The sequence below is a fragment of the Sceloporus occidentalis genome, unplaced genomic scaffold, assembly GCF_023333645.1.
Source record: "Sceloporus occidentalis isolate IW3139 unplaced genomic scaffold, rSceOcc1.0.p SCAF_17, whole genome shotgun sequence".
Taxonomy (NCBI): domain Eukaryota; kingdom Metazoa; phylum Chordata; class Lepidosauria; order Squamata; family Phrynosomatidae; genus Sceloporus; species Sceloporus occidentalis.
Window position 1 is genome coordinate 3,004,917 of NW_028316997.1, and position 72,089 is coordinate 3,077,005.

The 72,089-nt window shown below is 37.6% G+C and overlaps 1 protein-coding gene across 1 annotated transcript; it reads left to right on the top strand.

Moving 5' to 3' along the window:
• The first annotated feature begins 21,384 nt into the window (after positions 1–21,384).
• LOC149302746 (chemokine-like protein TAFA-2) lies at positions 21,385–41,975 on the top strand. Its single transcript, XM_089481961.1, has 4 exons — positions 21,385–21,493; positions 32,391–32,543; positions 33,767–33,891; positions 41,964–41,975. The coding sequence occupies exons 1-4, from the start codon at positions 21,388–21,390 to the stop codon at positions 41,973–41,975; spliced, it is 396 nt and encodes a 131-aa protein (XP_089338087.1). The 5' UTR covers positions 21,385–21,387.
• The last annotated feature ends 30,114 nt before the right edge of the window (positions 41,976–72,089 follow it).

Consider the following 72,089-nt stretch of genomic DNA (forward strand, 5'->3'; position numbering starts at 1 on the left):
GGGGAAATGTGTTTTCCTCAGTCATTTACATATTTTACATTACTGTGTTTTCACCTCACTGATTTTTTAATGTAACATTCATATAAATACGCTAGGCAGGTTTGCAAAGTTTGAAAAATAGGAGATAATTATTGTCAATGTAGATCATATACATGCAGTTCTTAGAAAAATATTTGGCACGCCGTGCTGAATGGCATACTTTACAACGGCAGAGTCAAATTGACTCAAGGGAAGCAGAATCCATTTAATAGTTCATATAATAAAGTAAAAACCCATAATAGCTAATTTTCTATGGAAAGCGTTAGTTTTATCTCAAGGTGCTTGTAAATATGATTTATCGATATAAACGTACCTTGGAAAATGGTACCGTTTACCACACAGCAGAATAGGATAATTGATAGAGGTTACTTGTCACTCAGTTGACCATCTATCTGCAATATCTATTTATCTATATATGTATCTGTCCGAGACTACATTTTTATTCCTACGAATAGCAAATACAAATATATAAATAAAAAATAAAAAAAAAGGGGAGAACCCCCCGAAACGAACCCAACAAGGCTCTTTTACTCCCATGTTTTCTCTCATTCTCTCTCTCCCCTACTTTGCGTGAATGTAACCAGCTGTGAACTTCTGCAAAAATGTATAAGCATCCTCTCCCCCAATTTGATGATATGGGAGAGGGTGTCACTGGAAGTTCCGGCATTTTGTCCGAACATAACCTCCAATCGGGCCTGTATGTCACCGGAAGTTTTGACATATCTGCTGAAGATCACTGGGAGGTCATGTCTGAGGAGATGTGGATGAAGAATTGAGACAGAAGACAGAAGAGAGAAGGAAAGTAAATAAAGAGGATGCTAGAGAGGAAGTGGAGCTACAAGACACAGAAGCGGAAAATGTAAAGAGACATTCAGAGAGTGTGACAGAGTGAATGAGAGAGATTGAGAGTGAATGTGGGCCTCAGGAAACAATTATTATTTAGAATTTAATAGCTCTCTGATTTTTGTCTGAAACCAATGGGCCAAAAATACCCAATAAATTCATCTAAACATGTACTGTGCAAAAGTTTGGTGTGAAAAAATGATGTAAATGCTTTCACAAAGAGACAAATATCATTTTAACATAACTCAAAGTAAATGAACAAAAAACAAAATAAACAAATCAAATCAATATTTGGTTTGAGGGCAAAGGGAGGTAGCACCAAAGAGTTTTCTTCTGTTCACTCTCTTTGTATTTTGTTAAATGATAAAAAATTTTGTCTATTTTTTAAAACATTCTTACTTTACAGCATTTTTCACATCAGCCTATATTTTTTCACAATAATATATATATATACTATATAAACACATAAATAGAAACAAGCCAGAAAATATAGAAACTGACCATCTGATACACAAAACAATTGCCTTGTGGAAACAGTGATCCATACTCAAGCAATCAGGAATATGTGAGCCATTATAGTTGTAGTCCTTACTTGTCCTTCAAATAACGACAATAAGAATATCACCACCTTTTAAGGATATATTAATAAAGTCATATCATATTTGTGATATTGAATTTATTCAACGTTATTAGCAAAGCTTGTACTTTATTCTAAATCCTGGTTAAGATTAGCTAAACATTTGGGAAAATATTTCTCCATATTTTAACTTTTTTGAGACATTCATTTTCCAACCTAGCACATAAAGTCCGAGGCAAGATATGTTTTTGGATGATATATCATTTTATTGCATAATATCACTGCTGACAAATATACTTAGGGATTGTTATCTATACTGAATGCAATTCAACCAACAATGATTTATAACAGTTTTATACTGTTATACTATTTTGAAGCAGACAAATGACAATTTATGTGTTTGGCACTAAAATGCTATACCAAGACTATTTAGTGTTGTCCCAAATCCAGGATGGCAAACCCTATTAGTTACCCACTGTGTGATCATTATTGATATGAGGAGGCGTTATACAGAATTCACAATTATGACTTAAAGTTCAGTGTTTTTTGCTCGATTATAAGACGACCCTGATTATAAGACGACCCCCCAAAATCAAAATATTAATTTAGGAAAAAAACAAAAAGCCTGAATATAAGACTACCCTATAGGAAAAAAGTTTTACTATTAAATATTAATTCATGTAAACTATTTTTTCTTATTTAATAAAAGCTATGATTGAGAAAAATATATATATTTTATTTCCTTTTATTTGCCAGCCTGCCTCCCCAGTTATGCACATCTGCCCCCAGGCTTGCCACTCTGCCCCCAGAAATGCCTTATACCCCCCTATTTGCCACCCTGCCCCATGATATGCCTTATACCCCTATATGCCACTCTGGCATATAGGGGGTTAAAAGGCATATCATGGGGCTGAGTGGCATATAGGGGGTTAAATGCATTTCTGGCGATATATATATATATATATGCTAACAGCAATCACACTCCTATCAAGCCAAGGCAGCCAGTACATGCTGGAACCTGGGGATGATAGTAGTGTGATTACAGCCTCCCTATGCCATGCTACCACCACCACCCCCCTTACACATCCATGCTATCACACACACACTCATTCACAAACATTTAAATACTCATTCATTCCATTAATCACACATACTTACTCAAAAACCCTCCCCCACCCCCTTACCTGAACTGCAGATCTCCCACTCGCAGACTTCTGCAGGGGCCCGGCTGTGCGAGCAACTTCTCTGGCCCCGCCCCCAGAGGAAGGAGGTAGATCTATGTGAGGACTGTGCTAGCTTCCTGTTCTCCTGCTGCTAGTAGCATAGACGCTGCTCACGACCAAAGCCCGGTAAGCAGCACGGCCCCAGCAGAATGAGGTCTGATTAGAAGACGACCTTGATTATAAGACGAGAGGTATTTTTCAGAGCATTTGCTCTGGAAAAAACCTTGTCTTATAATCGAGCAAATACGGTGTGTGTGTATATATATATATATATATATATATATATATATATATATATATATATATATATATATATATATATATTGGAAATAGAATGATTATGAAAGGATTGAAAGCAATTGCAACTCATGACTTTAAATGTCCCCAGATGGCCATTTCAATGATGAGTCAGTGAACCTCGCTTCGTGCAGAAGTGGACCTCGGGGTCTGACAGTCGGCTTCATTCTAATGATAGACTCTAACACTAAAACCCTTGAAAATCCTTGAAAATGGAATGGCACTGACGGGAAATTTAGTATCTATACGCCTTTAACTAACTTCAAAAAGGTGCAAACATCCCAATAAAGGATTCAGCATACACTTCAATAGCTAATTATCTGCAAATGCATACATCAACAGCTTAACGAATAGATGTCTCTCTCAAGAATTAGTTCACAAGCCAGTGTCATCAGAAAAATATAACCATACAAAGAAAGAAAGAGACAGAATCCCCAGTTTCTCAGACATTATTTTTACGTTGTTAATGGATTCATTGGGCACCCTGAAGACAGTATATTTTCTCTACTGATAGACGGTTCAAACCTATAAACATCTTAACCATGGATTCTAATTGATCCACAGTGATGCCGTTTTGACAGTGTTATATCAATATTTGTAGACTTCAGTAGTCATGTAACTAAGTCAAAAAAGATTTAAAAAGTATTATAAACAGAATTAACAATATTTTTTCCTAGGCATTCAAGAAGTGACTACCTCTTCCGTGTGATCAATAGATGAACTAAACATCTTATTGCATTAATACAGTCGATCATCTATGTGGGTTTTAAATGTAAACTATAGCTTCTGCATTAAGTATTTCATTAGCAATTACTAGTTTGAGTAAAATGCTTCTTACATTTACGAAAAAGGGGGAAACAGCAATCAACATTATTGGAAATGTGAGCTATTGCAGTTATTGAATTGTAAAAAGAAACTTTTTAGATTGTATTTCTTAATTTTTTGAATTGGATTATTTTTAATGTGTTTTACTGCTACACATTACTTTACAGACAGTATTAGACAGGAACTAACAGACAAAACAAAAATTGAGAAAAGAGACGTAATTACCTTCATTGTATGGGACACAAAACTGCAGCTTTGTAAAGTTTAAATGACCTTCCATAAATTACAATTCAAAATGAACTTTGGTGATATGGATATGAAACACTACAGGGAAAAAATAATAAAATGTAATGTGTGATATTCTTATAACAGGACTCATAAATATTTAACTTTAATTGTGTATTTTATAAGGGAGTTGTGAATAATAAAAAGGGTCATATTAAACAATTAATCTTTTATATAAACTCAAACTCATAGTCCAGAGTGTACAGTACTTCATTTGCAGTCCTTTTTAAGAATGAAATGCGTTCTGCATCATCGCATCTCTCAACAAAAGACATATTGAGGATATATACAGTAGGTGAAATATCTAAAATATAATATGGATTTCATGTTTTATAATAAGTATTACTATTACTAGTATTAGTAAGTGTATATTTTATTTGATATTTTATTGAAGTTATTATTATTTTTAAAGATAGAACATTTGGAAAGTTCAGCCTTCTGCAATATACAAAGGGAAATATTAAATGGACAAATCAATTATCACTTCTATTGGATCAAAATATTCTTCTGTCCCATGGACGTTCTTTAACATTATTCTTCTTCTTTTCTAAATGAAACTAAATAAACTAACCATAATAAACCAGTAGCTAGAAATTCTTTTTTATAATTTTTTCAATTCACGTAATGAATGCAATGACTGTTGTTATTAGTTTTTGGTTAATTCAAACCATGATTGTTTTAATCCACTAAATTGTTAACTTTATCTAGTGATGATTTTGACTACAAGACAAATATGATAATTGACACATAAAATCATTGTGCACCACTATTTTTAATAATTACAGATTATGTTTCTCATTTCCATTCAGGAGAAAATGTAATCAGCCTTAGCAAAATGATAATCTGAGCTAATAGTATGTACTTGGCACACTTTGTGGCCAGATTTAAATTGGCTGAACATTTTCTGTGTTTTGCAGTGAAAATACATTTGCATTTATTGAAGAACATTTACATTTTTGGACAAAAACAGCATGTAAAAATTTACCTATAGTGATATCACCTACTGTCATGTGAAAAAGAAAGTAAGCCCTCCTTGAATTCTATGGTTTTACATATCAGGACATACTGACCATCATCTGTTCCTTAGCAGGTCTAAAATTAGGTAAATACAACTCAGATGAAGAACAAAAATAAGATATGATTGTAGCAGAAATAACTTGAATTAATTGTTTTCTGTGTGACTTTATAAGTCTCTCACATCATTACGGTTCAGTGCTTCAGTTCATTAAAGTTTGCGTGCATTTGTTTATGCACAGCTCTCTTAAGGTCTCCCCACAGCATTTCAATCAGGTTAAGGTTTGGACTTTGACTGGGCCATTTTAACAACTTGATTTGACTCTAGAATACTTTGGTATACAGAGGAGTTCATGGTTGAATTAGTGACTGCAACGTTCCTAGGTCCTGTGGCTGCAAAAAAAAGCCCAAATCATCACCCCTCCATCCCCGTGCTTGACAGTTAGCATGAGGTGTTTGTGCTGATATGCTGTGTTTAGTTTTGACAAACATGGTGATGTGCATTATGGCAATATATCTCCACTTTGGTCTCGTCTGCCCAAATTACATTGTTCAAATGCAACTTTGCAAACCTAAGCCATGCTACCATGTTTTTTCTCAATAATTAATTTCTTAATTCCTATAGAAGCTGTAAGGGTGTACTTAGTTTTTCACACATAGCTTCTTCTTTTTGGCTTTATTTTTGTTGAATAAATCATGACACGGTGTAATATATCATGTGCTGTTGTTCCTCTGCGGTTGTATTTACCTAACGTTTAGAATTTTTAGACCTGCTATGGAACAGATGATTGTTATTATGTCCTGGTATGTAAAACCATAGAATTCAGAGGGTGTATTTTCTTTTTCACACGATTTTATATATATTTAAAAGCGGACCAAGAAAGAAGACAGAAGAAGGGAAGACCAAGAAGAGGCAGGACAAAGCGGCTGGCGAATAAGGTGGAAAGACATTGACAGAGAACATGAAAGAGTGTGAGAGAGTAAGTAACAATGAATTTAGTTAACGAATTGAAAAAGCCCTCTGAATTTCGTCCGTACTGAAAGAAGGCAGGAAACAAAATTATTTGTCTGAAAACAAATGGATTTAAAAATGAAATGAAAAATGTGTCCAAATCATTTTTGGTCCATTTGCAAAACTTTAGTCATTAGCATACATGAGAACTATTTTTGTTTGACCCAGATTGTCTGAATGTAGCACTCATTTCCTGGGTGTTTGAGTCAACTTCCTCCTGTATGTGCACCTGCATATAAATAGTAATAATATGTGTAACACTTTTTACTTTGGGCCTGACATTCTTCATGGCGTGTACATCCTGGCTGGAGCCCATAGGAGATCCTGGCTTCTTCATAGTTGAGTTAGGGGAGTTAGGAGTTAATATGGCTGTTTGGCAGCGCCTCCACCTAGTAATTACTCTGGGGAATTGTGTAGTGTACTAGGACACATATATTACTCAAACACAAGAAACCAGCCACAATGTAAAATTGTCAAAAAAATGTACTCTCATGTTCCAAAAAAACCAAAGTTGTGGAACAAAACAAATCAAGAAATAAAATTGTATCAAAGATATACTTCACAAAACCTTTGTTTCACAGATGGTGTAAGTTCTCAAGAATCCTAGGTACCTGAAAGAAAAAAAACAAGGAACTTTATGGTGTAGTATGCACAATAACAAATAAATGTTATTCTACAATTGGTTGTTTGTAAACTGTGCAGAATATATTTTATTATAAATGCTATAATGCATTACTACAAGTGTTCCAATATTAAATGTAGTGCTCTGAGATTAAGTAAATGTACATTTGTGACGCAAAAGGTATTTAAATGAAATGATGATTAAAGAGTACATTAGTTTGTAAATAAAATTATAATTATGGAAACAAATGTGTTATTGGATAAAATCTATTTGATATTAAAAATATATTTACCAATGTCACCAAGACCATCAGCTAACTGAAAATGTTACAATGTAACCCTTGAGCAAAACCCTTTTATATCATTTTTAAATAATTATAGTTATATTTTAATATTTTTTTTTTATCTCATTAAACATCATCTAATTTCCTTGAAAATAAGCAATCTGAAATTTAAAAAAAGAGTGTCATAAAAACAATTTGTTAAAACAATGAATATAGGAGTGCTTTTGCGGGGACAACAGTGATACAGGCATTTTAGAAGGGGCAGAGTGGCATATAAGGGGGGGTATGAGGCACATGGGGAGCAGATGTGCATAACTGAGGGCAGGTTGGCAAATAAAAGGAAATAAAAAAATAATTTGTCTCATCAATCATAGTTTTTATTAAATATGAAAAAAATTGTTTACATGTGAATTAATAGTTACTAGTAAAACTTTTTTCCTATAGGGTAGTCTTATATTTAGGCTTTTTATTTTTTTCCTAAATTAATACTCAAATTGTGGGGGGGTCGTCTCATAATCAAGTAAATACGGTAATTTGTTTTCTGCTCATTCATTTAGATCTTTACAAACACAGTGTTTGTTACTATATTAACTCAGAAGCATTGACACTTTATATTCAGTGCTTTAGCGATACCAAGCAGAGCTTGTGATCTGAGTGCACAATGGCTACTCAATAATGCTCTATTCAAAATCCAAAATCCAAATAGCAAAAGAAGTGAATGAGCAATGTAGCTCCGCATTCACACTGCATTTATTTTTGCCAATACACATTTCAATAGGAGCTCACATACCAGAATAACAAATGGAAATAACAATCTTCCAGTATAATGGGGGCGCATAGTACCACTTTCTAAACGATTCAGTGCGCTAATAACAGATGATTTAAACAACTATGCTGACACTCACTACAGGTAGAACTTACAGTATGAGGCTATATTGTTAGAATAGTAGTCTAGAGGCATTATCTATGTTACATAAAATTCATACAGGTGGAGGGACAAGCAGAAAGCCATGGCACTTACATATTCCAGTTCTTTGGCATGACTAGTTTCTATTATTTAGTCATTTATTTCCAAAGCTACTGTAATCTCTGCTGTGTTGGAAACTTGAAACACCTGCTGTGGATAAACATGAGGAACACAAAGGTAATTTCAGTTTAGGCAAGTAGGGAAGCTAAACTACTTCCTTTGAGTGTGGAGTGCTTTTGTTAACTTCTGTAACTGCAAGAAAAGTTCACTGGTATATAAAGTATACGTAAATCAGCTGTTTTAATTAATAGTAATCACTTTTGTTTCACTTATGAACTGAAACCGGTTACTTTGATGGTATAGCATATGTGTGTATATGTATTTATTTACTAAGTCATTTAATAGATTTGGAAAAATGTGAGGGTATAAAAAGTTCACTTATGTATACATAATCAGTCATTTTCTTTTATACATTACATCCATTGTAGATATGTGACTGTGTACACCCAGTGCTTATGCAGGTATTATAGCTGGTATTACTCCCTAAGTGACAATGTGATTTAGCTGCTGGGAAGGTGAAGCAGTCTTTTTCATTGAGAAGCTGCTCATTCTGCCTAAAAAGACAATAATTTGCTTTCCTGAGCCTCGAAAAATGTATGTGTGTACATTGGAGTTACCCTTATAAAAGAAAAATCTAGGCATAGTGCGAACACGCTACTCACTGTAACAAAACATTTGAGAATAAAAATATCATTTACATTATATGAAAATTAGTTTAAATATACAGTTGTTTTCTGCTAAACCGTTGGAGAAAAAATATAATTTTTCTCTAAAACTCTAGAAAGTTTCAACATAGGCTGTACACACTGTGAAAGAATGCACGGTAAAGTCATTAATAAAAGGTACACTATATGGACAAAAGTATTAGGACACCTGACAATTACACCAACAGGGACTTTGATGACATTGTGTTCTAAATACATAGACATTTTATATAAAGTTTGTCATGTATGAATGAAGTGGGGACTGTGTTACTGTCTATTCTATTCTATAACTTCTTCACCACCATCAATGCCAACCACTAGCCCACTCTCTTAGCTCAGTGGGCACTAACAGATCCATTACCTTACAAAGGCCAAGGGAGGGACGAGCACCTAACCTCTACTCCTTATCACCAGGATTCCTCCTCCTTAAAAAAAACAACCGATACTGGCAAAGGACCCACACCCCTGCCTGCTGTGACAGAAGAAAAAAGGTTAGACATACACATACCAACACATAATTAAAAACCAAGGGCAGGGGGCAGGAGGTTGCTAATGGCTAGGTAAGGAAATGGCTATGACTTTGGAAAGGGCCCTATCCTTAAATAACCTAGCCCCTAAAGGCCCTCCCCTACAGCTACCAACCACTCCCAAAAGTAGCACACTCATGCATGGCCCTGTCCGCCTAGCTGCGCATGTCTACCAGGGGGCTCCCCTTTGAATCTATAACGGCATGCACTCTTCTGGAAAGGCTTTCCACAACATTTTGGAGTGAATCTATAGGAATTTTTGCATTTATCTTGGATGAGAAGGCTTGGCTCGCAATCTCCGTGCAAGTTCATCTCAAAGGTGTTTGATAGGGTTAAGGTAAGGGCTCTGTGTGGCCTATTAAAGTTCTTCCACACCAAACTCATCCAAACATGTATTTTTGGAGGTCAGCAACTGCTGCTCAGTTTCATACCTATCATAAGATTTCAAATGCCCAAAGAGGAGTTCTTTATCTTTAGCGTGTGTTTCTAGGGGGCAGGGCTTTACCAAGTTGCTTTAATGTCAATTTGGAACCTGTCCATATTACTTTATATAGCTGAGAATGGCAAAGAATAAAAACATTTATAAACAAAATATGTCTGTATACATTATTATGATATATTTATCCCCAAAACACTGTGATACAATCAAACACATGAAACGTTCATTGCTTCCAAAAAAAGAGGGACTTCATGTGACGAAAGCGGGACAGAGTTAAATCCCAAAGAAAGACTGTCCCTCTTAAAAAAGAACACTTGTGGGTTCACTTTGGTTTGATTAAGGTACTGCCTTCTAGCACTATTCAACTTAGCATGTGATTGTGAATGTAGATGAATCCAGAGACTGTCAAACAGAGAATTTATTGGACTTGTTAACTGTTTGAATTTGAAAGAGCTGTGACAAAAAAAAAACATCTAATACAATGGATTCTATTACGCTCTTTAATTATACCAGGGCTTGACAAATTTGTTGTGAATCTAGGCGCCAGCTAAAAAAGTTAGGAGCCAGGATTTTTTTTAAACTAACAGTTGGTTAGGAGTGATCATCATCAGCCCACTTTCTAAACGCACAGCAATTGACCTGGAAGCACCCTGGACTTTCAGGTCAGTGCTGTTTTTTTGATATATATATTTTTTTAACACTTTCAATGCTGATGTTCCATTGGAGCACAGCATTGACTGATATTTAGTCCCCACACGCTTGTGGGGACAAATGTTAACCCCTGCAATGCCACGAATGTGTTATACACAATTGTGGAATTGAAGGGGTTAACTCTGCACTTTCGCTCTCAGGGAGCGATCAGGCAGCAGGGGGGTGTTGGGGCTGGTGTCCACACTCATGTGGAGACCAAAGAACCCTCTCCCCTGTCCCTGAAGCTGCCTCTGGCAGCTGGGAAGCAATTGCTGGTCTATAGACCAGCCTTTGCAGGGGGAGTCTCTGATGACTGCTGTAGGCTTCCATGCCTACAGGAATCATCAAAGGGCTTGTGAGGGCTCGTTTTTGCTGTTGCTGGCCTGCCTGGGCTTCCAGGCAGACCACCAGCAGCAGAGCCTCTTACAAAACGGGGTTAACGCTGCCCTGTCGCTCTCATGGAGCGATCAGGCAGCAGGGGGGTGTTGTGTCAGGTCCCCACACTTGTGTGGGGACCCAGTCAACACTGAACCCCCTTTCCTGAAGCTGCCTGTGGCAGCTGAAAACGCTATTGCAGGTTTTCCTGCAATCGCAGTTTCAGCCTACAGGATCACTCCGTGGGCGGGCTCTGAGTGGCTGTGCTGTCTGCCGAGACTTTTTGTGGATGTAAGAGGCTGACAAACTCTTAGGCGCCAGGACAAAATTCTGAGTCGCCATGGCGACCTGGTGCCTGGGATTTGTCGAGCCCTGAATTATATACAAGTTTAAATGAATGATATAAATCTGTCAACATAACAATGTTATGTATAGCATGTTCATTTATTCAATTTTCCTTTCTTATTTTATGCCTCACTAATTCAGTCCGTGTCTCCTACAATCTCCTATAGCCTTGTCTATCTTTATTATTGTCCTTGCATACTCCACTTGACTGCCGTGGTCTACAGTCTTTCATTAATTCACTATATGCCATTACATAGCATCCCTTATTTTCAGACAATCTGTCAGTGACCCCCATACCTGGAAACATTCAGGGTTTAACCTAGAGTCCCAAGGTGAATACTTGCTTTCCTGGGTCTCTGGATCAACTTCTTCTTTCTCTGGACAGTGGATGCCAAACATCAACAATAATTCTTGTTTTATTTGTTTTTAGAGGCATAATAAGGGCCTCATCAGCCCTTTTTTGCTGGGGGGGCTTGATATTAACAAAGAAATTAGAATTAAGGCTGAAATATCACTAATAAGAGCTCTTTTTCAAATGGGATGTAGAGGGTATCACTTGAGCCAACAATGAAATATTTTTTATATAGTTCTTACTTTCAGATTGATTCTGGTCCTCGTTCTTACTTTCAATGTAAGAACTTTCATTTCTTGCAATCAACATGGGAAGTTTTGACTCCCATGTTTAATGGTAGTCCTCAGTGCACACTAACATAGTACTATGCTTTCTGTGATCTTTGTGACACATACTATTATTGAAAGACTTACATATCACTCAAGCACAGTCCAGTTAGTAGTAAATATAATCAAGACTTGATAGGATTGATAGAATTATTTCAATTGTTTTCAATTGCAAACACTTTTGTGAGAGGAAAACCTGAGATTATACATTTTTTAAATCTATGTCAATATATGAATGTATATGACATAAAACGCAAGAGTGCTCCAAGGTCTTACCAGCAATGCCATTATAACATCAGTTGTAGCTTTAATATGTTTTCCGATCAAGAAAGTATTGAATCATTTTTAATTAAAGCCCTTTTTTGAAAAGTTACATTAGGAGTTCTAAAAGAAAAGTTGCTCTTCAAAAATATAGATTGGACATGTTTCTGGAAATACAGTCAGCTAATTAACTTGATAAGGATTTTACATAACCAAATAAACACTAAACATGTACTTAATTGAGTGAAAATATGTCAGAAAGATAACTTTGAAAATTGCCACATGGAACTATAAGTAATTTATCTGATCAATAGTTATGAAGGTGATCATTGGTTCATTGGTGAATGGGTTTAATTTAGCAGAGATCAATATATGCTACAAAAAAAGGGACACCCTTACAAAGTGGAATTTTTCCTTTATCTGATAACTCAAAACTAAAATCTCTTGTGGTGTGTTAGCACTGTTCAGTCCTTTCAACCAGATGGTCTGGAGTCCAGCTCCAATTAGGAACGGTGACAATAAGTGTGCTAGACCTATCTCTCTGACTCTCTTCATCTATTGTTTCTTTTATTGAGCCTTTCAACTTGCACTCACTTTGAAAATCTAAATTTTCAAACATGCCATGATTCTGTATCCCAAAACCTATTATATAAGGAAGAACATAATCGGATTCCTCGTAAGGCATATTAGACATATGCTTAAAACACCTATTGTTTGGTGTCATGAGATTAGCGAAAAGAGAAAGGGGCCTAATAGCATGCCCATTTTCTCCTGCCTAAAAACTATTAATTTCTTAAGTTTAAAACCATTTTTGTTCATGCTCTTCATATTTGCTGTAAGTTCAATGGGTACAACATCTTTTTAATGTTTTTCAAGGGTGTGTGGTGGAACCAGAAAACTTTCCGCCCAAGGCAACTGGAATGTAAGTCTGAGAAATAGTGCTCATCAATCCAAACTGAGAAGATACTTTACGGGGCTCCATTAAAATGTTAAGATTGAGCTCTAGCACTTAAATTCCTCATGTTTGCATTAGATGTTCCAATGAAAAGAACACTTTCATATATGTTTGTTGAGTGTCCATAGTGAAAAGAATGTGACAACAAAAATGCCTTTCATATATTCTTAAAAGAAAGATAAACCTTCATGATACAAAATGACTAATTCACCTCTCACTATAATAATGTTATAATATAGAACAGGGGTGTCCAAGTTTTTTCTGCAGTGGGCCACTTCATCAGAATTGTATACATGCGCGGGCCGCACTCATTTTTCACTGTGACAAAAAATATGGCCTTTAATAAAATATGCAGATTAAAATAAAGTAAAATGACACAAAACCTTTACTCTTCCTCTCACTGATTTCTGGGCCTTGAAAGTTTTGCGACTACAAATTCAGGATTCCCTAGATTTATTCTAGGGATGAACTAAAATGAAAATTCTGGACCAAAACATTCAGGGTTCACTTAGCCAAAACCGAAAATGACCCCCACCTTTAAAAATACTAATAAAAACTCACATGTTTAATAAAAGTAGGTAACACGCAATTGGACAAAATTAGCAATATGACTTGGCATGATAGGAGTGTGATTGCTGTTAGCCTAGGCAACCAGTAAATGCTGGTACCTAGGCATGATGGGACTGTGCTCGCTGTGATTGCTGTTAGCAATCACACTCCTATCATGCCAAGTCAGCCAGTACATGCTGGTACAGGGTGGCTGTAAGTGATGTGCAGACCCCATACTGCTGGCAGCATCACTACACAAGGGGGGCAGCTAGCTAGCTTTCAGCATGTACTGGCTGACTTGGCATGATAGGAGTGTGATTGCTAACAGTAGTCACAGTCCCATCATGCCTAGGTTCCAGCACTTACACATCCATCCAGTGAATGCTGGAACCTAGGCATGATGGGACTCTGATTGCTGTTAGCAATCACACTCCTATCATGCCAAGTCAGTCAATACACTCTGGTACAGGATGGCTGTAAGTGATGTGCAGACCCCATACTGCTGGCAGCATCAATACACAAGGGGGGCAGCTAGCCAGGTTTCAGCATGTACTGGCTGACTTGGCATGATAGGAGTGTGATTGCTAACAGCAATCACAGTCCCATCATGCCTAGGTTCCAGCACTTACACATCCATCCAGTAAATGCTGGAACCTAGGCATTATGGGACTGTGATTGCTGTTAGCAATCACACTCCTATCATGCCAAGTCAGCCAGTACATGCTGGTACAGGGTGGCTGTAAGTGCAGACCCCATACTGCTGGCATTATCACTACACAAGGGGGGCAGCTGGCCAGGTTTCAGCATGTACTGGCTGACTTGGCATGATAGGAGTGTGATTGCTAACAGCAATCACAGTCCCATCATGCCTAGGTTCCAGCACTTACACATCCATGCTAACACACACACACACACACATTTATTCATATAATCATTAATTCACAGATTCATTCCCTCAATCACACACACTCATTCAAACACCCTCCCCACCCCCTTACCTGTACTGCAGCTCCCTCGATGCCGCTCACAGACTTCAGCAGGGGGCGCGGCCTCCCTCTGCCTTCTCTGCTAAAGCACAGAGGAAGTAGGAAGTCACGTGAACTCCGCTTCCTCTGTGCTGTCCAGAAGACCCTCCCACAAGTAAGTAGCAGGGCTTGAGGTGCGGCTCGTGTAAGATCGGTTGCCCTGGCTGCCGATCTTACGCGGGCCGCACCTCGAGGTCTCGCGGGCCGCTTTTGGCCCGCGGGCCGCATGTTGGACGCCCCTGATATAGAAGGTTATATTTGCTCCAGCTGGATATTGGTGCAATTAAATAGTCAACAAAACTAGCTAGCTAGAAAGATTATGTTTGGTATCCCAACAGACTTATGAAACACTTTGTTGCCATATTTTTGTGAATGTATGCAGGAATGCTTGCCATAGACCACAGGCCATAGATGCTGGCCAAACTTACTTAATTTAAGAGCCACATACGATAGATTTCAGATGGTTTGAGAGCATACACATTTTGTTCCAAAGATTATATTTAAATATTACAAGTACATGTATGTAATATTATTTATTAATATGTAGTTTATAAAGGCTATAAACTACATATATAAATAAATAATATAAACTACTAATATATATTAGTTTCAACAGTCACAAAGCTATTTACCGACAGTAGAGGTCTTGTGAGTTTACATAGTTGAAAATCTGATTGATATGCTGTTGAAGCTGTATGGGATTAGCTCTGTCAGGTGGTGATTTGTAAGGATTGCATGATGCTTCAACATCACAAACTTCATTACAGAGTACACACACTCACTCTCTCCTACTCTCATGCTCTCTCACCCTCTTACTCTCTCATTCTCTCATACTCGCTCACTCTTTCTCATGCTCCATCACACTCTAACTCATTCAGGGCACGCACCACATGGGCAGCACGAAGGATACAACTCTACAATTTTGTTAGAAAAAAAGAATAATGGTTGTTTTTTGCAGAAAACGTATTGAGAAAATTGGGAAAGCCAAATGGGGTTATTTCTGAAAAGTATTAGTGTTTTAGATTAAGTGTATATAATGCTTTCCTTCCATCCTTATTTTTAGCAATAATAATACTAATATTATGATGTCACTTAATGCAAAGTGGATATGCACATGTCCACAAGCAATGCTTACTCAAGGTTTAAGAGCTGATTTATACATAGGGGATTAAAACATGTTGCACCATGCAATGCACTTATGTAAAAAGCTCCCTTGAGGCCCACTGGTATCCTCTTCTCCTTGTGTTTGCATGTGTTTAATTTGTCACATTTTTGTATGTCATACCCTCCATTGAATCAGCATGCAAAAAATGATTATATTTATATCTTTTTCTTCTTCGTTCTTACTTAAATCGTTTTCAAGTTATGGACTTGTAATTAAACAATTATTATCTTTGTTCCATAAACACTCTTGAAATGAAGAGTTGCACTAAAATGGCTCATTGTCTGTGTTTTTTTCTAGTGCATGGTGGTTGGTTTATCATTACAAAATGTATATAAAGACACAGGATCCTAAAATGGATTTCTCTCCCAAGTGTACCTCTTTCACGAAGGAAAGTTAATATAATCATGCAAAGGGACAGTCTAGTACCCAAAATCATTTCATTAATTTTTGGAGCGCATTTTGCATGGACTCCAATGCATTCTACAGCACACAAATCGGTGCATGCATTAATTTTGGAGTTATTGGATTTAGGAATTAAGGAAATTAGACTCATTGTCCACTAGGTGCTTTTACTGAAAGTAGAAAGCATAAGCGGGAAGCATACTTAGGTACACATTGCTCTGTAGCAATCCAAATAAAGTCGAGAGTAACTGGGCTCCAACTGAAATCTACTGAGTAGTAGCAGACTATATGCATGTTAACTAGAATCTGTCATCTTATGTTGATACTGCAATATATTTTTGTACTAACTGTAGTTGGTTAAAAAAATTGTTTGAAACCATTATAAACAGATTAACCTTTTTAATCCAACATGGTTATTTTTTAGAATTAACTAGGGGCACCCACTGTAATTATACATTACTTTACATGTGCGTCAAAAATGAGCTTTACATTAGCATTGTATCTTAAGTCTCATCAAAACTCTGAGCAATACTAATTAAAGAAGCAAAAAATCAGATTTGATTTTAGCTTTATAATGCTTACTTTTGAGCTTTTTTTGTTGATCAAGATTTGCTAAATCTGAGTTGTGCATCAGTCAGAACAGGATCAAAACACATTTCCTCTCCTACTGAAGACAAGCACTTTGTTGAAATATATCCCTCACAAGAGTACTCTTGGGAAATCACTGTTTCACCGCAGTGTTGCATTTGGTGTGGTCTGGTTTTTCTGCACACCTAGGATGTGCACTTGAGCTGGCTAAAGCAGAGATTCTTTATTTTTTTTTCTAAAGAAACATGAGATATTGAACTCTAATAGTGCATTTTCTTGTACCAACAATAGCTCAGGGAATGGAAAATAGAAGATGAAGCTAAAATCCGAATGCTGTTATGTATTCTGTTGCTTCTCTTTTAATTAATTATAAAGTAAAAAAGTAAAAATAAAAAGTTGCTATTTTCCCTCCCCCTCCTCTTCTACATTATATAACTTTATTCACATCATGTCATCCACAATGTTATTTCCACAAGCAGATAACACATGGTGAACATCTACGGTAGCAATGGTGTCTGAAAAACCAAATTGGTGTAAGGGATGATTTTCACAGATAAATCTGCTTTAACTTGGCAGACACAGTACTTTCAGATATTAGCAGGCAAATGCTGTAGCCAACAGTGTGCTAAGATTGGAACAGCTGATCTACAGTGTCACTGGTAATAACAACCACTAAGGGACAAGTTAGGAGTGAAGATAGTTGCTTCTGATCTTTTCCACCTTCATTCAGACTTTGTGTCACCATATGAAATGCAAACCCTTAAGGTACTTTCATATTCTTCTTATGTTATAGCCAACTTAGTTACTGAGGCTTTTCCTATTATTTCAAAGTTCCTTGTGTATGACATCAGCTTTCCTTCACTGACTGGCTTTGCTTACTCCTCTTATTTGGGGTTCTTGTATTTATCCTGTCTGTTTGGACCCCTGCTTGCCATTCACTCTGAGTATTCCAAGACCCCTACGCTCTGTTGCTACAGTTACTACTCAAGAACCTCTGGCTTCTAGGTGTCCAGTGGGTGGTAGGAAGCCATATACCAAATGCAACCCAGATATTGAACAAAAAGACAAATTGGAGATGTAACATCATACTTGTATGCTTTATTAATTTAGACTGCCTCACCTCTATGAGGTATAAAGATATATAGTTAAATATAAATAAGGATTAAAATGTTCTCATAAAATAAATGTATTTTAACCAATTATCATTTAATGCAATGGAATGCTTATTTTTATTTTTAACTGGAAGCCAAATTTATTTTTGTCACATTACTGAAAAAGTTATGAGCTGTGGCCTCTTCTGTGTCATGGGACCACCTGAAATGTTAATCCACTCTGTTGGACAGAGCAGCAGACATTGTCTTCCACTTTATTCTGGCACTAGGGACTCTTTGACTGACTGTATCTGTAACTAAACCTTTACCTTTAATTAGCCTGCTTTATTTTAGCACCATACAACAACATTAATACCAACGTTTTTTTATTATAAAAAATGCACTGTAGCCCTTTTAAATTGTGCTCTACAGCAAGACATTATTTTTTTAACCAGAACTATACACTGCCATGCCATATGTTTCACAAATGGCTCTATTTTTAAAATATAAAGAAATTATTCACACCTATATATGTATACAAATATATTTTCACCAGCATAACCCTGTGTCAGAATTAAATTGCCCATAGGCTCAACCCTGTGCAAGGGATAGATCAAGGCTTGATCTCACCTACATTCACACTAAACAAAACTCTGCCAAGAAGGTACAGCCTCCACTTGATGTAGTAAAATTATATCATATGACATCATATCCAGGCACTCAGCAGTAAGGATGGTGGCTGCTGAGGGGGAGACTCAGTATGTTTCCTTGGGTCAGGCCTAGGACAGCACCAAAAGTAAATATGTCACTGCATAACATCAGTCTCTGGTACCTCAAGCTTTATGTTTATTATACAATTTACAAACATTAAGGGAAATGTTATTTTACTAGCTGTTACAAACAGGACTGGCACACTAGGCAAGCAATGCTTGGTGGTGCCCCGTAATAATGTTGTGTCCTTTGTGGCACCTAGTTTACCTATATGATGGCATTTGCCCTGGTTACAAAACCTTAAATCCTATACTCTTCCTCGTCTTATGTCCAGAGTTGTCTTATGTTTATTCCATGGGTATTACTCCACATGTCCACCATCCCTTCAGTGAATAAATACATTCTTACAATAAATCTAAGCCTCAAAACTTGTAGTTTTAAACTATGGCATTGTGTTCCAATATTTGTTTCACCGTTTAAATATTCTCCCTTGCTTAGCTGAACCATTTTATAAGATATATATGTTTTGTAGCGCAACCTGTAGATCTTCCTCAGTGATCTGCTGGACAGCTGCTGCTTCACTGGCTGTGGCTCGTTTTGGTGTATATGCATCATATATGTATTATATTTTTATAACTAAGCCTTCTAATCTGTGTCCCTGTGAAATGCCATGTAAAATATATTGTAAAGCAGATACTATTTAACTATGAATCTTCACTTTGAACATCTAGAGATAATCTGAGCTTGACCTTAATAAGGCTATATTGTGTGCTAAATGGTATTTTGTATTTTATTGATACATTTTGAAGTATATTAAGGAAAATAACTATAATTACCTTTAAGTATAAAATAAATAAAATTGCCATATTCACTAATATGTTTTTATATCCATTGGTGCCCAATATAATAATTGTTAGAAATTGTTTAACAGGCTTAAGCAACATCATTTTGGCATGCATTGTTAATTTTTCTAGGCTTATCCAAAACATATTATGGATTATTATTCCAATGAATCAAGGCCTTAATTACTTCTGTCACAAATGCGGACAAAGAAAAAGCTGATTGGAAAAAATATTTCCCATGTACATTAAGTTGCCTAAAAATGTATTTTGGAGATAATTATTGAAAAGTATTGCAGATAATAACTAAAATAATTGAAGTCATTGCTCATGCAGTGCATGGATGGGTGAGTAATTTTCCCCCTAAAGTAAAACTTTGATAAATCTTTTCAGTATAATGACTAAATAAAAGAAAAATGACAAAGGGAGGGGGTTAGTGATTTTACTTAAGTGTACTTCTATCTCTGTGTGTAATAAATATGACAGTGTGAGCCTTTTTCTTTATGTGTATGTCTGTTTTTGCGAATTACTGCACTTTTTTAACTTAATTATTGATTTACTCTGAAGAACAGAATCTTATGTGAGATTCTTTATAGGTCAAATAAAAGGTACCACCTTTAACTACATAAAGAAAATAGCTATAACCATTTTCCTGGTAGGATATGTTGCAGTCCGTCCGGTTATATTTGCAGCACAGCAAGTAGTAGGGGTTTGTTTAATGAAAAACAAATACTAAACATGAATGCACAAGAGCAGAGCATTGTGAATGGACCATACAATGGGTGCTGTAGAATGAGTGCTTTATCTGCAGACCCGTAGTGGCTGGAATCCAAAGAAAGCTGCAGAATGAACATAATGATAATAAGAACACATTAAGTGAGCACTTTCATGGCATTAAAGATAGATATATAAGATGGCACAGACAAGATTTTTTAGAGAGCAGGGCTATAATTGATCTAATATCAAAGCTTGACTCCTTGGCCAAAGAGAGCACAAGCATTCCTCTACAACAAGGTAGGCTTATTGTGTTACTTTCTACAGAGTTAACACAACCCTTACGAAAAAATTACGTTTTTTTGGACATGAAAAAACTGCAATACTGCACTTTTACTGCAGTATTACTGCACATTTACTGCAGTTTTACTGCATTTGTACTTCACTGTACTGCAGTTTTACTGCAGTTATTTTTGTACGGAAGTACAAATGCAATAAAGCTACAGTACATTGAAGTACAACTGCAGGTTTGCAATATAAAAAAAAAAAGTGCGGTAAATGTGCAGTAATACTGCAGTACAGTGAAGTACAAATGCAGTAAAACTGCAGTAAATGTGCAGTAATACTGCAGTAAAAGTGCAGTATTGCAGTTTTTTCATGTCCAAAAAACTGCAGTATTATTTCAGAAAAACTGCAGTAATTTTTCGTAAGGGAAAGGCTATATCAGAATAGGTCTGACAGGTAAATTGTTGATTTTATATCAAACAATGGTTTGGCTTAAAATAATCCGTTGGTGCTGCTTTGCAGGACATAATAAATGAGCACTCATGTGTTCACTAATTTTTGCACAGGAACAGTATTGACTTGGGTTGAAAACAATGAAACTTCTGTCATTCTGGGCAAAGTGTAAACATAAATTAGATCACAACCAATCTTCAATGCATGATTGGTTCCTGATATTAAGTGACTTTTTAATATAATGCCTTAAAGCATGCTCTTCTATAGTGTATGTATAGTTTGTGTGTGTTTGATCATATGTATCTCAAATATGGCTATTTTCTGTAATAATGCAGACTAAATGGGCACAGATGCATAAGTCCTGATTATACCATAAAGAAAAAGAGAAGGGACACAGAAGAACATAGCATATGTGAGTATGGACATCAAACAATTTTTTATATATAAAAATGCAATTATTTATATAAATGTATTGTTATTATTGGCTTAAAGGGAGAACAGCCATATGGTGAAATAATGTAAACATTTCATGTGTCTTTCCAGAATGAATAAAAGATATTTGCAGAAGGCAACAAAAGGAACATTTCTTATAATAATATTTATTGTTACTCTCTGGGGGAAGTTGGCAGTTGGAGCAATTCATCATAAAGGTAAGAGAAACAGTTTAGCATTCAGCTAACTTTTACAGTATTCCAGTTATTAAAATATATTTGTGACACCATGGACCTCATGCACCAAGAGCAGTAGCAATATATCTACATTTCATTAAATGTTATGGTGTTTCAAACACTCACTATGTGCTGACATATCTAAACTAACTCTCTTTCAAATTGAAATATTTCAATCGGAAAAAGGTTCCTCCTGCTTCAATCCTGTAGGTTGTGTCTTGACTGCCGTGACCCAGTAGCGCTCACTGCAGGAGTTCTTGGACCTAAAACACCTGGCAAAGTGTTAAGCCCCAAGATAGGCGGACAGGGACTTTGATGATCCCAACAGTGAGGAGGCTCAGGTATAGGCAAGTATAAATAGGCACTGAGTATGGTAGTATAGCATAGGTACCACAGGATACAATATTAAATATGCAGAACAGGAAATAGTCAATGGCACGTATGGTACATAAATGGGTAGTCAGATGGAGCCAAGTATGGAACACAGAGCAGGTCAGCAAAGTACAAAATCACAAGGCAGAGGAGTAGTCAGATAAGCCAGGAATCAAAAACTAAACTTCAGAAACTGATACAGATACAATGTAGCAGTTCCAAATATTTAAATCTGGCCCCTAGCCTGCCCCATCCCTAGACTTACAGACGCACCCCCTGCTGCACGTCATAGGCCTCTCAGGTTTTCGTCAAGACTGCATAGAAGATGGCAGTCTGGTAAGTTTACACTGCATAGATACCTAGCTCTGGCTTACCATCAGGCTGCCGGTAGCGTCACCAGCGTGACAGGCTGGGGCATTTATCCACCTACAAACTCTGAACAAACAAACATAGGTATTTCATCTAGAGCTCCCACTGGCTGTTAGGGAAGTGGCCCAAAACATTTAAATCAGAGAAGCTCAGTGAGCATTTGCCCCTTAACAGCCTTCCCCTGAAATTATACAGCTAATATGTAAATAAAAAGTGTCCAGTGATTATTATGAAAATATACCCTGTGCATCTCATGTGATAAGTTGTGCCTATTTAAAAGTTAAGGAACTATTTCCTGTTCATTATATGGGTTTCCTTTATGTGCAATATTGACTGCAGGAGTTTTCATGACTGTTAAAACATTTACAGTATTAAATGTAACATTGCTATTTAATCAGTGCTTTTTTAGTCACTACCAGAACTTTATGCTTTAATTTCTGTACAAGAGGAGCAGTAAAATATGAAATCTTTCTCAAGTAACCAAGTTGAAGACCTAGCGGCTGTAGATTCCATGGTTCATTAGTTTCCTTGTGTTTACTAAGTCACATCGCTAAGGAACTATTGTCTATTTACTTGATGAATCGTGACTGAAGCCAGATTTTTATGAATTTTGAGAATGGCACTCAACTAACCAACACTCACAATGGACAATGTGTCGTTCAGCATGCATACAAACTCATGAGGGCTTATCATTGAAGCATTTTCTTAAAACTGACCGTAATGATCAGTACTGAGCATTTCTTTTTTCTCTTAAGTCATGAAAGAGTATACTTTCACCTTTGCCTACATTTTGTTATCTGTATTTTTAATTCTTAGTCTTTTTGCCTGCAGCCTTGGTTCTTATTCTTGGTTGTAATTTGATTCCTAACATGGAGTTCCACTATTTTGATATTCCAGTGCCTAAATGCTCTTATATGTTTGTTACTGAGTTCGGTCAGAGCTGATACACAGAAGCACAAACCAGGTGTTTGAACTGACTGCTGGGATTGTAGCTTAAGTTGTCCATGGTTCCACCTGGGGGAACAAGTCTACTCAAGTGGCCCGTTGCGCCACCGAATCAGCCCACCATCCATGCCCACCTTTTCCTGATTTTCTAACGCATATTGATGTTATGTGATAGGACTGGGAGGACATCAGTACACTTAAAAAAAATCATCATACACGGGACGCCTGAAGCCACAATTTACTGCCACTAATCCTTTTTAATAAAATGAGCAGATTGAAATAGAGTAAATAAGACAAAACAGGAGGGCATTTTATCTCTAGATAACTAAAAATTAAATTTGTTAAATTTATTCCAACAGAAAGTAAAGTGGTAGGAAACAGACAACCAAACACACCCCAGGCTAGGTTCTGTAACCCTGACACACCAAACACACACACCAGGACAGGCTCTGCAACACCGACACACCAAAAATACACACCACGACAGGCTCTGCCACACCGATACCCAGACACACACCAGGACAGGCTCTGCCACACCAACACCCAAACACACACCAGGACAAGCTCTGCAACACCGACACCCAAACACACACCAGGACAGTCTCTGCAACACTGACAGCCAAACACACACACCAGGACAGGCTCTGCCACACTGACACCCGCATCAGTACGAGTTAATCTACACAAAGCATAAAATATGCTTTCCACACTGTTTTTTTGTGTGTGTTTCCCCCCTTGTGTATTGATGCCCCAGCCAGGCCCACCTTTGGTTTTAATGTATTCCCCCGACACCCTTGTGTTGAGGAGGGTGGTGCTGGAGCAGTACATGGGAATGCCGCCCCCTCTGCTGATCCTGCCGATTCTTCCGAAAAAAATTGCACAAGCACAAGTTTAATGACAATTGAGACTTCACAGAAATAATGTACAAAAAAGCAGTTCTGAAGAAAAGAGCAAGCAGCAGGATAATTTCATTAGTTGCTAAATTGAGTCTATGTTTGTTACCATTTTGCACCAGAATTTCTCTCTGTACATTACCAAACATTTGACAATCATCAAATGCCTTATTTACTTACTTTTTAATTTGAGAAAAGGAGTAGCAAAGAGGTAGCCTTCCAGTTGTGGGATTTCAACTTTTGGAAAGTTCTGCCAGAGAAGTGAAACCTTTTAAGAAGTAAACTAAGCATCATTGGATTTATATTTTCAAATCACTCATTGACACAGAATGTTAGGCTCAGTCATACCTATTTTTATTTTTTGATTTTGTTATACATTTATAGAAATACCATTCATTGGTTTTGCAAGTGTTTCTCTCGAAATGTATGGTCACTTTGTTGCAAATCTGTGTGACATAAATCCCTGTTTCCAGATGGGTTCTTAATTCGTTAATACGACTGCTAGAGATTTGCACCACTTCTATGAAAGATTGATGCTAATAGGTAATTAATCATCATAATAATTTTGACAGCAACATTATTCAGTTTTCTGTTTTGTTATTGTACACATTCACAACAGCGCATGCACAACCTATGTTTTAATCATATCACATGATATTACAGATGATGCATGCATGATCTTCCAGGCATTGATTAAACCGAGACTCACATTGGTGGCCTTTCATAGAAATTAAATCTAAATCTATCTATCTATCTATCTATCTATCTATCTATCGTTTTAGCATGTATTTGTTCCTTTGCATCCCATGTCTATAAAAAATTGTACAAATCGTATGTTATTAGTCTAATGCTGAAGAATATTAAGGCAAAAAAACACTCTCTGATCCCTCTAAGCAGGGATCAGTATATCGAAAATGGTAAGCAATAGGGAATTCTGTTCTATTGTTAGCTGATCTTATCCGTGTTGAGAACCAATTGTCTGATCCCTGCTTACATTCTTATGTGACATAAACAAATAAATAAAAAACTATAAAAAATAACTAAAAAGACAAGATGAGCTGTTAGTATTGCTGGTGACCATTGGTGCTAGATCCCACATCTGTTGCACCGAATGTACAAAGAAAAGGGAATAAATGAGAGAGAAAATGTAGCCTATATTCCATTTGTTTTGTATTCTATTCTAATACCATTGTTATGTGTGTCAGTCCTGCTATGTGTTGTGTACTATCACCTCCATGTACTTTGTAATCTACATGTATGAACAACCACATATGATATAAATGTACTAATGTTGTTGAGACTTGCCAGAAAAAAAGGGTTTTGCTTTTATTATTCGGTTTGACATATGCGCTGTTGTTCAATTAAATCATGGGCACTGGCAACCATGAAAAACAACTTAAAGTATAACGCCAGCCATCATGCACTTGAATGTATATCATCAGTGAGTGTCACAATTACGTTTTTGCCCAGTGCAAATCAGGGGGATAATAGAAACATAGAATTTGACAGTGGATGGAAACTATTTGGCCAATCTAGTCTGTACATGCCTAGGGGTAGGCCAACTGATTTCATGGGCACCCTCAAATAGGGAAAGGGAGCATGCATGTATATACGTATGTGTATATAGTGTGAATGTGTTGGTGATAGAGTGAGTGTGTGTTAGTGTATGGTGTTAGAGTGAGTAAAATAAACCCAGCCAGGGGAACTAAGGACACACGCTGTACAGGGGAAGATATTTCTCTGCCCCCTTCCAGATGCACAGAATATGAGGATGGAAGCCACAGCATTCAATTAAGTTGGAAAGCAGGTTGTGGCAGAATGACCTGTCATACAGGGGCCCAAGGTACTCAGAGATGGCTCCAGCCTGGCTGCCAAACAAGCAGGAACTCCATTGTGTAAACTAATCCCATTAACAGAATGGCTACCAGGGGGAGATTAAAGGGGATTAAAGGTTGGGTTGTCTACATGTACCTGTTTATCAATGTTGATTTATATTAATAAAGTTCTGTGGCTATATCAGCCTATGCTTTACAACAATAAACTGTTCATTCCTGCTGTACTCAATTCAAGGTAGTTGTGTGTCTACTTATTGGCAGGGCCGGCCCGACAATGGAGCCGAGTGGGGCAACCGCTCCAGGCGGCACTTTTGAAGGGGCGGCACTTTGCCGCCCCAAGCCCCCTTTTTTTTTTTTTTTTTTTTAAAGCGAAAGAGAGAGAAAGGGGCGCCGAGTGGTTTTCGCTTACCAAGCTGTCAGTACCCGCTCGGCGCCCCTCTCTCTCTCCTCTGCGGCGAGTCTTCCTGTTCGGCCTCGGTGCCGGCTTGTAATGCTGAGTGCCGGAAGATTTCCAAATAGCTTGGGTTTCTTATGCTTATTAGCGGATGTGCTTGGCTTTAGGTTTGCCTAGTCTGTAAAATATGCACCTCTAGAGAGACAGACCAAGCGGCCTCTGTAAAGCATTGAATACTTATGCACAGGAAAGCTGTTTTTACAGAGGAGAAAGCTGTGCTGATAAACAGAGTAAAAAGAAGATTATCATAAACGATTTAACATTAATAAAAATGAATATAAATCTAACTAGTAAAAATGGCATCTTGAGTGTATTTTGTAGCGCGGCAAGTTCAGTTCTGCAAGTACTGTGTATGTTGTGCCAGTGGGATTTCTGTGACATAGCAAGTATGAGCATGACAGGCAGACATGCTGTACACCTCCCCCATGTCAGTCTCTTCACTGGCTACCTATGCACTTCAAGATTAATTTAAAGTGATTTGCCTACTTACATATCTTCACTCATTCCTAAATGCACTCTAACTGCTCATGCAATGGTCTCTGTCTGTCCTCCCCTTTGGTTTCTAGTTCTCATGCACACTTACAAGACTTCTCCAGGGGTACCCTTATCCTCTGGAATGCCCTCCCCTGACCGATCTGTCTTTCCCTTGCCTTTGGTCCTTCAAAAAATCCCTCAAAACAGGCTTTTTTTGAGGGACGCCTATGAACTTATACCTTAATACTCTTCCTCCTATATTTCTTTAGTTCACCCTTCCTAGCCCCTATCCTGCAATACTTGTTATTGTTCTCAGTAAACAGTTTAAAAAAAATACGAGACCTTGAAATAACAATGATCAGACCTTGATTTAATCAGGGATAGGTGCAATTTTATGATTGTCATGCTCTAGGGATGAATACAATAAATTAGACTTTGTCTTTGGGAATCTAGACTTTCTATATATGAGGACTATGTGTGGAAGAATTGTTTGGTTCTAGATTCCTTAGTGAAATAGGAGTCAATCCAGTCCTTTTGAAACAGATAGAAAAAAATCTATCATGTATCCATTGATTTCCTTTCCTGGTCACACACTGATAATGTGTGTGTTTCTTAAAGTAGTTTTGTTGTAATGGAAGACCAAAGACAGAGATACAAATATGCATCCTCGGTGTGGCATTTTGGACATATGCTGTTCTCTTTGAATCCCCCCAAAATATTTAAAAAAGAGAAAATTATGAAGTGACTCCAACATAACGCATGCTTCAGCATTTTTTTTGTATGCTTTGATTGTGGTGTTCAGGAGGTGGATATTAATTGATTTTGAAAGCATAGAAAAATATATGAAACAGGGCCACCAAACTGACAAGATTATTGGTCTGGTTTGAAATCTGTCTATCGTAGAATTTTTAAATCTGGAGGATTAAAGCCCACAGCACGTTTGTTTTTTTTTGTAATTTTACGATGATTATTGGCTTTCTTCACTTCCATATGATGTTTGCAAAGTGTGTGTTAATAAATGTATTACTTTTACCCTTAAGTAAAAGTGGCAGAATCTGCAGAGGGTAGCTTAAGTAAATGTAAAATTAAGATTTTACCAGGTTTTGGTCTCCTCAAGGAGTATATCATCTGCAAAAAAATGTAATTTCTCTGTGACTTATTTTGATGCCTTTGCAATTATGGATGGAGTGTAATATGCTAAGGATGGGGTCCAGTTACAGGTTGAAGATGAGAAGGCAAAGAGGACACCCCTGCCGTAACCCCCTTTCCAGCGGTATGGGCCAGGATGTGGGAGACTGGGTTAGTGTATACATTTTATGGTGTGGATAAGTTGTGGCCATGCCGAAAGCCTTCTTGGCTCCACTGCTGTCACAGGACTTTTGGTGACCAAAGTAGATAATATTTATTGTAATCTATCTGCTATTGTTTTTGTGAGAATTTTAATGTCCTGATTCATTAAAGGGAAGAAACTACATGAGTACAATCTGGTGGTCTCTATTTGGTTTGTGTATCACTAAAGTGTTCACCTCCATCATATAGGAATTTAGGGTATCCTGAGCCAGTATTGAGTTAAATAAGGATTGTTAGAGTAGAGGTAATATGTGGTTCTGGAATTCATAATATTTTACTGAAATGCTTTCTAGGCCCGGTGTCAATGATACTTTTTAAGCTTTACAGGTGTTTGCAGTTTTGAAGTTTTGGACTTGGTGGATTTGGTAGCTCACCATGGTAGGATGATATTCACCGATAATAAACTTGGAGCTGCTTGGCCTTGTACTGGGAGATGGAAGTGAGTTTGTGGTTACAGTTCAGCCAATTTTGGTACCCTGGAATCAGCCAGTTTACAAACAAGCTGGGTTTAGTATACATGAAACAGATCAATCATTTCATTGAGAAGCACACTCACTCTCAAAAATCATTGAGTTAATGATACACTCACACAACTTCCAGACCGTTGAGTAATAACTCAACTTGCAGAATATTGTCTTCAAGAAAAGGTTGCAAGTTGCTATCAGCAAATAAGTTGATAAAGATACAAGATATCATGATGGTAAAATGCTTGTCTCATGGTCTCCATGAGCTATCTTGAGTACAAAGATGAGCTCCTATCACTTTGCATCAAGGTGTTGTAGACCTCAAAAGCTTTAATCAACACAATTATTGTGCATGATTTCAATAATAAATGTTATTCTCCTTGTAAAAAGTAATATTGTCCAGATGTGTTTAAGAAAAACACTAATTACACAGTGTAATAACATCAAAAACATCAAAAACTCCTTGTGCTGTACTAACATCCAGAAACAGTGGGGGAACAAAGCACTTAACACAGCAGTTACTTTCATCTGAAGTAATCAGAAATGCAAAATTTCAATTTGGCAAATTAAGGAATATAGGTTTAAGTCATTGCTGCGGTGAAAGAAAATCGGCATCAAAATGTCTCGGAGTGTGGGGAATGGAATGGAAAACAATGACATGGCAATTGTAGCCATACTATCCTTACTTAAAACTACACTAGCACTCCTGTCTTTGGTTAGGTTTTTTGCACTTTGACATTTCTGTATCTGATTTGTCTAATGGGTAAAAGATCAGATGACAGAACTCTTGAGTTTCTGACAGATCAAGTACACAGTTTTCTGTAATTAGTTATCCCTGGTGCACACATGAGCATTCTCAGAATTCCATTTTTGTTTGAATTCTAAGTGCATTATTGTCAGGAGATCAATCAACCTAGAAAATGTTACACTTGAATTTGGAAAATAAAGATTATGGAATAGTGTTTAAACTATTAGAAACAGAAAAATGATGGCAGATAAGAAATACTTGGCCCATTTGTGAGCCTTGAGGATTCATTTTTCCTCTGTCCCATATCGGCGGCCCCCTGGTTGCCTCCCCGTTATGGGAAGTTGTTCGAAGGTGCGCACCCTACTATCTCTGCCACAATGAAGGTTCTGCGCAGGGTGGCCAATAAACAGGTTTTAACTTCTATTCCAGGCCCGCTTTTTCCGTTGTCACATAACCCGGATCTCACTTCCCACATCCCCGCTGCCCTTCTCCGGTCATTGGCGGCTGAGCATTCGGAGATCCTCCGAGTTTGCCGGGTTCTTCAGGGTGCTGTCTTTCGGCCCCTGGATGATTTGGTGACTCCTCTGCAGGGGGCTCACCCCTTTCGGCTGGTTTTTCTATATCATCGTCTTAAGCATTATTTAGCCACTATGTTACCAGATTCGCATCTTGGTAGACCTCTCACTAACTTTGAGCAATTATGTGTTGCTACGTCGGAACCTGCCCACCTTCTCTCTTGGCTCTATGCCCTGCTGATTGATGCCCAAGGTCCAACCAAGCCGTTTTATCTAAGTCTTTGGGAAAGGGATCTAGCATCGGCTTTTACGGACCCCGAATGGGATAAGATGATATGCCTCGCACATAAAGGTTCTGTTTCCGCCAGGGTACAGGAATGCTCATTTAAATTGCTCTCCCGTTGGTACAAGGTACCAGTGGAGCTACACAATTACCTCCCACAAATTTCGCCGTTGTGCTGGAGGTGCGGGCGGGGTGAGGGCTCTTACCTCCACCTGTGGTGGGACTGTAATGATATCCATGCGTTCTGGCAGACGGTAATTGGGGTGATCAAGGAGACGGTTGAACCGGATTTGGTGGCCTCGCCTGAGGCGCTTTTGCTACATCATTCGCACTCCTCTCTGGGCTCGTACAAAAGGTCGTTGTTGATCCACCTACTCCAGGCGGCGAAAATCATTATCCCAAGGTATTGGAAGAAAGTGGGCCCCCCTCCTATCAGGGCTTGGGTGTCTAGAGTTAACTTTATTGCACAAATGGAAGATTTGGTGGCGTCTTCTAAGGGGCAAGAATATAAAAATGGCCTCAAATGGCTTCCTTGGTCCATGTTTGTGGCTTCTCCTAGATTTTTAGATATTTTCCCCCGCGGGGCCGTTGACGAGCCAGGCTCGGGATAGGTCTTCGCAGTCTCACTGGGAGGTTTCACTCATCACTCATCGGACTTCACTTACTCATACACACACTGATTTAGCAACACTGACATCCTGGAGTTGTTTGTTCGAGTTATGTATTTTATTTGGTTTTTTTTATTTCTATTTTGTTTCATTGTGCTCATGCCTGTAATCTTATACATGCTCTTCTGTTCCTGTCATACGGTACTGACTCGCATGTGTACAATTTGTTCTGTTTTTTTTTTCATTTCTCCTTGTTACGCGATGTACACATCTTGTCTTTTGAGTCCTCTGGACCCTGGTGTGCTTCTTCATCATTATTATATGTACACTCTGTAAATTGTCTTTCTGCATACCTTTAATAAACGGAGATTTGAACTAAGAAATATTTGGCCCATTTAATATGCCCATTTTTCCTGGTGTAGAGGTTCAGACCTTCATCTCCCCTCTTTCTTTCCTCTTCCAGCTATTAGAGTTAGAGAAATGGCATAGCTGTGATCTATCAAACTATACAGTATGTCCTCAAATGCTCAAAAGGAAATTGCATTTAACATGAATTATATTGCCTACAGTGTTAATTTTACTTGAACAGAAAACCCAATGAAGACCAGCGGAAATATATATATGTAATATTTTCCAGTTAGAACATAAAAATGTAATGGTCTTTGAAAAATAAATTAAATATAATAAATTATGTAAGAAACAGGACTTTTATATAATTTCATAGTAGTGTCTTGAATTTCTGCAGGTAATCCTTACTGTTATTTTTTTTAGTAGCAACATTTGTGTTTCACTTACCCATTCAAGTTTTTTCTTAGTGGTATGTTTTTTTTTAACAAAGTTCTACATGAATGAGATCTGCTTTAACAGAGAAATTGTTTATGTTGTAGAGAGTTTGTTCTGTATTCTGATTCTTGAAGTCACGTGCACCCCATTTTCTTTGAAATGCTTGGGTAAGAAGGGTTGTATTAATTATTCTTCTAACCTAAGGTTTTATTGCCTAGTAATGAAAATAATAATACAAATAATAAACATTCAGTAGTAAAGCCATGACAATATATGTACTAAATGCTGTAATGGAAATACAACAATACAAACTTTACACTGTATTCTTCTTCAGCTGAAGCTGTTATAAATATTTTCCTGTTATTTTTATTGCATAGCATTTAAGACCATTGTACATATGTAATGTTCAGTTTATTGGGTTTGAAAAACATGAATATGAAATATGATCATATTTGGGTAACCTTTATATAATGAAGCAGCATACAAGGATCAATGTATCGCCGTAACTTATAAAAAGTGATTCTCGTGCAGTATATGAAATATGGTCTTTATCACAATAGCAATAGTGGCAAGGTCCAATTAGCAAGACCAATCACATATCACTATAAGTAATGCATGTATTTTATGTACAGTATCCCTATACATAAATGTATAATGTGTTCACATAGTAAAGCTATAATGAAATATGCACATTTAAATATACAGATGTCTAGAGCCTTAATAAATAAATGATTTCTAATATTAATACTATACACATGTTGTATTTTGTTGTTACTGCTTTCTCAGCACAGCATGTTAGAACTGGAACCTGTGAAGTGGTGGCTCTCCACAGATGTTGCAATAAGAACAAGATAGAAGAAAGGTCTCAGACAGTCAAGTGCTCATGTTTTCCAGGACAGGTGGCTGGGACTACAAGAGCTATTCCCTCTTGCGTTGATGGTATGTTGAATAATTTCTTTGATGCAAACTACTTGGGTGTCCTACATCCTACATCTATAAATTCCACCACCTTTTAAATACACATATGATGTTACTTATTAGTTTAAGTGTTAGAAAATGCATTACACACAATAAGAGAAAAATAGAAGTGTCTACATATTTTAAACATGTAAATAATTATTCTAGTTCTTAGAATTTGAATTTATAATAATTTACGATTTTTATAGAGCTTTTTTCCCCTGTGAGACTCAAAGCACTTAACAAACATATAAACAGACATATACGGTAAATAAAGCTTGACAGCCGGCCGCGGTCATTCATTAGAAGCGCGGCCGTGGCTCGCTGTCACTATGGGGAGTGGGAGTGAGTAAGCCAGTTGGGGGGGCTTGTGGGGGTGGACCCAGGGGGCGGCAAAATTATGTTTTGCCTAGGGTGGCATAAATCCTTGCACCAGCCCTGATTGTAAGATAAAACATTATTGAAATAGGAAACTTAAAAATGATTAAAGGATCAGCAAATGAACATCTCATATATGCATTCTGGGTAATTTGGCTCATAAATTTTAGCTATAGAGATGGCCAACTGGTGTACAACTTACCTAAGTAAGCAAGCAAAGTCAAAAGTAACGCCATAAGATGGATACAGCAACTGTGCATAATTGCCTTGCATATCATCTTCTTGTTGAGGAGATGAATGCAATACTGACAAGGTTCTCCTCTATGCCAGCAGATTTACCAAAACGGTGAGTCAGTGTTAACCTTTACAATATTAATATGATGTTAAAGTATCCCTAAGAAACAAAAATTAAAATAAAACAGCAAGCAAGGTAACCCAAAATTAATTTGTAACAATACAGATTAAATATCATATTACATACAAGACAACACACAGCAATTAAGTATTTTCTAAACACATAGTAATAATGGTCTGATGTAGTTGTAAACATCTCTGTAATATGAGTACAACCCATGTGGGGCATTAAAAACATTAACATAACACTTTTTTATAATACATGCATGTTTAAAAAATACATGTTGTAGAATATATGTTCAGCAATGTATTTGTATCCGCTGATCTTAATCAGTGAACAATTGGCTTCATAAACTACAGTGATAAGTGGTGACTGTAACTAGATTACTGTGCACATCTTTTAAATAGCTCTACTTAGACTAATGTTCTTGACAATAATAATTATGGTGGTAATAATCTATAATTATGTTTAGCATCAATAGTGGAGCAGAAATGGTGGTGTCAGATGCAGCCATGTCTTGAAGGAGAAGAATGTAAAGTATTGCCAGATCAAAAAGGATGGAGTTGTGCCTCGGGAAACAAAGTGAAAACAACAAAAGTGAGTAAATAACATAACAAAATAACATTGTCAAGCATGTGAAACACTAATATGATTTTCTAGGTTTAGAATGAAATACTAATTAACTGCATTGTCTTGTAGGCAAAATTCTTATATTGATGGATATATTAGTAAATATACACTGCATCATAAATATTCTTTGCATATACAATAATATAGTTTCCACCTCAAATAGGATTACTAATAAAGCAAAAATGCTACTAGCATCATTAGTAAACCAGCTAATGTGAAAAGTTAGCTTCCTATCTTGTGGAAACTACCGATGTACTGATCTATATGAACTAGACTTGTGTATTCGGATTTGTACAGACTTGTCTTTTAACAAAAATTGCCTATTTAGTGCGTTTGTGAAATTCTAAGATAACAAGGAGTGTCCCCAATGAAACAATGAAAACAAATGGCAGAACCTCTAACTGTCACATATTTTCTGGGACGGTTGCCAGTAATTACAAGATGCTACTTTTTCTGGGATGGGCAGGCTTAAAGAAGCTATGATTAGCATTTTTGGCAGTATTCCCAGAAAATGTAGTTTAGGTTCAAAAGTTGTTCAATAAATCTAACAGGTGCTGCTTATCCAGTATTAGCAACTTACACAGGAAACAATTAAGGACAGGGTGCAAGAGGTTACATACAGATCTCAGCAGGTTTTTAAATGAACAAAACAGTATTTCATAACATAACCATGGATTATAAAGTAAGAAGGCAGTAAAGTGATGAGTTGTGAGGCATCCATTTCTGCAGATTGCTAAGTACTTTCGAAAGACTAACTAGTCAATGCAGATCTTATTGCAGGTTGTTTGATTGTTCTGTAACTTCATCCTTAAGTGTAAAAAGCAAGTGTTATGTCTGTTTGTCACCCCAGACAAATGTTTGGGATGCAGTCTTTATTACTATATTCCGTATTTGCTCGATTATAAGACGAGTAATCGGGGTCCTCTTCTAATCAGAATTCAAATGAGGTCTGACTATTAGAGTAAGATCCAGATCCCCCGCATCGCTGCAGGGGACCTGGATCCTCCTGTATGGTAACCTCAGCTGCTGCCGGTGTCTATCACCGAGCGCCGGCGAAAGTGCCGGCAGCAGCCGAGGTTGCATACGCGCGTACCTTCGTACTCCCGGGATAGCCCGCCCACTGCGGGGCAGCAGAGCCGGTTGGGGAGATTGCTCCAGAAGCAGGACCGGGACCCGGCAGCACTGTGCCGTCCCAGAGCAGATCCAGTAGACCTCTTTAATTTTCTGGAGGAGGCGGGGCCTAGCGGGGTCACACAGCGTCATGCCGTAATCCCGTGGGAGCTGCAGCAAGAGCCTGCTGAGGCATCGTGGTAAGTGAAGTGCTTGAGTGGGTATATTAGTGTCTGGGTATCTAAGTGTCAGAGTGGGTAGGTAAGTGTCTCAGTGGATAGGTAAGTGTCTGGGTGGGTATATTAGTGTCTGGGTATGTAAGTGTCCCCCTATATGCCACTCTGTCCCATTATATGCCTTTTAACCCCCTATATGCCAGAGTGGCATATAGGGGTTAAAAGGCATAACATGGGGCAGAGTGGCATATAGGAGGGTATAAGGCATGCCTGGGGGTAGATGTGCATAACTGGGGGCAGGTTGGTAAATAAACGAAAATTAAAAACCAAAAAATAGTTTACATGAATTAAGATTTACTAGTAAAACTTTTTTCCTATAGGGTCGTCTTATAATCAGGCTTTTTCTTTTTTTCCTAAATTAATATTCAGATTTTGGGGGGTCGTCTTATAATCAGGGTCGTCTTATAATCGAGCAAATACGGTATTTTAACAAATATGTTGCAGTGAGAAAAAAAAAGGTTTGTTGACAAAATCATGCCCATTCTTGGCAGAATATTTTTACTTAGATATGTATTTAACTTGAAATGTATTTTGTAATCAGAGCTCTCCTGGTTTGACCATGCCTGTCCACTATTTCTCCTGAGAGGTGTATAGTGGTGCCCACAGCCCCACCTAGTTCACCTCCAAACCAATTTAATGCTTGGGCTAGCCCTGCCCTTATCTAAGATCCACCCATTACATGATGGGCCACAGCCCTTTTTCTGCTAGATCTGCCCACATATGTGACAAGCCCCACCCCCTCCCTGGGGATGAGTTCCAGGTAGCTTGCCCTGAGTTGTTCCTGGGTATAATTATTAGTATTGACACAAAACATGGATTTTCTTTTTTCACAATTTTACTTGGAGGACATATAATTAACAGATAAACACTGTTTTGTTAACAAAACTACTGTGCTTGCAAAAGAAAAAAATCAGATGCCCAAATGTTATATTGCAGTTATTTGTAGCTACATCATAGAAATGTCACAATTGAATACTAAAATAATTTTAAAAGTTTTCTTTGCTGAACATTTCAAGATAAAGTCTTTGAATACAGTATGTATATATTACGTGTACACATTAGTACAATCTACGCTATGTGGATAAAATTATTGGGACCCACCTCTTTATTATTGAATTCAGGTTTCAATCAGACTGATTTCCATAGGTGTATAAAATCAAGCACCTAGCCGTGCAGTCTGCATTTACAAAAATGTTTGGAAAAAATGGGTTGTTCTGAAGAGCTTAATGAATTCAAGTGTGGCACTGCAATAGAATGCCATCTTTGCAATAAGTCAATTCGTGAAATTTCATCCCTGGTAGATATTCCATGATCAGTAAGTGGTATTATTGGAAAGTGGAAGCATTTAGAAACAGCAGCAACTCAGCCACGAAGCGGAAGACGAACGTAAAGTCACAGAGCGGAATCACAGAGTGCATGGTACATGGTGCATACAAGTCGTCAATGCTCTGCTGATTCCATAGTTGAAAAATTCCAAACTTCCACTGACATTAATATTAGAACAAAAACTGTGCTGTGGGAGCTTCATGAAATGGGTTTCCATGGCCAGCTGCATGCAAGCCAGCTGCATGCAAGCCTCATATCACCAAGCATGACCAATCACACTTCTCTGGCAGTCTGATGGTCTAGTCTGGGTTTGGCGGATGCCAGGAAAACGTTACCTGCCTGACTTCATTGTGCCATCTGTAAAATTTGGTAGAGGAGGGATAATGGTTTGGGCTGTTTTTCAGGGGTTGGGCCCCTTACTTCCAGTGAAGGGAAATCATAATGCTTCAACACACCAAGACATTTTGGACAATGCTATACTATCCAACTTTGTGGGAACAGTTTGGTGAAGGTCCTTTTCTATTCCAGCATGACTGTGCCCCAGTGCACAAAGCAAAGTCTATAAAGACATGGTTGGATGGGTTTGGTGGGGAACAACTTGACTGCCCCGCACAGAGCCCTGACGGAGAATGAGAGCCAGGCCTTCTTGTCCAATATCAGTGCCCAATGTCACAAATGTTGAATGGGCACACATTCCCACAGAGTGGAAGCTGATATAACTTCAAAGGGGGGACCAACTACATAGTAATATCTATTTATTTAGAATGCTTGTTGGTGTAATGGCCAGGTGTCCCAGTACTTTTGTCCATATAGTGTATATAGACTGTCACTGTTAATTCTATTTTCTGCAATGGTAACTCATTTTATTGTATCACCACCGAAGTGTTTTCTAGGATGTTGAAATGAACTGTTCTTCCTCTATATCCCTCATTAAAGTTGTTTAGCTACTACAATCATATGGTCTCTGAAGAAATAAAAATGGTTCCCTGAGCAGCAGAAATCTAGCATATTTGTATGATGAATCCTTTATAGAAACAGTAAAGGAAACTGTTATATTAATATATAATTCATTGTAAGAATATTTCACCTTGTCTGTCTGACAACTTGCATGAGAAAAGCACTGAAGTGTTTTCACATTGTGGCTGAGACTGAACAAAAGTTTCTTCTCTAGTGCCAATTACAGATGAAAACAAGTGCAGGGTGCTGCAGGCCCTGGATCTGCACCCCATTTAGGAAAGATTCTGACTACTTTAGTTCAGGAATGGGTAGTGAAGTCTTAGAGCAGTTAGTTAAAATTTCCAGTTCCCAGCTGGATGGTGAGCCTCGGCTGTCCCTTCTTTAGAGGTTTGTAAATGAGATGACTCATCATGGAGCTAGAAACCCTTTGTACAGTAGATTGATGAAAAACACATTGAAGTTATGTACAAAGAAAAATTATCTTGCAAAAAGGTAAATGTTTGGTCACTAAACAATTATTTTTTCCTGTCATTGCTTCACTTTTACATCTTTGCACTACATTACAATTCTTTGCGTACTACTCACACTATGGTTGTAAACTAAAAGACCACCCTTATTTATAAAAGACTTAAGAGTTTATAAAGATATGTATTTAAGAAAGACACACCAAGATGAATGGGATGCATATCTTTATTATAGTAAAAATACATTTTCCTTTACACTTGTTAATCCATATTTTTGTTATTTTCTGGCAAGAAATTGAAATCATTCCTTTGAAATCATGAAAAATGACACTGGAGTTTAAAGACACATTTAAAGTTAGTTTTTAATAGTGATGATATCATAACCTTAAACCTTGTTTGCTGCTTTTACAATTATATGTGTAATAGAAAACAAAAAAATCACTGCCTTCAACACTAATTTACCTCCCTCTTTCATTCCCTAGAGATATGATTCAACAGGTAAGATGACTCAGATTAGAGGCAAACCTCTCACTGCAGGGAATTCTTAAATTCCCAACCATACTGACTTCTAAAAACATCAAGATTTCAGCAGCAGACCTGTCACCATATAACGTTACTCTAGGGTACCTTGATTGCACCCTTGTGAACGCTGTTTCTGTGTTACTGACAGAAGCATGTTTTACCGTCTCTTATCAGCCAGTGAGACCTTACTACTACTACTAACCACATTGAAACCCTATAAATATATTCAATCAATTATTTTGCACGATCCCGTGCTGTATCCTGTGATTAATATAGGCATTGGCACATTCTATGCTTATTACATATTTATGCTCTCCTGGCTGTACTTTTATAAAAAGCACATTAGAAATGCATTCATGTTCAGTATTCTAAAAATTAAATCCCCTATTGCTATAGAGCAGCAGGGATATCATTTAAATCAGTTTTGCTCATAAGTGATGAAAATCTATATGTACTGGTGAAATGTTTTTTGGGGGAAATCATTGCTTTTATGCAATATGAGCAATTTACAAATGTATCTAGTGATACCATAATTATGTAAAATGTAAAAATAAGTTAAACCTTTAAATAACAAAACACATGATAGACCACATCCCAATAAAAGAGAATCACACATTCTTTGTTGGAAAAAATCTTGTCCACAGCTTTATTATAACAATAAAATAACATAAGATAAACCATACATATTCCAATGATAAGTCACTGTCCGAACAGCAAACCATAACAATGTCACTGCTTACACATTCCCCCATCATACCAAAAACACATAGACAAGGAACACAGATAAAATGATAAAATAACAATAAACCACCGATAATCCCACACCTACAAGGTGCCAATAACTTTTCCAAAAACTTCAAAGTAGGGGCATACCGCGACACCCCTACACCCCCTAGGTTCTGAGTCACATGCCAGCTCGAAACCTACCACACCAACCGATAACACCAATTATTTAACCGTAGCCAACAAAAACCACCAATTCTACCCCCCCACCTTACCAATCCAGCCCTGTGACAACGCAGAGCATGAACAAAAAATCAAATCCCACAACCATAGGGAGGGAGGGACAAGAACAGGTTTGTAAACCAAATTAATTAGGACAAACCCCAAAATGTCTGCCTCTCTCTCTCTCTCTATATATATATATATAATTAAACGTCGCCTATTCTAACCATAACCAACCACGAACCTCACACAGAAAGCCCTCAAAGTCATTCTTTATTTGTCTTTGTAGTTACATGGAACCTATATTATTGTTGCTATTATTGGGAAATTCTAGGGCTGGTGTTGATTTGAAATAATATGCAAATTCACTTTCTTAAGTCTTGTCAAGACAGAGCAACAACATACTTTGATTCTACTGGGTCTGTGACATAATTGCTCTTCAATTATCTAATGGTTTAATAAGCATCATGTATCTAGAGACTAGATGTTCTTTAGAGACAATAATGGATGTTAGAAAGCAAAGGAGTGGAAGTAATATAAGAATTTTTTTTTTCCCAAATATGTTTGTATATAGATTTTTCTTTACTTGCATTTTAGGCTAAGCATGCTTATAATAATATAATAATAATAATAATGCAATAATGAATGAATCTGTTTCAACTTATTGTATTGGTCTTATCTATATTGAACACGTCATTCAAACATTCACAGTGTGGGTTGGAAAAAATTATGTTGACCTCTACCACATGTTATTGCTGCCAAAAAAGGTTCAAACAGTTATTAAATCCACTGTGGATGTTTAATGGGTGTATTCATTCAATAATGACAAGAACCATTATCATTGTGTGTTATTAGCTTGATGTTGATCACAATTAAATAAAATGATATTACTAAGCACTTAGTTATATTGTTTTATTTAAATTTTGTTGTTTTGGATCAGGTGTCCTGCTTGGGCACCAATAATTTGAGTGCTGTCTAATATAAGATTCACATAACATTTTATGAACAAGTAATGCAGAAAACCAGGTAATTCCAAAGGGTTCAATTACTATTTCTTGCCTGCATAATAATACAACACATAGGCTCACAAGGCAGTGTGGGAAGATTCAACATGTAAATAACATCAATCGTAATTTATAAGTAGCATTTTAATTGTATTGGCATTATGGTAACTAAAGTAAATGCTAAAAATGAAAGACTCAGTACTCAGATGATGAGAGTATGTCAGTTTTTTTCCAACATATGTTTCCTGTTTCATACTCTAACGTATACAAATAAAACATTACAATTATAAATCATGCCTGTTAAAAATGCAGTAAATATGCTACAAATATAACTTTTATGTATTGTACAATATACAGTATTTGCTAGTTATTTAAATATTCATTTGTTCACAATAATTAAGCATTCTTTTACAAAAATGGAAGATGATCCTAATTCTTTAGTGAAAGTTTAACTAACCTCAGTTTATATTACTATACAGTTCACAAAAGATTAAGAGTACAGTATAGGCAAAAAGGACACGTTACATATTGTTTTATAGGGCAGAGGTGATTCTCAGAATCATTTCTTCATTGCTTTAATTCAGTGTTTCAGGTACTGGAATATTTAGAAAAGGCACATAAAGAACTCATTCACTTTAAACTGCTCATTCTGCAGAGCCCTCATCTGAAGCAGAAGATGTATGGAAGTCATTTGGTTTGTGTGTCATTTCTTATTTTTATGCATATTACCATAGACTTTACTGTAAATTAGGATTCTAGCTGCACCAAATAATATTTCATAGTGCTTCAAAATCATGTTAAAGGTGTTGTTCCATCTACATGAAATGCAGCTCTAGAAATAGCACCCCTAACACTTCCTAAAATGCATAGTCATACAGAGAATGCTAACTTGAAATACACTTCAGATTTAGCACACTTATGTCATAATATATAATGATACAGAAATGGGTACTCATATCACTAGTTAATCCAATTTATCATATACAAGTTGATGCAGAAAAACGTAATTGTTCTTAAAAGACAAAATGTTCAAATTGTCTTTTAAGCCACTGTGGGTGTTAATGGTTCCACTATAAAAGAGGCCACCCAAGCAGGATTTGTATTGTAAAAGTAGAACAAAGTAAACCATTTATACATAATTTTAGAAGATTTCAAGCAAATACATAGCATGTTATAAAGAGTAACAAAAAGTATGTTTGATGGATTTGTCCTTCATTAGTGAGACCATGTTGCACAATGCGTAAACCAAATACTGTTGTTTGCCGTTGTTCATTTGTGTATGGAACCTCATGGCAATGCTACAAAAATGGAAAAGTAATAATTCAAAACCTATTTTGGCTTGACTCATACTTTTGCTAGCAGAATCTATTGATCCCTTTAACATCCTACCCACATATTACCATCAGTAAAATTCTGGTAACAGTGGTTAAAATGAAACACTATTATAACCAGTGTCTTTCTATTTTTTTATGCAGGTAACACGATAAGAAAAGGTGAAACCTAAGAAGGTGATGCACAATTATGGAAAATGAAAACAAAGGCAACCCTTGGACACTTTATAGTGCAAGAAGTTCTTTGTAAATAGACAATTGGAGTGGGCTACAATATTTGTAGCACAACTGCCATTAAATCAGTTCCAAAATAAAATACTCTTCTGACTGCATGTCTAGCTCAGTACAAAAGCAAGAAATGAGGTGGTCATCAACTTAATTCCAAAAAATCTAAATGCTTTTTAGCTGAAGACTGCAAATGCAATTCCTCTACAATTCTGGGTAGTTATTTTTCTCGTATTAGTAAAAGGGCTCTGTCTTATTTCACAACCGTTGCAAGTTTTCCAGGCATGGAATTTATATAAAAAAACTGCTGTGGAATTATATTGAATTTACCATGAATAAAGTGGTTAAAGTGGCTATTAACTACTTCCTCAAATGCATAATTTCAGAATTCTTACTTAAAAAACATTGTCATTAAACCAATGCTCAGCACCAACTATCTATGATTAATGCTTTATTTCAACATATCTTTATATGTTTGTTAACACTCACTACTTATTACATAGTTGAGCACAGTATCTGTTTGGTTAAAATGCTTTGCTTTGTGATATATACAAGCACAAAAATTCTGTGTTTGCAGAACAGATTTGTAAGCTTTTGTGGTATGGAAATTCAAAAACTGTGGAAAAATATATACATGTTTTGTTAACATGTCTTACAAAACATGTTTTGCCCCACATTCATGTTTAGGCTTCAACTAAATGTACTTTATTTGTGGCTGCATCAACTGTTAATTCTCATCCTTAATTTAATAGTTAGCATCTGATTTTTTAAAAAATATAATGTGTAGCCTACATAATGCCTTAGCCAATAGGAAAACAGAAATCAATAAGCAGTTTGTAATAATCTTCATTATGGATTGTTTTGAGCAGGACTATATTTCAGTATCCATCAATGACAAATGAATGAGGAAAAGGAGAATATAAATTGTGCTTTGCTAAATCTTAGGTAAAATATTCCAGTAGACCGTTTTTACATTTCCGTGTTGAAACATGATTTTTTCATCACCAACATGATAGATATCTAATTTTTGTGTCATGGAGAAAGAACACTGTGTAGTACCTTTGGAAGTTTCAGAACAAGACTAATTAATTACATGGCTATATTATGTGCAGGATAGATTACATTTTATTAATTGTCATTAAAGCTGTTAAGTAAGGTTAATGTTATAAAGCACATACATTCTTAAATTTTACATTTTGGGGTAGGATTAATTGTTTAGTGACTTCATCCAGTAGTTCTAATATCCTCTCATTGTTAATTTACAAATGTGTATTGAGTTAGAAATCCTGGTGACTTTAGTAACAGATTTTTTTAAACCAAATACATTGGTTGATATAATTTTATCTTTTAATTAAAGTATCTGTTATGCTTTACAATATTGATTGTTCTGCCTATTTTTTAGAAGCAAAGGAAAATATTATTATGAGTAACTACACATATTATATTAAGCATTGCTGCAAAGTTTGTGTATGATTCATTTATAATCTGGCAAAGAAAATCATGACTTTCTGTCCTTGCAGGTGATAGTACAGATTTTGTAACTGTAATAATTGTGATATAAGAGGAAGAATATGTTCTGCTTGCATATAAATTCTGACATTTCGTCCCACACTGTTTTATTACTGCAAATTAACACAATTTTATAGTCACTTTCAATTATTTTTAAATATAAACCTTGTTATATTTGTGTTATAATTAATATAATTCAGAAAGTGTTGGATTTTTTGTGGATTTTGGAGACCAGTGTCTTGAATAAATTCCAATCAAGTGTTTGGTCTTCATTGTTAGTTGGTACACTTTTCTGACGTGAAAATCTTGAATTAACCCACACATTGCAATGATTTTGAAAAAATGGGTACAATATAGTATGTATTTTAGATGCTTGATCTCCGAGCTCTACTTTTAAAGCTCTTTTCTTGTCAGATTTTGAGCTTCTAATGTTCTATGCTAGTATTATAGGTATAGCCTGGAATGGAACAAGATATGAGCTTGAGATAATTATTTTGTTGAAGAAAATAAATACATTATTCTATAAAGTTTAAGACTGATGATAAGCCTCCATAGAGTAAACGCAGAACTTTTCCCCATAAACATAAATTTCCATGTCCCCTGCATATTGTTTCTATAAATATCTTATTCTTTAGTTTTTATTTTTTATTTTAGATCTTTATTTTATACTAAAAAAATGTTTGCTGATCAACATGCTGCTTGAATGTCCCCAGTTTTTCAGAGCTTTACTTCTACAAGTACAATGGAGTCAAAGTTGATACATTTTATTGGGACACTACATCTTAGAGTCCTCTGAGATCACTATAATTAAGAATATCTTGGAATGGTTTAACTCAATTCATGGGTTTATATCCATACTAGGTAACACAAAATATATATGTAATACATGTGTTTTATAACTTGTGTAAATAACATTTTATTGTTGCTAAAAGATATTGAAGATGTGAACATATTTATTTCCTCTAGGCAATATATGGATCTGTCATATAGGGAAAACAATGGAATCTATATAGCATTCCATTTAAATTTGGAATGAGATCAGAAGTTTTTATTTTATTACAATTATAACTTGAATCAGCAAACAACAAAAATATACTTTAAAAACAAAAATATGACTTGTGTAAACAAAACTAAGAAATATGCCAGTTAATAGATTAAAACAATCTAACATTTGGAAACTCCAAATGGAATAGTTTTCACAATTCAAACATTGGTTTTGTGAAAGGGATTTTCAACAACTAGAAATTGTAGATTTTATTGAGTGCAACATGTTTATTATAGACTTGAACTCCAACAGCTAACAAACAATCAAGGTTTCAATCTCGTATAACTGCAGACACTTAAAGTAAAGCAACAGAAGCAATAACAGAACAAGAAAACACCTGCTCCCATGATAGTTTTCATTATCTTGTTTTAAAGCAACCAATACAATTCTCAGTCTGAAATCACCGGTATCATTCACTTAATATTGTCGGAAATTATCAGGGTTTCTGGTATTGAAACACAGTTGGAAAATTTAATCAAGGAATATAATGTTAGGGTTCTACAACCTGATTTTAGAAGAATATACTGAAAATATATCTCAATCCTGGAAATGTTTTATCTTCAGAATTAGAAATCTCAAGCAGCAAACAAGGCATTTTTAAGGAGTATCATATGAGTATTTTATAGTAATGAAGTTAATATGAGTCTTTTCAGGTATTTACTGTAAACATATCCATAAAAGGATTCTACAATGATTTATTTAATAATGAATAATTAAAAAAAGATTACTATAGACACTCACTAATGGTGGCAGACAATTCGTTTTATTTACTGCCAAGGCATAGAGCTATCCTGGATAAAAGCAACAGCTTTAATTAGTAATTTAGAACATTACCTGTGACATACAGGGAGATTAGCACTACCTGGGATACTTATATGTCATTAAATAAGTGAAGAATATGAAATATATGGTTCTAGACTATGTGAACCTCACAATTTATCTTGGGACACTGCCATGAAAATCTCAGACTCAAGGTCAAATCCTGAGTGCTCCCAGGTATGGTTATGGCTATGGTTACCTGCTTTGTTTTATATAGATACTCTAAAGTTCCTGTAGTCTCTCTCACCAAAGAAAAATCCCCTATGCTTAAATTCATTTGAATATTGATATTTTTAATAAAACCACATTGTTAAAAAATAAAGACCAAACTTAAGATAATGAATATGATATGACAATATTTTTGGACTTGGGAGATTGAAATATTAACCAAAATCAAAGTTTGAATCAGCTTTAAATTTGTAATCAAACTTTAGTTTGAGTTGTAGATTTTTAGTCATTCATGTCAGTTAGTAAAGAGACTAACTTCAAGGGCATTTTATTTGAATTTCATTATAATCACTCATTAGACAGAGAACACCTAACTTCTCTTAATCCTTCTTAAGCTTATTTAAAAAGCAATGAGAGGAGATATCTACACTTCTGAACAAATCCCTTAGTGACCAATGCATACGATCATCATATATTTGAAGCTAACCAATGAGGTCACATAGAGTTCAGCTGTTAAAGAAAGTATCTTTATGAACTAAGAACAGATTTAAAGAAGTAATATCAGAATTGCCAGTGGAAATTCTATACTATCAAGCAGGGGCGTAACTAGAAACCTCACAGCACGGTTGTGAAAACTACCCATGGATGCCAAAACTTCACCAAAGTCCCACAGTGTCACCTTTGCCCCCAAACAGCTTATCTATACCATATTTGCCCCCCAAACAGCTTGTCTGTCTTTTTTGCCCCTTGCCCACCCTCCAACACACACTCTGGCACACATATGTAAACACACACAAATTTACACATGCAAGAGAAGTTGTTCGTACAAAGGAAAGCAGCAGGGACCCTGCAGAAGTCTGCGAGTGAGAGATCTGCAGTTCGGGTAAGGGGGTGGGGAGGGTGTATGAGCAAGTATGTGTGATTAAGGGAATGAATGAATATAATGTGTGTGTGGGGGGTGGCACGGCATAGGGAGCCTGTAATCACACTCCTATCATGCCCAGGTTCTAGCATGTACTGGCTGCCTGGTAGGAGTGTAATTGCTATTAGCAATTTTACCACAAGACAAGAGGCTTCATAATTTGCATAATCCTTCTTTACTGTACCACCAACAGCAGCAAAGAAAACTCAAAACAACAAAGAAATATAGCCAATGAATGACCAACATAACATATATAATGTCCCAACTGTCACTTCTCTTCCTCTTCTTTGCTGCTGCCACCAGCAAGGTCAGGTCAAAATTTTCACAGTACATTATTATCCAATTATTATTTTGTTATATTATATATATCTGTATATATATATATATATATATATATATATATATATATATATATATATATATATATTCACAATGTATTACTTTTATTTGTCCATTATTTGACCATTTGTCCGTTCATCTTGGATCTGTTTGCCTCCAGACTGAACGCTCAACTCCCGAACTTCTTCAGCTGGCTTCCAGACCCGGACTGTTCGGCAGTCGACGCCTTTCTTCAGGTTTGGCCCCCGACCGGATCATATGCACTGATCCCAAGAACGCTTCACATGATTCGTTTGCAGCAGGTGTCGGTGATGCTCATCACCCCTTTTTGGCCGGCTCAACCCTGGTTCCCATCCCTTCTGGAGTTGTCTGCAGAGACTCCACTAACACGTCATTCCCTCACCTCCTCCTGGACCCGACCGGGCAGTGTCACCCCCTCATTCTCCAGCAACGTCTGGTTTTAATAGCCTGGAGCCTCTCCGGCGTCCCCAGGATATGTCGCGACTTTCAGAGGACGCTCGAACATTGTTACGAGATGCCCATGCCCCAGGCACCAGAAGGACATATGCCTGTGCATGGCGATCTTGGGTGTCTTGGTGTGTGGAACGGCAGGATGATCCGTTCTGCGCCTCTGTAGAGTCGGTCCTTAACTTTTTATCCCATCTTTTTTCTCAGGGGAAATCTTATCGAACCCTTAATGTTTTTCGATCGGCTATTTCGGCCTCCCATGCCTTAGTCGAGGGTGTTCCTCTCGGCCGGCATCCTCTTGTTTGTCGTCTCATGCGCGGCGCCCGTCTCTCTCGCCCTCCGGCCCCTAGATACCCATATCTCTGGGATGTCCAGAAGGTGTTGGATTTTCTGGGCTCCTGGCCCAACAACCCTCTGTTATCTTGCAAACAACTGTCTGCCAAGCTCAAGCTGCTCCTCTGTCTCCTCTCCTTCCGTCGTGTCTCAGATGTCAGAGCGTTTGATGCTGATGCGGTTTCTTTCTCTCCTGAGGGGGTAGTTTTTTCCATCTCCCTACTTTCGCTCCCATCCTCTTTTGTGTGTGGGTCATTGTACTCAGCAGTACCTTTCAGCTACGGCTAGTCATCGTTCTTCGAGCTGTCGTCAGCTCCTGTTTCTTCTCCTACTATCGCCAGGTGGGTGCGTTGGCTGTTACACCTGGCAGGCATTGATTCTAGGTTCGGGGCTCACTCTGTCAGGGGGGCAGCGGCCTCCGGTGCTATCTCACTTGGCGCCTCCTTGACTGATGTTTTACGATCGGCAGATTGGTCCAGAGCATCTACTTTTCGCACCTTTTACTTTCGTCCAGTTTCACATGCCGCGTCCTCTTTAATTGAGCGTTATAACTGCAAATTATGAAGCCTCTTGTCTTGTGGTAAAATTTGAGATTATTTTAGCCTCGGTGAAGGCATAATCTAAATTTTATTAAAGAAAGGAGGCGAATAATCCCCCCCCTCCCTTTCCCTGATATCTTTTCTGGGGTAACCTTTCTTCAGTCTATTTCTGCTGTGTCAGGTTTTGGTCTTTTCTTTTACTCATTTTGGTGTTTTTCTGCCTATATTACATTGTTCCATTATTTGTGCGCTCCTACTGTATTGTTTACAACTGGTTATTTCTGCATTGTTGACAACTGATTATTTTGACATTTCCTTATCTTCAGTTACTGTTATAGCTCCTCTTTCTTTCAGTTTAATGGCCATCATCCGGCTGGTGCCTAGAGTTTCCGGCTGCTGTTTGGCTGTTTATGTTCGGCTGCGGCTGATTCGTTGGATTTTCACGTTCCATTTGACTGTGGTTTTTGCATCAAAGAAGAGGAAGAGAAGTGACAGTTGGGACATTATATATGTTATGTTGGTCATTCATTGGCTATATTTCTTTGTTGTTTTGAGTTTTCTTTGCTGCTGTTGGTGGTACAGTAAAGAAGGTTTATGCAAATTATTCGCCTCCTGTCTTTAATAAAATTTAGATTATGCCTTCACCGAGGCTAAAATAATCTCAAATTATATATATATATATAATATTGTTATTGATGTTTTTGTCCAATTTTGGTGTGTTAACCACACTTTTATTAAAAGTAAGTAACACACCAAAATTGGACAGTAAAAAAACAATATATATATATATATATATATATATTGTTAACAACAATTACACGCCTATCATTCCCAGACAACCAGTACATGCTAGAACCTGGGTATGCCTGGGCATGATAGGATTGTGATTGCTGTTTATCATATATATATATATATATATATATATATAAATTTTTTGTCCAATTTTGGTGTGTTACTTACTTTTAATAAAAGTGTGGTTTTGTTTAGTTTTTTCAGAAGGGTTTCGGCCAAGTGAATCCTGAATTTTTGGTTTCGGTCTAGAATTTTCATTTCGGTGCATCCCTATATGGTGATTATTATTCTAGCAGCAACATGGGAATCTGAATGTGTGTGCCCTTTTCTGCTTTTTAGGCTGTGCGCTCCTGTTACTGTATATTTTTTTTGCTGTGCATATCTGCATGTTCTGATCAAACCTTAGAGTTAGCAGCCCTCCCAGTAGCCTCATTAATGATGTCCAAAAAATGTTTTATATTGCCTGAGAGTCTCATGTGGGTAAAAATGCATTGCATTGCCATTGATTTAGCCGCTTGGTAAGATATATAGCCATGTAAAATTAGGTCTCACCAAACTTGAGGTACATTGCTATAGTGGTGGGGTGAGCAATATATGGTAATATAGCTTCACAAAATTCTCAATACTTAAGTTTTAGGTGCTTTTTGAATGGTATACACTTGATATGTGTGCTAATTTGTGCTTTGTTTTGTGTACCTATTAGTCTTTATTATTCTAGCAGCAACCCGGGAATCTGAATGTGTATGCCTGTTTATGCTTTTTAGGTTGTGCGTTCCCCTTTCTCTATATTTTTTTAATGTTTTTTATGCATGAAGGCACATGACATTTGCTACAGAGATGAAGCATTATGAAACTTCATATAGGACAATAATAATTCGATTTGCACAAGGCCCAAAATAATAGTAATTTTTGGTTTGTTTTTGGCTCATTATTCTTTGGAGAACAGAATCCATTACCTGCCCTTTTGGTTCGGACAAAACTCAGCAGGTTATTTTGAACTTTTATTTCATGTAATAAACTCTTACTTAATGTAAGTAAGATTTACTCTACTGAGGTGTGGTGGGTATGTAGCGGAACACCTGAGTTTTTTTACAGAAGAGAAGAATTCCTGCGCCTCTCTTTCACTGCAAATTCACCTGCATTATTCTGTCACATGTAAGCAGTTGGCAGAGATGTTAGGGAGACATTGAAAGAAAGCATAAGTGGGAGAGCGTGAGAGAGCATGAGTGATGGAGAAAGCCCTACAAATTTTGTCTGAACCGAAAGGCAGGAAACAAAATCGTTTGTGCAAAAATGAATGGACCAAATAATTTGTCTGGATTGTTTTAGGTCCATTTGCACATGTCTACTCTATACTGCTAGTCAATTTGCCGTAGCAAAAATTTACCTGTAAACAATAACCAACCAATAAAGGGTAAGAAAAATGTATTTGTGTCCTAATTGTATACTTTACAATTATATGTGGGTTAAATTGCAGTGCTATCCAAATGTGCCTTATGCCGAGCGTTATCTGCTGGGTTGAAGAAAGTCCAGTCAATTCATGATGTTGGCAACAGGTGCAGCTATCATTGTTGTAACAGAAATTCCACTGTTGTACTACAATTACAAGTGGACGTCTGCCAAATGTGACAAGTCACTGTTTATCTCATTTAGAAGCTGATATCTCATTCAGAAGCCAGCACCCTAATGGATATCAATTTATTAACAATAATCAATGTAATCAGTTATTTTGGTATTGTTCTTTTTATCCCATACTTGGCAACACAATATATGTAATAATGTAATATTTGTAATGGAATTAACTCAAAATAAAGATTATAAAATAAAACTGAAAAGCAAAATTTCTACAAAGTAATCTGGACTAGGCAAAAAACCCTCAACATATTTGAAATGTTATTATTGTGAGGCACACTTTTCGAGTGTCCCACCCAACTCCTTTTTCAGCAATTATTGCTTACACTTCCACGCACATGCTGCTGTTGCTCTAGAAAATTACACTCCATGACCAGCCATTAGTATCTGCAACTAATAGTCACAAGGAGGATGTGTAGGCGCTCTATTGGTATCCCTATGGCCAAGTTTGGCATTGAAAGTAATATCTTAAAATGTAATTAAACAAAAAATATATTCCCTGTGTGATCTCTCTTTTCTAGTGAGTGTGAGATCACCCCTGGGTTATGTCCACAGAGATATATATGGAGGTAGAAGATTGAAGATAGCAGATTGAAGATAGAAAAGAAGGGATAAGAAAAAAAGATACAAGATAGAAAATAAATAATAATAAGAAGATGTGGAATTGGTCAGCAGGAACGGAAGTGATCAGCAGAGAAGGTAGGGAAACATTTAGCAAATGTGAGAGAGAACTGGATAGGCAGGGAACGTAATTTGTTTCCTAAAAACGTTGGGCCACAAATGAACCCAAAATTTCTCTGAATAGTTTTAGGTCCATTTTCACATGTCTAGTTCTTACCATCCCCTGACAAACATCTTTAAATTACTTTTTGTCATGATTGTTGGAGAAAAGCAGCTGTCACATTATATGTCTGTGGGTATGAAAATACCTCAGATTCACTGATCAGGTCTACTTCTGCATAGCAGAAGGCAAACAGGAGAGCAGCTTAAAAAAGCAGCTGGCCCATGCAGAGCAGAGTGGGATAATGGCCAAAGCAAAAAAAGAAAACACTGAAGCCTTAGTACATCAGATTGCTAACACAAGCTAAGGCATTCAGAGTGATCCATGAGAAACAGCAAAAGGCTACCCACGCACTGCAACAGGAGATACAAGCTTTGTCTAACAAGGTAAAGTGAGACCCCGAGGGCAGCTATCAGGGACCCAAGGTGATTCAGGCAAGTCACCTTCTTTTTTCATCTTCAAAAAATGACTGCAGGAGATGACATTGAGGCATATCTTCTGTGTTTTGAGCACACGGCAGAGAGAGAAAGATGGCCAGCATCCGAAAGGGAACGTATACTGGCACCATTCCTGAGCGGAGAACCTCAAAGAGCCTGGTATTAGTATGAAGGGGAGGATGATTTTCTGGATTTATTGGTCAGTCCTGATCATTTTAAGAGTACTCAATGAGAAGATCCTACTCTATTTGCTGCCAGATATAGTATTCAAGTTACAAATGTGAATACTTATAAATAAACTGCAATCTCTGAGTTTAGATCCCAATGTTGTTGAATGGATTAAAGAGTGGCTGAGTGACAGACAACAGAGGGTTGTAGTCAATGGAATATATTCAGAGCAAGGTCTTGTTACCAGTGGGATACCTCAGGGATCTGTACTTGGACCCATTCTCTTAAATATTTTTATTAGTGATATTGCAAATGGTCTTGATGGAAAGGTATGTCTATTTGCTGGTGACACAAACATTTGCAACATGGTTGATGTTCTTGGAGGGAGAAGCCAAATTGCAAATGATTTAGGTAAACTGGAAAAATGGTCAGAGCTGTGGCAACTGGTATTTAACCCCTTAAGGATAATGAGCGGTCCCTAAACCCAGAGTACAGAATATTTGATAATTTCCTAACCTCAACGTACGAGTTGAGGGATTTAGGGGTAATTATTTCTGAGAATTTAAAGGTAGGCAGACAATGCAGTAGAGCAGCAGGTAATGCTAGCAGAATGCTTGGTTGTATAGCGAGAGGTATTAGCAGTAGAAAGAGGGAAGCGCTCATGCCACTGAACAGATCACTGGTTATACCTCACTTGGAGTATTGTGTACAGTACTGGAGACCGTATCTCCAGAAGGATAAAGATATGTTGGAGAAAGTTCAGAGAAGGGCTACTAAAATGGTTCATGGATGACAGGATAAACCTTACCAGGGCAGGTTAAAGGATCTTAACATTTAAAGCCTGGAAGAAAGACGTGACAGGGGATATGATAGAAACATTTAAATACTTAAAGGGAATCAACAAGATAAAGGAAGACAGGCAAAAGTTTAATGGTAACATCAGAAAATATTACTTTATGGAAAGGGTAGTGGGCACATGGAATAGCCTTCCAGAAGAAGTTGTAGATGTTAATACAGTAAAGACATTTAAGCAAGTATGGAATAGGCTTAAGGCCAAGCTAGATATAGGATAACGGCAGGTACTAAGGAAAGTAGTCAGAGGTTGGGCAGACTGGATGGGCCTAATGGTTCTTATCTGCCGTCACTTTCTATGTTTCTATGTTTGATAATCAGCCAGAAGGTTGAGGTGGAAAAGAGAGATGTGGCAGAGTGAAGGAGTGGGACAAAGGGACTCTGGGGGTGATGATGGGGGGCACACCACAGGGCACCTGAACACTTAAGGCCGGCTATGATTGCGACTTTCATGTTTTACGTCAAATGCAATCAACAGAGTATTGTGCTCCTCCCCAGCACGTGTGGTGTAAAGATCTCACATGGAGTCATGCTAGGGTGAGAAGGAGGGAAGACTGCACTTACTCTGACAGTCTCCTTCTAATCTACAGAGCCTTTTTTGTGTTTTTTTGGTGTTGAGGGAGGGTGATTGCATGGAAATGCTTTCCCAGGGTCCAATCAATATTAAAGACAGCCCTGCTTCAAACCCTTAGCAATCTTGACCTCCGTGACACTGCTCTCTCCTGGTTCACATCCAACCTTTCTGATCACACCATTAGCATATACCGATCTCTCTCCTTCTATCTTAGAGTGTGTCAATAAACGCCTTGCCTCTATTTCTAAATGGATGTCCTCACAATTGCTAAAACTCAATCTCTCCAAAACAGAACTTATTATCTTCCCTCCCTCCAATGTTAACATTCCCTCACCAGATTCTTTCAATATCAATGGTGTAATTATCACCGCGTCCACACACACTCCCTGCCTTGGTGTCATCCACTGGGTCTCATAGAACTGCTATCTACACCATAAAAATATTGCCCACATTCGACTATTCCTAATGCAAAATGCAACTAAAGCTCTTGTGCTTTTGGTCTTTCAAAAAATGCCATAAGACCCACTTCTTTAGGGGAGCCTGTCAACGAACAGGTGAACTCCCTCCCACCTTCCACACTGTTTTATCTAGTGTTTACACTGGGTTATACTCATGTGGTTGGTCCATTGCAACAAATGATACTTTTACCTTCGGTGTAATATTCATCAACTCCTTCTAGATTGTAAGCTTGTTTAAGCAGGATCTTCCTTACCTTTGATTTCTGCAGGTGAAAATGTTTATGTTTTATTAGTTATGTCCTGTTTACACATTGAACAGTGCAGCGGAATATGATGGCACTTTAAAAATCAATAAGTAATAATAGTAATAACAACAACAGAAGATTTATTATATAAATTCTTTAAAGCTCTGGCAGGACATGAAAGTCTTCATTGTCCTGGTCCAGCACCTGCAGTTGTGACAACTGGTGACCTGCAACAGAGGACAGGTTGATCTGTCCCCCACACTGTACATTGTTTTTTGGGATAGTTATAAGCATGCCTTTCAACATTTTCATGCACTATCCTTTTGTTCTGTGTAGATGCCACACTGTGTCTGTGTGTGTGAACTGTGTTGCTGTCTGCTTGCCAAAAGAAAGGGCAGGAGCCACTAGTACAGTAAATCACCATTGTCCTTAAGTGTAACACTGCTCATTTACATAAAACACTACTTGTTTCACTGATCCTTATGAAGAATATAACAGATATCATTTTCTCTTTAATATTTCGCTCAAAAGTAGTCTAATTTTGTGATTCCACCTATTCTTCGGTAAGGAATTGTGTATTATTCTTCAACAAAAGAAAAAAAAATTACAATTAAACATTTTAATTGGAAAATAGCCTGAAAGGGACAGACAAGTTTTCATCAGTCAATAGGTATTCTTATTGATCTCCTATGTAAACTCCTTCATGAAAAACAATATTTGAGCACTGACATTTTCCTTTGAAGTATAATTTAAACAGCTGATTAAGTAAACATGCTGGGCAGCAAATACACTGCTGAACCAATTAAGCAATATGAAAATGTTAATACAATTATTAACACATCCTTATTTGTACCACATCTTGTGTGTCTTGCTTTTCATTTTGTCACATAGCTTACACATGTGTTTTAATAAAGGGTAACAAATAGAACTTTATATCTGCTGCAAGAAAATATAAAACCCACCGCTCACTGTTCTTATTGCTATGTAGCCTAGTAGGGGTGATTTCCTTCAAACATTTGCCTATATTCCCATTTGGTGCTAGGGATGGAGTTACCTTTACTTCTATGTTTATTGTTGTCCAGTAATGTTCATTACACATAACCCTACTTTACTCTTGGAATATTAACATTTTAAGAGCCCATATTTAGCCCAAATGGCTCTGATATCAGTCGTTATGAAACATTGACTTGTCACTCAATTAAAGAAGTAATTACAGTGAAGGAAAAATTATTTGATCACCTAATGATTTTGTACGTTTGCCCTCTGACAAAGACATGATCAGTCTATAATTTATTTGAACAGTGAGAGACAGAATAATGTATTTCAAATAAGTTATACATTTATTTGTATTTTACTCAGTGAAATAAGAATTTGTTCCCCTATCAATCAGCAAGATGTCTGCCTCCCAGGTATTTTATACAGGTAATGAGCACTTAAAGGAAGTGCTCCTAATCTCAGCTCGTTACCTGTATAAAAGACACCTGGGAGCCACAACCAATCAATCAGATTGTCAGGGACAAGATTGTAGACCTACACAAGGCTGGAATGGGCTACACGACCATCGCAAGCAGCTTGGTGAGAAGGTGACAACAGTTGGTACGATTATTTGCAAATGTAAGAAACACAAAATAACTGTTAATCTCCCTCGGTCTGGGGCTCCATGCAAGATCTCACCTCGTGGAGTTGCAATGATCATGAGAACAGTGAGGAATCAGCCCAGAACTACACAGGAGGATCTTGTCAATGATCTCAAGGCAGCTGGGACCATAATCACCAAGAAAACAATTGGTAACACACTACACAATCAAGGACTGAAATCCTGCAGTGCCAGCAAGGTCCCACTGCTCAATAAAGCACATAGACAGGCCCGTCTGAAGTTTGGTCAGATGAGACCAAAATCAAGCTATTTGGCATCAATGAACTCGCCGTGTTTGGAGGAGGAGGAATGCTGCCTAAGGCCCCAAGAATACCATCCCCACTGTCAAACATGGAGGTGGCAACAGTATGCTTTGGGGGTGCTTTTCTGCTAAGGGGACAGGACAACTTCACCGCATCAACGGGACGATGAATGGGGCCTTGTACTGTCAAATCTTGGGTGAGAACCTCCTTTCCTCAGCCAGGGCATTGAAAATTGGTTGTGGATAGGTATTCCAGCATGACAATGACCCAAAACACACGGCCAAGGCAACAAAGAAGTGGCTCAAAAAGAAGCACATTAAGGTCCTGGAGTTGCATAGCCGGTCTCCAGACCTTAATTCCATAGGAACTGAGTGGAGGGAGCTGAAGGTTCGAGTTACCAAACATCAGCCTCGAAACCTTAATGACGTGGAGAGGATCTGCAAAGAGGAGTGGGACAAAATCCCTCTTGAGATGTGTGCAAACCTGGTGGCCAACTACAAGAAACCTCTGTTTTTGCCACCAAGTACTAAATCATGTTTTGCACAGGGGTCAAATACTTATTTCACTAAGTAAAATGCAAATCAATTTATTAACTTATTTGAATTGCGTTATTCTGGATTTTTGTGTTGTAATTCTGTCTCTCACTGTTCAAATAAACCTATGATTAAAATTATAGACCGATCATGTCTTTGTCAGTGGGCAAACGTACAAAATCAGCAGAGGATCAAATATATTTTCCTTCACTGTAACTGAGTCACCTGCATTCGCATTCATGCAAGGATATTCTCCATAACTGGGAGCAAAAACAGAGACTGTGAGTCTCATATATTTTAACAGCAGAGTATAATTGAACAGAATCCTCTCTGGATTATGTGACCCTAAGAATCTGCCCCTTCACCCTGAATTGTGAATTGTGAATGTGGTAACACATAAAAATAATTTCCCACTAATGTTACCATCAGGAGAACCATCCAGTTCCTACAAAGTCCAAAGATATATATACATATAATATCCTTGGGGTGTCTAGTTTAAAAAAATGTATGATTTGATTGGCTAAATTAATACTGCCAGTTTCAAAGATGTCCAAATGTGGCCTATTAGGCCCCCAACAACCAGACAAACCTATGCATGGGTGGTATCACTGTACTCAGGAGATGTTGCTGAACACATATTGGGGTGTTGTTTGACATTGACATATACCCAAAGTAGTAAGTTCATACTTCAAGTACAATGTGTGTGAAAAAAAGCACACACACAAAATATTACTGCAAATTTTGACAAAAACTGGTGGTAAAACGTGTGCATGGAAAGGGTTAAAATACCAGGTTTTAAAATAAAGTTTTTAAAAATATATGGTTTGATATAATTTCAAGTTCAGAACCTGAATTGAACATGCCCCAAATGTGGCCTTTTACCCCCAAACAACCTGACAAACCCATGCATAGGCTGTATCACTGTACTCAGGAGATATTGCACATACCACATTTTGGGGGTGTTTGGGGGAGCCATACATTATACTTGAAGTACAATGTTTGTGAAAAATAAACAACAAAATTACTACCACAAAGTAAGAGTTAAAAAACTAGCATTTGCAATATCTTTGGGTATTTAGTTTCCAAAAATATATTGTTTGATGGGGAAAATTGAATTGGCTTTAAAGCTGTCACAAATATGACATGGGGCAGTATGATCAGATTTGAAAAAAATGGTTTTGAAATAGCAATATGCTACTTGTACTTATTGCCCTATAGCGTGCAAACAAGTTACAAAAAAAACATTGGGTATTTCTAAACTTAGGACAAATATTACAATTTATTTAGCAATTGTTTTCATTAGCTTTTGTAGATGAGTAGTATGGATTTTTCAAATAAAAAATCAGAAAAGGTTTTTAAATTGTTCACCATATTTTATCATTTTCTTTTGTGAATTATATTATATGATCAAAATGGTACCTAAAGAAAGCCATTCTTGTTCTGAAGAAAACAATATATAACTTGTGTCAGTACACTAAATGAGAGAGAAGACAATTACAGCTAAACATGAGAACCGCAGAAATGTTAAAACGGTCATTGTCACGAAGGGTACAAAAAAAACAGCTCTGTCCTTAAGGGGTTAATTAATTAATATATACTATAATACTGTATTTAATATTTTAATGAGTTGTGAATGCTCACACATGCAATATTCTGTGATCTGACTTGGTGCTGTAAATTCTAACAAAGAAGGCAGAAAAAAACTTCACAGGATACCATTTGATCCAAAGAATTGCAAACAAATTGGCATTTAAAATGTGTGGATTACATAATCTGCCTTGAAAAGTCTAGATGTTTAGTTAATAGAAACAGTTATCTGTTAACGGATAAAACTATAATAAGTCACCCACTGTCAATTATCAAGTAGGTAAAAATATCCAGGATTTAACAAGACTGAAATAAAACTAAATTTAGAATGCACTTCTAAATTTCAGTACAAGTAAGGAACCAACAGTCAAATACTATAATGACATTTCTTATTGTAGATTACATGTAGTAGAAACAATCACTTGCCATTTATTTGCACATTCCCCATCCCATGCTTTTACAGTGATAATTATCGATAAAATATAGTTGCATGCATACCTGATACCTAACCATATGCTTTTGGTATTTTTTTTTTAATGTGGTATTTTACAATCATGCAGCAGAATTAGACCTATTTTAAGTTACACAGAACAGTACTAAGAAAATTAAAAAAAGGCTTCCAAACTGTTGGAAAAACAATCTTTTGGGCATACTGTAAGAATCATGAAAAAAGACAATTTTGCAGCTCTTCAAAAATGTACTTTTAAAACAAAACACTAAATGTAGGATATAGTGAATTACCTCTATAAAAACACCACGGGGACCAGAGAAAAATGTTTCTACAAACAGAATGTTCTTACAGCAGGAATAACCTTCATAGGAAGGAACAATAACACACTTGGGATTGCATACAAATCATTAAAAGCTGGAAGCTCACTTGAAGGAAAAAAAACTATGCAGGAAAGGCCATTAAAAATTCAAGGTGCCTAAATTATAATGTAACAAAAATAGTTTTTCATATGTGCAACAAATTATGAGTAATACTGAAGCTGTTGCAACACTAAACAGTATTAAACACCTCTAGCACAAATGCAGTGGCAAGAAAAAGTAAATGAACCCTTTGGAATTACCTGGTTTTCTGTATTAATTGTTCATAAATGTGATGTGATTTACATTTAAGTCACAAATATAGACAAACACAATAACATTAAACATATTTTTTTGTCTTTATTGGACACACCTTTAAAAAATGCACAGTGCTGGTCAGGCCCGGACTGGGACAAAAAATAGGCCCGGGCATTTCAGACTGAGCAGCCCATTTTTATGAAAAAACATATATGTACATACATATACATAATACTTGGTCATTCAACATGGGAAGCCTGAAGCCACAATTTAGTGCGACTAATCCTTGAAATAAATATTATAGAGTAAATAACACAATACCTTATCTTTTCCTCTAAATGATTTCAGGGCCTTGAATGTTTTGTCCTCTGAAGTCACTACAAATTCAGGAGGGCGTTTTATCTCTGGATAAGTAAAAATGAAATAGTTTCTACTGTAAATTAAGGAAACAGATAACCAAACACACACACCAGGACAGGCTTTTCCACACAGACACCCAGACACACCCACCAGGACAGGCTCTGCCACACCGACACCCAAACACACACCAGGACAGGCTCTGCCACACCGACATCCAAACACACACATACCAGGACAGGCTCTGCCACACCGACATCCAATCACACACACACCAGGACAGTTAAAAAAGAAGAAATGGTTCCGCACTCAACTCCCAGGAAGCTGGGTGCTAGCAGGAAAAAAGGGCAAAACAAAAACAGAAAGCATAACAAAAATAGCAACGTTTCGGCCAAACAGGGCCTTTTGAGCTTGACAAAGGCCCTGTTTGGCCGAAACGTTGCTTCTTTGTTTTGCTTTCTTTGAGTAAAGTAACCTAAGGATTGGAAGCTGATTGGAGTGCTGGGGTTCTTTTCTGTGTTTGTACACACACCAGGACAGGCTCTGCCACACCAACACCCAAACACACACGCCAGGACAGGCTCTGCCACACTGACACCCAGACACACACATCAGGACATGCTCTGCCACACTGACACCCAGACACACACACACCAGGACAGGCTCTTGACAGGCACACCGACACCCAAACACACATACACCAGGACAGGCTCTGTCACACCGACACCCAAACACAAACACACACCAGGACAGGCTCTGCTACACTGACACCCACACACACCAGGACAGGCTCTGCCACACCGACACCCAAACACACACACACCAGGACAGGCCCTGCCACACCGACACCCAAACACACACACAACAGGACAGGCTCTACCACACTGACACCCAATCACAAACACCAGGACAGGCTTTGCCACACTGACACCCGCATCCGGAGGGTTTCCACGGACGGTTTCACTCAGCCTGCCTGTGGCATCTTTGCCCCCCAAACAGCTTGCCTGTGGCAACTTTGCCACCAAAACAGCCTGCCTGTGGCATCTTTGCCACCAAAACAGCCTGCCTGTTGCATCTTTGCCCCCCCTTACACATCCATGCTATCACACACACATATTCATTCACTCGTTCACAAATATTTATTCACTAATTCACAGATAATCATTCACTCATTCAGATATTCCTTCATACATTGATACTCATTAATTCCCTCATTCAGATACTCATTAATTCCCTCATTCAGATACTCATTTACATATACTCATTCACAAACATTCATTCACTCACTCCTTCACAGATACTCATTAGTTCACTCTTTCATTCAATCTCACATACTCCATACAGCCTCCCTCATCCCCTTACCTGAACTGATGATGTACGCGCCGCTCGCAGACTTCCTCAGATCTGCACAGGGGAAGCAGATGCGCAGCAGGGACGCGCATCACATGACTCCGTTGGATTCCTGCGTCCCCCTGGCGGTAGAAGAGACGCTGCTCGGGCGCGTCTGCCAGGTAAGTAGCGGGCCCGCTGCTAGAGTGGTGGGCCCGGCCGCAGTTGCTGCGGGCTTAAGGGGCAGGTAATTGGGCTTATTTTAAGGTAGAGGCCTGGAGCTGCAGCTCCATCAGCCCCTAAGTCAATCCGGCCCTGCCTCGGCCCGGCCCACCAGGCAAATGCCCGGTGTGCCCGATGGCCAGTCCGGGCCTGGTACTGGTGGAAGTAAACCCTTGGATTTAATAACTGGTCAAACCTACCTTGGTAGCAATAACCTATCACTTCCGGTAGCTGAAGATCACACCTGCACAACCTTCTGAAGAACTGCTTAAGCTCAGGTATATTCCTAGGATATTAGGTGTGAACAGCTCTCTGGAGGTCATTCCACAGCATCTCTAATGGGTTAAGGTCTGGTCTATGACTGGGCCATTCCAAAAGGCTTTTCCTTTTTTATGCCATTCTGTAGTAGATTTACTTCAATGTTTAGGCTCGTTGTCCTGCTGCATTACTCAACCTCTACTTAGTTTCAGCTGGAGGAGAGCCACCCTGATATTATCCTGTATGATATCTTGATAAACTTGGGAATTCATTGTCCCCTCAATAATGGCCCAGCCCCTAATGCAGCAAAGCAGCCCCAAGTCATAATTCTCTCTCCATACTTCACTGTTGGGATAATGTTTTCATGTGGGTATGGGGTGCCCTTTTTACTCCTTTATAGTGCTGCATGTTCTTTCCAAACAATTCAACTTTAGTTTTAACAGTCCACAAAACATTTTCCCAGCAGCATTGGGGGGTGTCAATTTACTTGTTGCCAAACTTCAGATTCGCAGCAATGTTTTTTGGAGACCATCTCTGTGGTGTCCTGCCATGGACCTCATGCTTATTCAATGTTTTGTGTATGATAGTCTTATGAACCAAAATATTAGCCAGTTCCAGTGATTCCTTGAAGCCTTAAGCTGTTACTCTAGGGCTCTTTTTTTACCTGACTGAGCACTCTGTGTTGTGTTCTTGAAGACATCTTGGCTGGCCGGCCACTTCTGGGGAGAGTGGCCAGAGTACTAAATCGATCCCATTTATAAAAAAAATGGTCTTTAAAAAACACCTCTAATCCAATTTCATTGATTAGATTTTGGGTTTGCTAACTCCTGACTTCAGTGTTGAAGTGATTAACCTAGGGCTTCACATACTATTGCCAACCCACACTGTGAATGTTTGAATGGTGTATTCAATATGAACAAGAACAATACAATAAATTGTGTGTTATTAGTTAAAACAGACTGTGTTCATTATTGTTACTTCGATGACGACCAGACCATATTTATTTAAAATGTATACATAAATGCTGGTAATTCCAAAGGGTAAACTTAGTTTTTCTTGCCACTATATATTACAATAAACTATATTAATATGCATGTATTTGTTTTTCATAAATGTACTTACGCCCAAGTAACATATGATGGTTTATTCATAACTAATTCTTTAAATATGCTTAACAGGTTAAGATTTTCAGTTGTTCCTTTTTAATTACAGTATTTCAATGGGCTGCAAAACTTAGTAAACAAAATGAAGCCATCCTGTGGATTCTGTAAATCACATAAAGGCTATACTTTAGCATTGTATAATGGACCTTATTTATTTCTAAATCCAAAGCAACAATAATAAAAAAGGAAATCGTTTACTCCACAGGATGTATTATGATTATAGGATTCAACTTTATAATTTTGAAATCCACAATAGCCTACTTTAATACACTTGAAATTACCACTAACTGAGCTAGATTCAGAAATTACTATTACAAAAAGCTAATAAGTAATAACATTACTATTTTTTAAATGTGATCTATTGGTCTCTTCAAGAATTCAGGTTTTAAGGATTTGCTCATGTGGGTATCCTACAGATGTAAAATCCTTGCCTATATCTTTCCAATCTATTTGTTTTTGTGTCAGGTGATTCTGGAAACCTGAATTGCCCACCAGCCCTGGGGGTCCCGGTAATCCGCACAATCCCGCAAGGATGCCTTTACATTAAATTTCAGAGGTGGTTTTAGCCAGAGGCTAAGTCAGGGGCGTCCAACATGCGGCCTGCGGGGCAAATGCAGCCTGCGGCACCTCGAGGTGCGGCCTGCGTGAGATTGGCAGCCAGGGCAACCAGGATCACAAGAGCTCGCTGCTTACCGGTGGGAGGGTCTTTTGTACTGCACAGAGGAAGGGGAACCTAGCAGAGTCACGTGAATGTACGTGATATCACCTGACTCTGTTCCAGTCCTGCTTCCTCTGTGCAGTACAAGAGAACGCAGAGGGAGGCTGCGCCCCCTGCTGAAGTCTGTGAGCGGCATCGAGAGAGCTGCAGTGCAGGTAAGGGGATGGGGAGGGTGTTTGAATGAGTATGCGTGATTGAGGGAATGATTGAGGGAATCTGTGAATGAATGAATTAGGCATGATGAGCAATCACACTCCTATCATGCCAAGTCAGCCAGTACATGCTGAAACCTGGCTAGCTGCCCCCTTGTGTATTGATGCTGCAAGCAGTATGGGGTCTGCACATCACTTACACCAGCATGTACTGGCTGACTTGGCATGATAGGAGTGTGATTGCTAACAGCAATAACAGTCCCATCATGCATAGGTTCCAGCATTTACTGGTTGCCTGGGTATGATAGGAGTGTGATTGCTGTTAGCAATCACACTCCTATCATGTCAAGTCACATTGTTGATTTTTTTGGTCCAATTGTGGTGTGTTACTTACTTTTAATAAAAGTGGGGGGTTGTTTTCGGCTTCGGCTAAGTGAACCCTGAATTTGGGGTTTTGGTCCAGAATTTTCATTTTGGTGCATCCCTAGAATAAGTAGAACTATTTCATTTTTACTTATCCAGAATCCTGAATTTGTAGTCACAAAACTTTCTAGGCCCAGAAATCAATGAGAGGAAAAGTAAAGGTTTTGTGTCATTTACTTTATTTTAATCTAGACAGATAGTCTAGACAGACCCTGCTGGGCTACCCGATCCTCCTGTGAACTTCCAGGTGACGGAAGCTGATACAGGAGATCGGGCAGCAGAAAGCCAGCGACGGGGGGGTTTGACAGCCTGATCTCCCATGCACGAAGGGCTAGATGTACCGGTATGTCCATAGGGGTTTCTTTGTAATAAAATGTATATAGGGCCAAATACAAACTTCAAATAATTGGAACACATATAAATGTATGTGCGTCAAAAATAGGCAGAGTCACTTAGATGCAAACAAAGGTAAAACATTTAATACGAACAAAAATAGACGAAGAATATAAAAAGTAGATAACAAAAATACGAAACAAGTCTTACAAAAACTTGGAGAGGAATTTAGTTCATGACATCTGTCCTATGCATTCCTGAGGATGGAGGGAGGGAGTGTTGGGACGTGAAGAGTCCGTGGATGGCAAGTACATCTTCTCTCGACCTCTCTTCCCATGCCTCTCCATGTCTTACAAAAGCCTAGCTTATATGTGGATTGGATAGTGATGTCAGGGTATTGGTCTTCACCTAATTGGGTAAACATGCTCACTAAGATCTTTGTACGTCGAAACCCTATTTTAGGTGGTCACTCTACGTATACTGTAATGCCCTTTTAGAGTTACAACTATACCATGCATTAGCAAGCTTCTATCCTATCTATAGAATGCCTGTTCAGCAAATCCTTCATTCTATATTTAAGGTCAAGGAAACCCTGAAGCTTATTATTGAAACCTATTAATATATCTTAATAATCATTTATTTATGAACAATGATTACATATCTTTGACTATTGCCTATACCAATAATTATATATGGTCCATTTCATATTACTAGGGTTAAAATAGATGTTAAATGTGTTAGAATCTTTTACAATTCCCCCTGATGATAGGATAATATCCTTATCATATATTTTCAAATACACACATTTACTCACCATTCGTATCACATTCGTATCACACTTATACTACCATCACATCACACTTTACTTGGGACCATATGATAATCATTAGCATGAGACACCCTTTTCTCTACATTTGTTATGGAATGAGAGGATTGTGCTCTTTTTATCAATTCCCTTAATATTCCATCTCCCTTATATACTTCATACTTAACTTGTTTATACATCTTACTTACTATACATAAGAAAACTTTGATAAACAATACATAATAAAACAAGTATAGCTATAATAACAATCGGATTTGACAATATATTACCAGCTGCGGATTTTACCGAAGATTGTGACCACATATTTACTGATTTTTTTAAAATTTGACCAACAATTAACTCCAGACATATCATTCCATTGATGTTGAATTTTTTCTAATTCACCTTGTTTATGTTGGAAAACAATTTCTGCATCTTTCAATTGTTGCTTTAATATGGCCAATAATCCCTTATCTTTCTTTATTTCCTCTGTCCATGTTTTCCAAGGAAAATGGTCTATCTGTGTCAGATTAAATTGCTGAGGTAGTGTTCTCAAACGCTCTGTACCTATAGTGGAGACGTTAAACTTTTTCCCATCTATCTCCAACTTTTTCAAATCACCTTCTATGCAATATAATCCTCTGTGAAGAGTATCATTATGCATACAATTTGAAAAGAATGCTCTGACCAATGACTCCTCCTTCATTACTTGAAAACAAACTTTCCCTATCTTTACTTGAGTCATTAATTCATGCATAGATGTAACACTTTCAATCCTGGCCTCACATGATGAATGATTGTGAAAACAAGAATGATAGACAACCTTTTCTTGCCCTGGAAGACATATTACTTTAGAAACAAAATGAAGACAAGCTGAAACATCTAATTGTTCCAGATTTTCCCCATCAAATACAAAATCTGTATGTCTTAAATTATAACGAATCTAATTTGTCCAACAATGTCTCTTGATGTATCAATGTCCAATATCAGGAGTTGATCCACCCGAACTTCTCTTATCTTATGCAATAACAATATCTTCTGTGGTAAATCCTTTGTCTGATCATCAATTTCAATTGGCTTTTGGTACTGTTCAAACAACACAGCTATCAAAAAACTATGCTATCTTGATGTCACGATTCTTGTATTGCTGTTTCTCTGGAGGTTCTCCTTTCATTAGTTAACTGCTTTGTTTCTCCATTTTCTTGCAGAACTGTGTTCCTGCAAGAACAGAATTTAGTTAGAAACATATAATTTACACTGGTCAACATGTACCCACAGCTTCTGCTGCCTACGGGTATTTTTCACAGTTTTTTCTGTTTTTGAACAAGGATCTTGATCCATTGTGTCGATTATTTCAAACGGTCCTTCTCAATTGCTTTCCCAAGGTCCCGCCTTCCTAAAAGTCTTAATCATTACTGATGCTCCTCTCACAAATTTAGAAGAGTGAGGCGGTACCATACGCTGCATTCTAGACGCTGCGTGTGGAAGGATTGCTTTTAAATTATCCTGAAGTACCTGTAACCACTTAGTTCTTGCAATGGCATCTTTCTGTGGAGTAGACAAAAACGGTTCATGAGGAAAGATCAATGGCATTTTCCTCCCTGTCATTAATTCAAAAGGTGTATACTGGGTAGTTGAGGAACTTGTTCCCCTAATACTCATCAATACCAGAGATACTGCATCAACCCAAGTATTTCCTTTATCGAGTAACATTTTTGCAATTCTAGACTTACTCGTTCTGTTCATTCTTTCTACAATACCTGCGGACTGAGGATGGTATGGAACATGGAATTGTTGACGTACCCCCAGGATTGCGCAAACAGCCTGCATGACTTTGCCAGTAAAATGGCTCCCCCTGTCAGATGAAATCATCCTTGGGATTCCCCAAGTACAAAAAACATGATTCACCAATGCTTTTGCCGTAGACAAAGCATCATCTTTCCTGACAGGTAACAGTTCTACCCACTTAGAAAATACATCTACCACAACCAATGCGTACCTGAGACCTTGTTTACCTGAAGGTAGGGGACCTACGTAGTCAATCTGCAATGTAGACCATGGACCGTCTGCAGGTGCAATTCTTAGAAGTGGAGGCTTTTGTCCTTTAGGCCTGGGGTTTACTTGAGCACAAATGAGACATGACTGAACAACATTTTGTACAGAGTCCACCTTTTTGTCCCAATAAAACTTCTCTTTGAAGTTTTCCAGCAACTTTTGCTGACCCACATGACCTAATCTTTACATCTTATAGCGGGTGAATTCCGTCTGCAAGTGTTTAGGCACAACTGGAAGTAAATTACCTTGCATCTCATAACACACCACTCCGTTCTCACAAACAAAGGGAGGTGTTATTTTATTCTCAGATTCTATAATGAACGCATCTTTCATCTTTATCGATGAATGAAGGTAAATTTGCTTCCTTACTCTTTACTGGTAGTACTTCCAACCGTTCTAGTTCCATCACTATCTCTTCTGTCAAAGCTGCTTCCTTTACTAGAGAATCTGCTTTCTCATTTCTCAAAGCTAAATCACTAGTCCCTCTGCTATGGCCTGGTACCTTGACAATAGCATATCGGTTAGGATTTTTAGAAGCAAGCTCAAAAATAGTCTGCAATGTATCAACATGACTTAACATTTTGTTAGATGAATCCACAAAACCTCGTTTTTTCCACACAGGTAAGTAGTCTGTTAGTGAACGTACAACATATGAACTATCACTATAGATTACCAAAGGATCATTATTTTCTTTCTCATTAATTTCCAATACTGTTTTAACAGCTTCAATTTCTGCTCTCTGTGCAGAAAAATGTCCTGGTAGTCTGTGCTGAATAGCTCGGCCTTTCTTTGGAAACCAAATGGCATATCCGGTATAATATTGTCCTTTCAAACAAAATCTAGAACCATCTACAAATACTGGTTCATCAGTTTCCTCTACTTCTTTTCTAAAAAGAGATGGAAAATCCCCCTGAAATGTCTCAACACACTCATGTGATTCACCCTCATATTGCATTAGTTGAGGGAGCACATATTTAGCTTTATGATCCACTTCAATCTGTTTTGGAGATAAAGACAACAACCAATGTGCAAATCTTTGATGTGACACTCCTGGGATACTTTTTTCAAGAAGCAATTTCAAGGTGGAGTGAGGGGTCTGCAGAATTAGTTTGTTAAACCCAACAATATGTTCAGTCGCCTTGACTGCAAAGTGTACACCCACCAGATGTCTTGCACACGTTTCAAACCCTTTTTCCACAGGTGAAAGGAGTTTGGAAAAATAGCCAACTATTCTCCATTCCTTTCCCTGTAGCTGCAGTAAAACTGCCGAGACAGCCGTCTCCGAGGTGTGAACTTGTAAAGCAAAAGGCTTAGATGGATACACAGTTGTCAAAGCTGGTGCTCTCTGTAAATCAAGTTTTAGTTGTTCAAACGCTTTCTGCTGCTCATCTCCCCATGGACCAAACAAATTGTCATCATCAGTACTTTTTAGTAAGTCATATAAGGGTTTAGCTTTTTCAGCAAAGCCCTCTATGAAGTCTCTAGAAAAATTTACAAGTCCCAGGAATTGTCTTAAAGCTTTGAAAGTTGTAGGTACAGGCAAAGCTGCTACTGTTGCTACTCTTTCCTGCAAAGGACGTCTCTGGCCTGGACTTATCAAAACTCCCAAGTACTGAACCTCTTGTTTCAGTAATTGGACCTTCCTTGGATTTAATTTCAATCCTGACTCGTACAACAGATTAAACAATTCTGCTAGCAAGGTGAGGTGTTCCTCTCTACTCTCTGTTGCCAACAAGATATCATCAACATACTGTAGAATACAATCTTGCCTTGAGAATTTTGATAATACTTTTGCCAATGCCTGATGAAACAGACTAGGTGACATGTGTGCCCCTTGTGGTAATCTGCAAAATACATATTTCTCATTCAGAAAAGTAAAAGCAAATTTGTATTGACAACTCCTCTCTATCTGAATACTGAAAAAACCATTACTGATATCCAGTACCGAGAAAAACTTTGCCTTAGCATTCAATCGAGACATGATGTCGGGGGTATCTGCTACAATTGGCGCCACATTTGGGGTACATTTATTAAACATACGCAGATCTAGAAGCATTCTATAAGAATTATCTGGTTTCTTAACTGCCCATAACGGATAGTTTGTCACCGAATTCGATTTGCGTATGACGCCTTGTTGAAGTAGTTCTTCAATAATTTTGGACAAAGGCTCAATTGAATCTGGAGGCAATCGGTACTGTTTCTGAGCTATGGGATCTGTTCCTTCCACTTTGACAACAACATCTTTCATCGTCCCTACCTCATTCTTAGATTGAGCCCATAACGAGGGATGTTTCTGCACAATTTCTACAAGAGTCAAGTCATTACAATCCATTTGTGGCCATACATGATTTGGGGATACCTCCTCAATTAAATTGATAACGGCCACTACACTGTAGTCACTTGGATCAATTACTACAGGCCCTTTTAGGTTATTACTTCTCCAAATCACTTGATTCCCTAAGTCAATGACCCAGCCTCGTTCTCTCATTACATCAGCCCCTAAGATATTTTCTGAGCTAGGACAATGCCAGATATCAATTTCAGTACACAAATAGCCAGGAATCTCAAACAAAACACCAGTAACCAAAGTTGGTGAAGTATTACCTTTACCACTAAAACCTACAATCGTGCAAACAGGTGAATTAGATGTTATAGGCAAAGCTTGATTAGTCACACTTAATTGAGCTCCTGTATCAATTAGGAATGTAATCTCTTTTCCCTGTAATTTTCCCTTGACATATGGTCTGCCACAGTTGTCAGTTGACACTGGAGCTACATAGGTCAACTTACAGAGTGATTGATTCTTATCTAGTCACTGAGAGGGCGTCAGACCCCCCCTGACATTCTTTCCTGTTACATTAGTAGCAGTACTATTTGTTGTGAGCTCTTGCACCTGTCTTATTAGTGGAGTGTATGGGGACGTTGACTTAAACTGTTCACCAGTAGGTGGGGCTGTTGGCACCAGCCCATTCTCTTTCCCAAAATTTTGTGTTCTAGGGACAAATTTTCTATTTTTAAGAAATTGTTTACACTGCCACTTCAAATGTCCTCTTTTACCACAATGATAACAACTAACATTTGGTCTGAATATCTTTTGGTTAGTATTATCAAATCGTTAAAAATTAGTAGGATTAGTTTGTGGCTTGTGACAGTCATTCTGAGTTAATTCTAGCCGTTTGTCTGTCCATATCCCTCTCCAAGTTCTCTAATTGCTGAGCTAAAACAAAACAGTCGGGACAGCTGTTAAAGTCGTCAGTACTGTCATCAGGGTTAGATTCTGGTACAACTTTGTTAATCATGCAAATACTTTGTCTAGGCTGTAAATCCTCCACAATCAAGTCATTAAACGTTTTAAACATGCTTAGGGCATTTTGCAGTTTCTTCTTAAGTTTATCAATACAAAACAATTTCTTATCCAATTTCATATTTTCTAGCTCACATTGTTTGTACATACTAGCCCATAACTGTGCATTAGTAGGACAATTATCAAATTGAAAAGTTATTTTACTTTTGTTAGCATAAGTTTTTATAAAATCCATGACTTACCCTGTTTAGTGAACTCTCCGTGAGTGGCTGTTGTTTCACGCTGTATGGCTGTCTTGCGTCTGCCGTCAATAGCGTCTCTTAGCACTTGTGGTTCCAATAAAATCTGAAAGTCTGTATCCTCAAAAGTCCTTTTCTTAATTATCTCCCGACAGTTTGCAAAAAGTGTACAGATATATCTGCCCTTCCCCCTGAGCAAGCTGGAGGGCAAAGGTCAGGAAAAAATACGCAGGGCTGGCACGCCAGATATGTAATAAAATATATATAGGGCCAAATACAAACTTCAAATAATTGGAACACATATAAATGTATGTGCGTCAAAAATAGGCAGAGTCACTTAGATGCAAACAAAGGTAAAACATTTAATACGAACAAAAATAGACGAAGAATATAAAAAGTAGATAACAAAAATACGAAACAAGTCTTACAAAAACTTGGAGAGGAATTTAGTTCATGACATCTGTCCTATGCATTCCTGAGGATGGAGGGAGGGAGTGTTGGGACGTGAAGAGTCCGTGGATGGCAAGTACATCTTCTCTCGACCTCTCTTCCCATGCCTCTCCATGTCTTACAAAAGCCTAGCTTATATGTGGATTGGATAGTGATGTCAGGGTATTGGTCTTCACCTAATTGGGTAAACATGCTCACTAAGATCTTTGTACGTCGAAACCCTATTTTAGGTGGTCACTCTACGTATACTGTAATGCCCTTTTAGAGTTACAACTATACCATGCATTAGCAAGCTTCTATCCTATCTATAGAATGCCTGTTCAGCAAATCCTTCATTCTATATTTAAGGTCAAGGAAACCCTGAAGCTTATTATTGAAACCTATTAATATATCTTAATAATCATTTATTTATGAACAATGATTACATATCTTTGACTATTGCCTATACCAATAATTATATATGGTCCATTTCATATTACTAGGGTTAAAATAGATGTTAAATGTGTTAGAATCTTTTACATTCTTAATGGGCGTTTTTTGGAAGTCCCGGTACGTCTATAGGGGATTGAAGGGGTTAAGCTTAATAAATTGCCCCCTCATGTAACACTTAAGAGTATTCCATAAATTTATTAAGCTAGTTTCTCCAGTATCTGTCACACACACAGTAAAATTGGACCAAAAGGATGAGTCGAAATCAAGGTCAAGGACAAGCTGGGGTCGGGGTGCCAGAAGTTAGGAACAATGAAAAACTAGCCAAGATCAGGGTACCAGAAGTCAGGATCAACAAATGGCAAGCTGGAATCAAACAGAGGAGACTGTACAGAGAACATGCACTGTGGACTAAGAACTATTACATAGGCATGACCATCAGAGGGCAAGGTTCAATGGTTTCTGAGGACTTAAATAGGAATTGGAGGATTTTGGCGCCATTTTTTGAAAAACTAAACCGTCATTTTATTCAAGCTCGTCATCCTACTATGGTTGTCTACCATAAACTCAGTATTTCTTCAGGCCCATCTCAGGTTTAATAACTATTAGACTTGCGCATTTGTCTTCGGACGAACATGAAAAC

Coding starts and splice junctions, on each gene's coding strand:
- LOC149302746 (XM_089481961.1), top strand. CDS start 21,388: ATGAATAAAAGATATTTGCAGAAGGCAACAAAAGGAACATTTCTTATA. Junction 21,494..32,390: donor TGGAGCAATTCATCATAAAG/GTAAGAGAAACA, acceptor CTGCTTTCTCAG/CACAGCATGTTAGAACTGGA. Junction 32,544..33,766: donor TATTCCCTCTTGCGTTGATG/GTATGTTGAATA, acceptor AATTATGTTTAG/CATCAATAGTGGAGCAGAAA.